The sequence below is a fragment of the Corapipo altera genome, unplaced genomic scaffold, assembly GCF_003945725.1.
Source record: "Corapipo altera isolate COAL_440 unplaced genomic scaffold, ASM394572v1 47, whole genome shotgun sequence".
NCBI classification, from domain to species: Eukaryota; Metazoa; Chordata; class Aves; order Passeriformes; family Pipridae; genus Corapipo; species Corapipo altera.
In genome coordinates this window covers 9,600,624-9,672,712 of record NW_020884897.1, presented here as the reverse complement: position 1 = coordinate 9,672,712, position 72,089 = coordinate 9,600,624, and the positions used below count along the sequence as shown (strand labels likewise).

The window sequence follows — 72,089 nt, the reverse complement described above, 5'->3', positions numbered from 1 at the left end:
CAGCAGCTGCCCATGATATTTTTTTTACATCTGCATTCCTATTCACCCAAGTAGTTCAGAAATAGCCAAATTACCATTTTCTAGAATTAAATAAATAAGCCCAAGATAACCTAAGAGTTGTAGACAAAGCCTAAGTCAAGTGATAAAATCGGGATTACATCATACAAATACGTGACTTCTAGTTAATTTGTACTAAACTTGGCTGGAGTACAAAAAATGTTAGCATATGTTAATTGTCATATACTAACAAATGCATTGTAGAAACCTAGTTTTAAACTTGAAATGTTTGTTTCTTCTTTTCATCAGTTTTGCTTATTTGTCATCTCGTAGACCTGCCTTACTTTAGGAAACAGCACAGCCTGGATGGTGGGTATGACCTATACACCCTTGAGTGATGGTGACTTTCCCAGCAGTTTGGTGGGATGCTTTTTGCTGCACATGGTGGGGAGTAAGCCTCACTTCTCATCCCAAGCAGCATTTCCAGACAGCTGGAGAGCTCCAGTTATCAGGTGCTCTGGAGCAGTGGACAGGTACTGTGGAGGTCCAGTCTGCCTGGAATCCATCTAACTGCTTTCTTTGGAGGCAGCTCACAGTCTGGGAGGAAAAAAACATTCCATTCCAGTTCATGTTTTCTCACCTGCTCCCCACCGTGAAATCCCCTCGCTTCTGTTCTACAACAGCTGCTCCCCACACAAACTGACCCACAGTTTGTACGAACATGGGCTTGCACAGCCCAGGCTCCCCATCCCCTGCCTGCTCCCACCTGATTAGTTCAGTGGGTGCTAAAGGCAGCATATCCCATGCATCCCATGCAGTGATGGATGTGCCACCTCACACCTTTACACCTCAGTCTCACCAAAGCCCAAGGCCTTTTCATCCTATTAAGCTTCTTTGACTGGGCTAATGCGACTGAGAAACACACCTTTTTTATCCATTAAGACGAGGCCAAAAATGTTAAGTGCTCAAGATGCAAGCCCCCAGGGCTTCTCTGTATATCGAGTTATTACACGTGGAGGCTTTTATCTGCCTAAGAAAATGTTCTTTTTGTGCACGCCAAAGTGTGAATTTAAAACTAGTGGTTATAGTATAACCCTCATGCAGACTCACTTATTCTGGCATCTTCTGGCTTTTTTCTGCTCAGATAAAGTCTAACTTCTTTAATTGATGTAAGTGAAATTAAAAGGTACTTAGACTGAGTTTGTCCACATGAGGAATTACGCTTGCCTGCCTCTGGTGTTATTAATAATACCTTCCTATGTGGAGCAGCTTTGTCTATTAGGAATGTTAATTTTGCACATGTTTGCGCTTAGTAGGACCATCACTTATTTACATCTGAATCATCCTATTTTGACAAGTGGTAGCTGATGCACTCTACTGAAATCCACTGAGTTATTCCAAACCCAGGCCTTGATTCTGGGGTTGCTAAATTAGGCAGAGAAGTAACTAGATGCATAAATAAGTTCACTGAAGACAACTACCTCCTGAATAAAGTTCGTTCTGTGTTTAAAAATTTGCAGAGATGCTTAAATTCTTCCTAAACTAGCAATTTATTTATTTTGTTCTTAGAAGGAACAGTGAACTGTGCTGTGTTATGTTGTATCATTTTAGCATCCCCGTGAAGTCGCATAAAGTATCCACAAGTTACCTTGGGAACTTCAGTTCCGTTCTTTTTGAATTCCTGTCTGGTTTACACATTTATGAAACTGTAATTTTATAAACTTTAATATTCTGAGTTTTAATTTTGACACCTATGTGGTGATGGGCAGCAGAGAAATAATCTTTCATTCAAATATTATTTGTTGCATGGGGTTTTTTAATCCGAAAAGGTAGAATTCTAATAGTTTGAGTAAAAATCAATTTAGTACCTGAAACCAGTACATGCTAAATACTGGCTGCACTGCAGATAGATGGAAAAAACCCAGAGCCAGTAGCAAGCACCCAGGGCAGTAGCTGGCCCCTTTGTGTGCCCCTTGGGAAAGACAATAGATTGCTGTGAAGTTGAGACTTTATCACGCAGAAAGTCAAATAAATGTCTGAACAGTGTTTGCTGTTTGCAGGAGTGGTGCATTACCCTCAGATTACTTAGTAGAAATAATACAATCTGGCCATGAAGCAGGGGAAAAGATTTGTTTGTGTGCAATCCTACATTTTGTTTTAGTAGGACTATGTTTTTATTCTGTGGTTTGCACAGCACCTTGAGCACAGGGGTCCTGGTTCCTTACCTGAGATCTTTGGTGCTGTGATAATAGAAACTTAAATACCATTAGTAGAAATAAGCTTGTCATATGTTGCCAGTTTTGCAAGGAAATAATCTGTCTCAGACAGGATGGCCTCACTTTTCGTGGAGCTGTTACAATGTGGGAGGGGCAGGTGCCTCGGGTAGGAAGGTAAACACCTGGACACAGGTGCCCAATCCTGTTTACAGCTGTTTACTTCAATAACATTACGTGTCTGAGTAAGAAGGGCAGCATTTGGCCTTTGGTTTTTGAAGTGGATTGCAGACAGTTAATGGGAACGTGTCACATACGTTAAGTTCCAGACAGAATTCAGTCCTTCACTTCTTTAATAACCAATTTTTTAAACCAATTAGCTACATACCCATATGGAAACAATAGTAGAGCCTTCACAGCCAAGGCTATACAGAGATTCTAAATTACATATATAATAAAGGCTGTGCACGTGTTTTCTGGCTGAGAACCATGTTATATTTCAGCCTCAAGCAAAAATTTTCTCCAAGCTTTAGCCCCTCAACAAAAACACACTTTTTAATGAAAGCCCTGACACCACCTTAATTACAGTGCAGCAAATATTACCATCGTAATCCCATTTCATCCTTAGGCAAGGAGAGCATCCCTGGGGGCCTGGCTGCCAGTGACCAGTTTTGCAGAAACAACCTTTTCCCCGGTGCATTTTTTAATTTAACCTGTGCTGTGCTGCTCGAGGGGGAAGATACATGGGGAGCTGCTCATGCTCATCTCCCCAAGCTCCTTGCAGCCCTCCTGGCACTCCCTGCAGCCCTGGGCCTGGAGGATCAAGTGGCACCCAGGGATGCCCAGCCTGCAGCCAGCTCTTTGTCTTCCCCACAGCCTCTCTACCTGCCTCCCATGGGAGAGCAGGAACCCAAAGTTCAGGTTCAGAACCTTTGTACCACACAAGAGTCCAGTTCTAGTTCCAAGCTGCTGGAAGAGCCACTCAGACTTTTTTTTTTTTTTGCTGGCCGCCACACTGGAGAAAAATCCTTGTTTTGGATCCAGGAATGCAGGGGGAAGGCTCTCCCAATGCCAGTCCTAATCCAGGTGGGTGAGAACAGAGCTGTTGGAAAAGCAGGGCTGTGCTGTGCCCAGCAGAGTTGTGTTCATTTGAAGGAGCCTTGCAGTGTCTCCAGGCTTTCACAGTGTTTGGGTGGGTAAGTAAAATGTGATTAGTTTCTTATTACCAAATTGATTCAGTGCATAGATTTTGGGGGGGGACTGCAATATTGATGGGACAAATTTGCAAGGCTGTGTGAATCTGGGGTCTTTCCTTACCAGAAATATGGGGAGATATATGTACACGTATATACACAAGGGTATACTTGTGGTGCTTACACTTTTTTCTCCTGCCTTCTTAAATCAAAGTAATAAATCTGTATAATCAAAGGAACTAGATTAATCAATCTCTCCAAATTGATCTGAAAATCCTAATTAAGGGCTAGAGAGAAATTAAACATGAGGTTTCTTTTTCTCTCTGCAACATTATCAATTACAGTACAGTTTTCTATTATGGAACTCCTACGATTCTTATGTACAGAGTAAAATCATGCAGCTGAGATACTTTCTCTAAAAACAAGCAAAAGCCCTATATCTGCTGGGAGGACATTTCTGTTATCCTGTTCCCTTCTATTTAGGTTCTCATATGGTGTTAATCACCATGGTATCTTACAGCTTTGTGAAAATATAGTGCACCATATGTGATAAATCACTAATATTAAGAATGAAGATGCTGGATAAAAATATTCTTCCCAAATCTAAAGCAGAAGAGTTGCAGTAATGGACAAACCCAGACAAGCAGCCTGAGTAAAAGGAACTGTGTGTATGAATACAAGAGATGGGGGCAGAATCATTCCTTAGGTGATAATATTGCATCCAGTCATTCTTTGTGAGTGTGAATGGCACACTCACTCCTTTCTTCCCATGCTTCAGCTCACTAAAGCACAGGGACCATGTTCAAGCCATCTCCTGTTCCCTCCTTTTCACTGCAGAGGAGTGCTCGCCTTGCAGTATTCAAGGGCATCAGTCAAAAGAAGATAATTTGCCAATAAATGCAAAGTAAGCTTGTGTATTTGTTGTTAATTAGGTGCACACATAACTAAAATCCAAACGTAGAGCAAAATGTGGGACTGTACTTCCATTGGAAAGAGTACACTGGAGTGGTCATAAGTTATCCCCCCCAATTGGTAATCTCAGTTACATATTTTCTCATGGTTTTTCACTTCCCACTTAGTTTCAGCCAGATCTGTTTTCTATTTATACTGTAAGTGTCAACACATAAATAATTCTCTCTGTTGTATCCCTCACTACTGCATTCTTTTTCTTGATGGAATAGCAGAAGTAATTATATTTATAAATGGAATGCCTGTTTTGCCTAAGTATCGCATATAATTCCCTTCTGTAAGAGGGATTTTTATAATTCCTCTAAAAATGTCTTGGCAAGGATCAACCCACCAGTTGGTAGTGTGGATCCAGCCTTTAGGGACAGAACTCAGAATTCTGATCCCTTTGGCCAACAGGCAGGAGGGCACCACATTAAAAATGCTCTAGTTTATTTGAGAGAATGATGCTGATGTTAAATATGTGCAATTATTAAGTGTGCCAGAAAGCAAATTCTCTGAGAGTTGCTTCCCACCTGTGGATTTCGCTATTCAGCACAGAATTATGTTGGCAACTGAAGAATTCTTCATTGTGGATGGCTGTGGGAAGATATTAATCCTGTTCTTCAAGTAAGATACACTCACTGATTTACTAGACCTGCTCCACCTCTACTGTGTCATATGGTGAGAGGAAATCAAAGGAATTCCAAGTGAAAGGACAAGTAATCTCAAGTCCTTCTTATCCCCTTTCTACCTGCTTTTTCAGCTGCTTTTTGCAGACAAGTTCAGCTGTCCCTTGTTCAATGGGAGTAGAGCAGAGGGAGATCTGTTGTGAGCTCTGCATTAAGAGAAGTCCAGTCTTACATCTCTGACTGCTCCGTGAGAAAACCTCAATCAAAACCATTATATGGGGATGGTGGATCCCAGCCACAGGCAGTTCACAGCTCACTCACTGGATGAAACAGCAACAGGCCTCCTGGAGCTGATCTACAGTACAGGAGGAGAAAATCATTATTTTCTTACTGGGTTCTGCTGTCTGTTTGTGCATGGGTGTTCTTTTATTACAGTTTCTCTAATATTTGCTTTGATTAAAGGTGCCTACACCTACAAAGCAGTGAGACATTCTATTCCTACAGATGTGGCAAGCTTGAGGAAGGTTGTATTGGAGCATTCAAAATTCATGTCCTGTGTGGTTTAGGAGCTGAAAATATATCTGTGTGTGAGAGATGTGGGTGATATAAGGCGGGTCCTTGGCCTTGGTGTAAAAAGTTCCTAAATCTCTGGAGTCTGACAGGGTTTGAAGCATGACCCTGCAGATTGGTCAGCATTTCCATGGTACCCACTCCTCAGCTGCTGGAGCTTCCATTGCCCAGTTTTCACTGTAGTATGATCAGCAGAACCAAACACTCACCGCTCCTGAAACTCATCAGCTCTCAGTGTTGTATCTTTAACATAAATCAGCTTAAACTAACAGGGGACTTTAACTGCTGCATCAGTGACTTGGCAACCAGCACGCATTTGTGCCTGCCATCCCTGCGCTAGAGAGGCAGGGATGTCACATCCTCAGCCACTGCAGTGACATCCAGGAGGGCAGTGAGCACGGGTCCCATGAGAGCCTGTGCTGCCATGGCCTAGTTTATGCAGATGCTTTGAACGAGCTGGATCCTGCTCCTCCAGCAGTGTCATTCCATCAGTGTCAGCTACAGAATACATCAAACCAGGAATGCTCCTGGGTGGTTAGCCCAGCCCGCTGTGGCTCTATTCCTGTCCTCTTGCAAAGTCTGACTTAGCTTCTTTACAGCTCTGCCTCCATAAGCTGCAGCCTCTGAAGCACAGAGAGACCCAAGTCCATTTCCCACATCCCTGTACATTTAATCAGAGGCCTCTAAGAAGTTTCAGACTGCAGTCTTTCCTTTTCCCTGTGTACCCCCACTAAGGGTTCCTGTTTATTTAAAGTTTAACTTTATGACCAGTTTTCCTTTCTCTCAGTATACACAGTACAAATTTGGCCTGTTCCCTCAGCTTTTGCATTCAGCTGGTTTGGCTGATTTAACATTGCTGATTTACTGGTATAACTTAGCTTGTCTGAAAGTAAGGAAGATTGATGTTGGCTGAAATAAAATTCTGAGATGCTTACGGAGTTTTATTGCCCTAGATTTCTGGATTGCTATTTATTCAAAAAAGTAGGCAGAACTCTGACTTTAGATTTGCAGGAATGCCTCCATTATGTCAGTGTTGCTAATCCTTTGAGTCAAGTCATTGTGGTTAGCCAATCTTGTTTTTTGTCTCTGTGGTAAGATTTTACATCCAGAAGGCTAACCTCAATGCTCCCCCACGAAAGCAGGCAGGGATGACAAAGCATTTCCTTCTTTGACCTCTGAAGTTGAGTTCTGCAGAAAGATGGAATCTGTCAAATCAGACCAAACATCACATCACCCTACATGAGAACCAAAGGGTCAAACCCTGTCACCGTAGCAATATGTGGAATAAAAATGGGCTGAAATATATTTCATAAAACTAATTTCTCTTCTGAAATAGTTTTTCTTCTAAATTCAGACTGTGAACTGTGAAATTCTCTCATGCTTTTGAGTTACACATGGTTATGTATCATGTCAGAGCAAACTTGAGGTTATCTGGATTTACAAATTGTGCATTTCAGTCCTGAAAGATTGTCTTGAATTTCCTGGGTTCGTAATGTTTGGGGGGGGATAATTGTAGTATTCTAATTTCTTTACATAACTCCAACTTAACATCATTTCTTTGGGGAAAATATGTTGTTCAATATACACTTCTGATAAGAGGAGGGGAGGAGGAAGCTTTAAGGGAGATCTTCCCCTGTTTTGACTTCTGCCTTTCTCTCCTTTCCTAGTGCTGATATTAGTCCAGAGTGCAGAGTTACAGCTTTGTGTGAGCAGTGCTGATATTGGGGCTCAAAGTGTGGACAAAAGGTGCCTGGCAGAGGGCCTGGACAGCCCTGCTGCCCTCTCACCAAGGATGGATCCCAGGCTTAGGGATGCAGAGTGAGAAGCACGTCTGTTCCTGCTGGTACAGTGCTGGGATGAATCCCTTCTGCTGTGACAAGGGCCACGTTGCAGACCCTCAGCACCTCCTCTGGGTTCACACAGGGGCTGTGTTTCTCACTTAGCAACATAATCATCCGTGAACTAAAGAACTCTGTCCCACCCAGATGGGACTGGAGCCAGTTCTATGAGTGGAAGATGTTTAATATCAGCATTACATCATATAAAAACTTTGGCTTGTCACCATGAGATTCACTTGTGCACTCTCTGCTTGGACCACTGGTGCTGTGCAAAGCAGCTGAGGTGAACTGGCCATTTGGGCCAGGCTTAACTGCTACTTTAAATGCTAGGATTATCACAAGAGAGCAGGAGTATTCACTGTGCTGGAGCTGCCTCCTAACTGGGCACTCTGCTGCCCTGGCATTTTTCAGACCAGTGACAGGTCAGACCAGTGACAGCAGGTGGGTGACCAAGAAACCTGCCACTGACAACCCTTTGCATGTGGTTGAAAGGACTGGTGACTAAACAATTCCCTCTAAATGGAGCTTTTCAAACCATAAAAACTCAGTTTGGAAACTACCTCTAATAGTGGAGGGACAGCTGACCATTTTGTCACCGCTGTCACTTTGGCATCACTTAAGACTGACCTGAATTCTTGATCTGGCCAGTCTGTTGATCTATAATCATAGCAATCCGTTAATTACTTGGTTTAATTACAACCAATTTATTATAATGAAAGGTTTAGCTATACCTAGCTTTGTGAGTTTCCATGTTATTTTTCATTGAGGTAATTTTCAGGCATAAAAGATCCAGCAAGCAATGCCTTAACCCATTCCACAAAGAATGTGGAGCTTTGCTGGTAAATTCTCGATACAATATTGTCTGCTCAGGCAGTAAATATCACAGCTGTGAGAAACATGCTGTATTCTTCACACACACACACAACAGGGGACTGGAATTCCTCTCAATGCTGTTTGAGCCATGCACTCATGACCTGTACTTCCATAATACCTCTTTGCTGTGATATTAGCACCAGGTGTACCATCAGTACACCCACCTTTTCATGTAATCTCTGATAGAAAGATGCAGTTAGCAAATGGCATCAGGTATTAATGCAGAAATGACCTTTTAATGTCATGCACAGATACACGAAGAAAGAACTGCCACTGAAAACTTCTGATTAAAGATAAAAGTAGACAGCCTGTAAAAACACTAAGATAAAAAGTAAATCCATTTGCCCTGAGTTTCCCCTGCTATCCCACCTCCTACTATAAATTGATGTTGTCAGCACTCATGATTTTATCACAAGTCTTGTGATGTTTGATGTTTCACTTACACTCCAGCTACTACAGTTGTGTAATGAGGTTAGAAACTCAGCTTTCCCTTTCCTTTAATTTAAAGTAAGCTTCTAGTCCTAATGGTTAGAGTATAAAGCTTGCAAGTGTGACCCAGGTGCACCCTAACAGCTCAAAAAAACAGAAAGCACAGTAAAAGAGCTTCACATTTATCATCCTACAGACAGGCTTATGATTTTGAGGGTCAAACTGGAGTTCTTGAACATTTGGAGCTGGAAATAGCGACTTGGGGAAAAAAGTGCTTGAACAAAGTGCTGCACCACGTTGCATTTTCCAGGGAAGCATGTCAGTCATTATACCTCAGTGATAATTCCCTTTTCAGACATGCACATTTTCCTGTTTGCTTTGTTGTGCAGCATCTCAGGGTTCCCCCCCAGCCTGACAGGGCTGGAGGGTGTGCAGTGCTCCTTAGTCCCCACAGACTGGCACGTCTGTGCTTAAAAACCTGTAAAACCAGGAATGTCCTGACTTCCAGTTTTGGGAGTTGATCTGCATTTTGTGAAGCTCCATCAAGAAACAAGGAATCCCCCAGCCCTGCCAATGCAGCAACAAAGGGGCAAACAACAACAACAAAAATGCAAATATGGAAATACAGTAACATAAATGGCTGGTTTGACTTAAGGAGCCCAAAATGTGCCAAGTTTTGATGTACAAACCAAAAAATACTCAGCTGTTGGTTTTGGAAAAAACAAGCTCCCAATAGCAATAACTCAGATTTGAAGGAGGCACAATATTTAAATGGAGTTCCAAATTATCAAAGACAGTATAACAGTATATATAATTCATACTGAAAGTATGAATTATGCCTAGAACTTAAGGAGTATCCAAAGCAGTGAATGGAGTCTGAGTGTTGTGTGGGCACATCGGTCAAAACTTCTCTGCAGTCACAGACTGGTGGTCCCAAAGGTCCCTCTGTGTTGCCCTAAATAATTGTGTAATAATTCTGGAGGTGACAAAATTACAAATAACTGTGACAAAAACTAACTCCAAATTAAAAAAAAGGTAGAAGACTCTGAGACTCAATTTCTACATGACTATTGAGGAAGGTTTTATGTTTCACAAACTTAAAAGTGTGACAAAAATTGGATGATATTTGCAAAGAACTAAAGAAGCTCAATTGATCCTGCACTGCCTCGACACTGCCCCTGTTTTTAATTTTGCCCTTGAATTCAGCAGTAATTTCCATGTGCTAATTTCCATGAGACTGACACTTTGCTTCTAAACTGCTTCCCCTGTAGAAAGCTGAAGAAACCATTATTGACTCTTGATCCCTTGGCTGAGCAGATTTCTGTGCATCACAAGCCACACTATTTAAAGCTGTGGACTTATATTTTTTATCACTAAGTTAAAGGTGCTGTGAAAAATCTGTGTCTTGCAAGAGATACGTTCTTCAGCCTAAGGAACTTCTAAATAACTTGAAAAGAGATATGCAAAAACATTGGAAGGGTCTGCTTTTTTTGTGCTAGTTTCTGTAAAGAGGAACTTTGTTTTTAATCTTCTCCAGCTTCTTTCTAGCTCTATTATCTATAATTACTTTCAAATATACCCAAATCATCATCCCTATATTGAAATGAGCTGTCTCTTACTCTCACCTGCACAGGTCTCTGGTGCTGTGATAACAATGTCAGGTGTATTTTTAAAATCTAAAATGAGTAAGGCTTAAATGATTTTCCCACCTGTATTGTCTCTGCTTCCATGGCAGTCTGTGACAGGACTCCTGTTGGTCTGGCAGGACAATTTAATGCTGGTTGTTGTTTTTTAAATAATGGAAAGTGTATAAATTCCTTGTGGCACAGCTCTGTGTAGATAAAGCTGCATTCAAGCCATCAATTTGAATTTGAAACATATGAATTAAAATGCTAGAACTGCTGTCCTGTGAGTCTGTCTCCTTTGCTGCCTCACTAAGCATTAGTTATTGTGGTCTCAACGCTCTGTTCTGCCCTTTTCTTCCCTTTTCTCCTTCCCACTCCCCACTGTCGCTCCCAATGGCTGGGGAGTGTCCCCAGTAAAGCAATCCAGTTCATCTCCCAGTAAAGGGCCATCAGCCAACACATTCAGGGCCTAAATTCATCTCTCAAATATTGGTACAGGCTTAAATAGATGCAGTCCCTCAGTTAATATACCAGATTTCAATGGAGTTACATGGGGAATTAATTTTCCTCTGTCTGTAGTCTGAGAAACAATAAAATAGGGAAATGCTGAGAATCTGCTGCTTGGCATTCCAAACTGGGTGAAGGACTGGTTCTTGCTTGTTGCCCATTAATGTAGACAGTAGCAAGATACTCCTGATGCATGTCTTTTCTGTACAAACATAACATTTTAGGCCTTGCTGGCTCAAGGCCAGAGGGATGTGTAGGTGGCAGTTCCCCTGACAGTCAGCCTGTAACCTGTCTGTGTAATGCCATGTGTTTTAGTGTGTGTCTGTAACTTCTGCCACGTGTGACAACACGTATTTTTGTGTGTTTCTCTCTTTGAATAATAACAAGAGTTTTCCTTTGTGTAGCACTTTAGGCAGAAGTAGCAGCAGCAGTTACAGGAGCCAATCTGACAAGGTCCAGCAGGGTGTGAGCGGCTGGTCTGGCGTGTGCTGGCGAGTGTAACACTTGTTAACTCCCCGTGCCTTGTGACTGGTACCTAAGTGAAAAGCTGAATATCAGGACATTCTAGTACAACTGGATGGGACAACACACAAGTAAAGAACGTGTGAAGAACTTTTCAGCTAAAACTTCATATCCTTTTTTTTTATGTTATTCCATTCCTTCATCCCCAATCTTTTCTGTCTGCATATTATGCACTGTTCTCTCTCTTTACCATCTTTTCCCCCATTGCCCTGTGCCATTTCCTTCCCAGATGAAACATCCCTCTTTTTCCCATTGATTGCCCTTTGTAGGTTCTCTCCATGTAGCTCATAATTTCTGTCCCTCACCTCCCCCACTCATCCCAACATCTTGGGCAGGAGTGATTGAAGCGATGGATTCTGAAAGAGCAAACCAGTCTCCAGAGACAGAAACACTGCAGATCATTATCTTTCTCACTCTCTTAATGGAGAAACAGAAAATATGTGAAGTCAGCTGATAACACAGTAAATGTGTAGATGAAAGTCCTTTTGCTGCAAGAAGAATCATAATATAAGGTACCTACAGGTATTTGATCCGAGCAAAGTCTTCCTTGACTCTCAGTATTCCCATTCTAGGTCCATGTATAGCTGATGTCTGTAGGAAGACACTGGAAGTCCTAATCTGTACATTATTTAAATGACTGGGGTTTTAATATGGAAGATGCAGGAAAACATTTCTTATCTCTTCCAGAGTGGGCAGCACACAAATTGTAATGATTTTCACGGTTATCGTGACCACAATAAAACTGAGTCTGCCCAAAAGCCTTTTGCTGACTCTTCATAGATCAGTTAGGTCTGTTCTCACAGTGAAAAGTGCTTGAACTGTAGCATTACCATTTCAAATCATTTTCTAACTGTTCTCTGAAAATAGAAGAAAAATAAGAATACAATAGTTGGGACCCCTTATAAAATCTTCCTAGAGGAGTCCAAGGATACTCACCATTGGTCTCAATGGAGCTTTCACATATCCTTGAAAGGAATTCATTAAGCTGGAAAAGCTGGCTAGAAACCAGTCTTCCTATAATGTCTTCCATAATTTGCTCCAAGGGACACATTTATAGTCACTCAGCCTTTTTTATAGATCTTGTGCAAGATGAAGGGCTGGGTCACAATTGCAAGACTTTAATGAATAGATGTTTGTTACATGCCACAACCAAATAATTTTTCAAGCATCTCAGCACTGTGCAGCCTTTTCAGTATGGACTTCCCCAAGGATATGCAACAGGGATAGTTGCAGCCTCTGGGATCACAATGATATAGTGACCATTTTTGTTCCAGGTGCTCCTTTTTCCATGCTGACCCGTTCAGATGCAGAAGGAAAACATCCAGCAATTGCAATTTCTAGTCTTGATTTTCTTTTCAAGGATTTGAAGATTTCAGTTATTTCTTTTTACTCTTATTAACTTCTCTACAGGCTTGTGTGGAGACAGACTACGATAGAAAGGCTCCTCCAATTAACAAAACATCACTGAAATTTAGAATATCTATCAGTCATGGCCAGATCTCAAGATAACACTCTGCTTTTCAAAGAATCCTGAGAAGGTCTTCATGAAGTCTGTTTAGTTGTATGAGAATTGTCTGTTGTTCCCCTTCCACCAAATGGATTATAATTGTTAGAGAGAAAGGGGATAAAAAAAAAAAAAGAAGACTTTTGTCTGTGAAGCTCATTGGAGTTTTAGAATAGGGTGATCTTGGATTACCAAATACAAATTCTGTCAGAAACTTTTTATCTGAAGGTAGCCCAAATTGAGAACTAACTCCCTTCCTAATTCTCCTTATCTTTCTGAGAATACTGGCACATGGACACTGAACTTTTTTGCTGGACATTTTCCACCTGGCCATAAACACTGGAAGTCATGTCTTAGCATGGTAAGCCAAGTAGCTGTTGCACAAAAAACACTGAGTATGTTTGTATATTGCACCAGAGACAGCCTTGAGTCACCATATTGATATACAAAGGACGAGATAGTAAACTTTTTATTAGCAGCCAGGAATTTCTTTTGAAAATTATTCTTTTTTTGACATCTCCACATATGGGCTGAAGGATGCTGGTACAGTTCTCTTTCTATCAAAATAGGATATAATGTGTGACTGTGTTCTAGAAAAGTGTTACCTTTTCTAACAGATTTATAATTTTTTAATGTCAGACCACTACAGAGCTTTCAAGCAATAGCTGCTGGCCAAAATTACATTAGGAAAGTGCACGTTATGCTCCATTTCCCTCCAGGAAAGGGAGGTAAACATAGGCAATCTGGACTGGGAGGGCCAGAGCAGAGGTAAGGAGGCAGCCAGCTCCCAGCATCTTTGCTTTCAGTGTGCTTTTCCTGGGGCTTCTGCTGGATTGACCCGTGGTAGTTTCAAACAAAGATAACAGGACCTCTCCTGAAATTATCAGAGCCCTTTGCTTTCATGCCTGTATCCACATTTAAGAAAAATTTGTCTTATTCAAGAGAGGTAGCTGGGCCTCAGCTTTCCAGGGCAGGCTGTTGGGCTCTGTGCAGACAGACACAGGCTCCTTCTGCCCGAGCCTCTGAGCAGGCGTGTGAGCTTGGGCATGGAGCCACACTCATACAGCTCCGTGGCTCCCAGACAGGGGCTGGCACAAATCCGGTTGGCTTGGAGCACGGGCAGGGTGAGCTCACATCTGTCTGCACCTGTCTGTGCTGACAGAGTTAAAATTTGGGGTGGAAAAAGAAACAGGAGGAAGCCTAGGAGAGCGCCTCTGAATCCACCTGGCGTTCGCAGCCGCAGTGCTCGGAAGTCGGGGGGATGCTGGGGTGCAGCCACACACACTGCAGGAGCTGGATCCTGCCTCTGGAAGAGAGAGAGGGAGGCTCTGGAGCCTGCTTGTTCTGCACTGCCAGCAGGAACTCAGCAGGAACAACAGCTCTTGCAGAGTTTCTGCAGGCAGCCCATACACCCGTTTCTTTCCCAAAATGGCAATACAAAAGTAACAATACAAAACACCAAAGAAGGGATATTGTATTCTGCTGAATTCCAGATACTCCGAGAAATGGGAAGCACAGTGTGGTTGTTGCCTGCTGAAGGAGAGAGAGAAGGCATCTACAGAGAGGGAAACAATATTTGTGGTGAATTAGCACTGCTGGCAGATGTAGCTGGTACTCGGGGCTGGTGGAGGCTGTTCCTTCCGTCTCCAGGGAAAAGCAGTGTACAGTAAAGCTCAGTGGCATTTTGAAATACTTGTAAAATCAGAGCAGCACAACCTGAAACTATTATTAACCAGTTAGTCACAGTGCTGCTAATTGCCAGTCACCTTATACCAGGGAACCTGGGCTAAGGAACTGAGCTCAGGACAAACGACCACCTAATTTAGGCCCCCATTACTCATCGCAGCAGCTGAAATTAGGTACCTTGACTCCAGCAGGACAAGCCAGGTCACCTTGGTTAGATATTTGAGCTTCACATGCAGAGAGTGAGTCAAAAAGCCAGTCTGCTTTTCTAGGGGAAAGAGGTACTGGGGGGATGTAGCCAGTGCTAAATGCTGTGTTTGCCGTTGCTCCCCTCCTTTTCTCTCACTGAAGCTCCAGCTTTTACCTCAAGACTGCCCATGGAAACTGCTGTCCTTTAGGATCTTGGCCCTGGAGGAACCTCTTTTATTGGGTGCCAAACTGACCTGGGCCCACTCAGTTTGAGAAAGAGTGGCACTAAGCTGAGCAGAGCCTGCAGTGCCCTTTTCCTGCTCCCTGAGCGGGTGTCCAAACTGCTGTGAAAAAGATGGGCAAAGATTTCACCTCATCACTGTGTTTCTCTTTGTCAGTGTCTTCTAAGTGTGCCCTTGCAGTGATCTTTCAAGTTATTTGTAGGATTTGGCCTAAATCTAGGTTGGAGAAGAGCTTAGGTGGGAGACTGAGTAGGGCCCCTCGGAGATTAGGCAATGATGGTGGTTTAGGCAGTGCTGTCTTTGGCACTTCTGGAACTAAGGTGTCTAAATTCTGTCTAAATCCAGAGGTTAAGGAGCAGGGATAAACTCTGACTACCCTTCTAAAAAAGCACTCAATACATAAATTGCTCCTCCTGCCCACAGACAGCTGCATTGTTTGGTTCAGTGGCTGAAGGAAGCAGGGTCAGGTGTTTCTTTTGTGCTCAGTGAAATGATATCTGTGTGCCCGAGAAGCTGGAAGGGATATCTGAGGTCACTGAGTTCAGCCCTTCACTACTGCAGACAAACATGATGTAATCCCTTTCATTACATGGGCAAACTTCCATTCTAAAAGTAGTTAGTTTTGCTTGTTTTCCTTTTTTTTCCTCCACTTGATTCACTTTCCTGTTCTCCTGCAGTGAAGTTATGCCCAACCTTACTTTTAGTTTTTGAGCCTGTGTTTATTTCCTGCTAGTTTTCCTCTTATACTCTTATGTATAGCTCTTATCTCCACATTTTTTCTTTTTCTAGTGAGTGGAAATGGAAGATGAAATCCACAAGAAGAGAGTTCAGTATCTCTACTTGTGCATATTAACCACTCAGCCCACAGCCCACTACTGCTTGATTAGACAATTTTGAGATACAAGGCAGATGATAATTACATTGGTCACAATACATTTAACAGAACATCTGAAGTATCCATTAAAGAGAAAACCCTTCTAGAACAAGAAGAACTTTTATTTTATTAAACAATTTAGAATTTGGTCATATGGCTCTTGAAGATACTTATAGCAGAATTATAAAGTAGGTTATTTCACTTAGTGTCACTTTACATTTTACCAGTTGGAAGATCTGCAAAGTGTTTCACAAGGCAGAGATAAGTCCCCTGGAACCTTCCAATTCCATCTGAAAAACCTGGGCCTCTTTTCTCTCCCTTAGTCTTAGCTCAGTCTTACCAGTGATGTCCCAGCGAGCCAGAGCCCTCACCAGCAATCTGGCATCTCTTTGCTCTTCATCTCTGTCACATTGGACTTGAGAGATGGTTTGAAGCCAGTTTTGTAATGGAGGTAGAACAGAAAAGCAAAGGCTTGGGAGCAAAATGATGAGGGTAGAGAAAATGTTTTCTAACTGTGTGCAGGTGACTGTGGTTAAAAGGAAGTGTGAACATTTGCTGGCTTGCCCAGCACAACAGAACACTGTGAGCCGCCTTCCCTTGTGATACATTCAAGGCAATTTTAATTTGAATTTCTTTCCAAGTAAAATTTTAAGCTTGTTTTTTTGATCAATTTAACACATTGGTCCCTGGGACATTCTGCTCAATGGCTGTAGGGCTGCTTCTTTTTCCCATCCATGCTCAAAGCTTGGCTCTCCCCATCAGCTACAAGATGTAAGAACTTGGATGAGTGTAACCAGCACTACGTATGTTGAGTCAGAATAATACAGGACTGGTTAGAATTTGTCTCCATGAACTATCAGCACTGGATGCATAGATTCACAATCACACGGAACCAATCTGAATTTATATATATGCATAATCAGCACTACATGTATTGATCCACAACAATACAAAACCAATTTGCAAATATCCCACATTTCCTACGGCCATTTGGATGTCTCAACTCCATCTGGATGCCTTGACTCATAGTTTGTTTGGAGTGGTCTTCTCTGTAGGCCAATTCCATGAGTAGTTACATGGGTACATGCAGACCCTGGGTGCACTGACTGCCTCTGTAAAACCTTTTCCCATCTCTAAGGGTTTGGCTGTCAGTGCTCCAGGCCAGCTCAGATGTGGCGTGGCTGCAACCTGGGATCAGGCTACTGGAAAAAGAGCACGTGGGATGAGCTGGGAGAAGTCCCGTTGGTGATTGACCCCTTCACTTGGGAGCTGCCAGGGCTCCAGGCCTCAGCCCTGGTCCTTGCCCAAGTGATGCCGCAGCTGCCTCTGAGCCTGGCCATGTCCCTCACTGACCCTCACCTTCTTGGCTTGATCTTGGAGCAGCCTCATCACACACCCAGGCTGGTGCTCCCTGACCTTGTGCACAGGGTGGTTCATGTCCACAAAGCCCAGAGATGTTGTCCCTTTGCCCGCTCCAGGTGTTTTGGGGCAGGGAAGGCACAGGCACATCTCTCTCTCACTCAGGATTAGCAGTACTGGGCCCTGTTCCTGAGCAGGCACCTGAGTGCTGTGGTCATGTATCTTTCTATAAATAATTACTTCATCACTCACAGCCTCTTTTCATCACCTCTTTTCCCTTAGACTGATGACTGTTTTGGGATGGAAGGCTTTTTTCCTCTCTAGCTGGACCAAGGCCATTCAATGGAGTGAGCAGCAGGAGGTACTGAAAGAGAGATACTGTTAGCACTGTTTCCACATGCCCAAAGACTGATCTTTATGCAGCTGAGACTACAAGGGATATCCCTTAAAATAAAGGCCAGCTTATTACCCATCTTCTCCGACTCCTGTGGAACTAAATATCCTGAAGTTGAGAGAAGCTGCTGCACAAAGCGTCTTTATAGCTCTCAGTGTGCCTTCTTTGCTGGCTCCAGCTGCCCCTACACTCTGTTTTTCCTCAGTCTTTTCTTCAATATTTTTTCCAGTTGACTTAGTTATTACAGTACATGGACCAGACTGAGGAAAATACACTGAAGGTTGGAGCTGGCAGAGCAGGGAGAGCTGCGAGGGAAGTGCTTTTGCCATCCAATGACATCATCTGAGCGTTAATTGGTCACATTCCCGTGGATGGGAGGCACTGGCCGGTGTCCTTGGGCTTACTTCCGTGATACAGAACAGAGACAGTGCCTGTCTCCTGCCAGCCTCTTTCATTGCCAGCCTTCTGGCAAAGCTTAGGACATTTATAAAAACAGTACAGTACTTTATTTAGCCTCTAGTGAGAAAAAGTCACTTCACAGCTCCAGTTTAGGCACAAGGCACTAACAAGCAGATTAAAAAAAAAAAATATCCCTTACATAAAAACATTTCAAATGAATACATGAAAGTTGATTTGTATTCCAGATGACCTCGCAAACCAGGAGATTGAGCTGCGCCTTTTATCTCCAGAGAAATGGGTTCAAATCCTGATTAGCCCATAGAGGAAATTCCATTTAATGGTCTAATTTTGGTGGGCTGAAAAGCTGTTCCCTGCCTAGAACCACCATCTATTATGGCATGATTGGCAGTCTGTGTTCAAGACAGAACAAGAACTTCACCTCATCTCTACTCCTATTACTTCACCCTGCCATCAGCTCACACTACCTAACCCTCTGCTTCCAAAGAGCCTGAGAAAACAGAGAGGGTTTGCGGCATGAACAGTCCCCACAGCTGTGCCTGCGGCTAATGGGGGCTGTGGTGCTGCCAGGAGAATGGAGAGGTGCCACTGGGGAGCCTGAGAAAACAAGGGAGCTGCTGGAGGGAAGTTTCAGTGGAAGAAGATGGAAAGTAGACAAGTAGGGGAGGAAAAAGGGAATGGGGATGGACAGGGAAAGGATGCATGGATAAGCAAAGGGTGGGATGAAGGTGTATCCAGAGCTGAAGGCAATAAAGCAAAACAGGTATAACTCTGTCTAAACAGCAGAAGGAAATATCAGCTGTGGGAGGGAGTCCCTCAGGGTCATGATGTCCCTAAATGTTCTCACTGTGTCTGGTGGTCCTGGGTGGTACAGAAATGCCCTTAGTCCTCAGCAGTACTGTTGTTTTCCCAAGTCTTCATTCCTCAGAGCACAAAAAACACTTCTGCAGGGGAGCAGAAAATCTGCAAGACAGATCAGCAGCCAGCTCAGGCCTCCATCCCACCTTTGCAGAAGCCACTGATCAGGAAAAGAAAGGCTCATCTCCAGTCTAGTCAGTGCAGCACTTCCAAGTTGTTCGGCTGTTCTACTGCCAGTGGGAAAAGCCCAAGTGGGGTCCTGCCAGGTGTTCTCTACAGGCACAGCAAGTGGAGGAAAGCAGCAGGAATTTGCACTGTGACACTGGTGACCCTTATGAACCCATTCTGTGCAGGGCTGTGAGCTGACACAAAACTTTGTCACTCTCAGGTGGGTGCAGAAATGGATGAGAACCTGTAGGTGAAGGCTATGAAGGTATTGGTGCCACACCAGGGCAGCTTTTCAGCCAAACCTCGATGTTCTCTTTGTCCTTTTTATAACCACCTTGGGTACAAGAACAGGGAATGTGGTTACAAAATACCTATTTGGGATGCTCTTACTTGGAACAACAAAATCTGAATTTAAAAGGGCATTGATCATGGATAAAAATGCTGTAAAATCAGCCTGATGATTAAGTGTAAACCACAAAACTTAGAGAGGAGAAATACAAAAAGAGGATTTCCCAGCTGGGCAGCAGCATCAAGAGGGACTGGGAGTGTGAAGGGGACAAAAGTCTAAGGACAATATCAGGTGTCCTTTTCTGGCTGCAGTTCCTCCAGCAAGAAAAGCTGCTCTCCATAACCCCGTTGCTCATCATCTCCTCCCACCTCAGGTTTCAGCTTCTTCATATCTGCTTTTACCTCAGCCTTACCTGGCTCTGTTAAAATGGTGATCAGAAAAGCCCTGTTATTTGAATTATTGCCTCTAACCTGGATCGTTTACCCAGATTGTGTTTGGGAGGGATCCTCTGGCAGTTATGCAGTTGACCTGGGAGGGGGAGAGCCTGCAGCTGAGGGGTGGTGATAAGCAGCTGGAGTGGGTGAAAAGAAATAAACTTTTCACCCAGCTCAGCTGCAGGCAGAACAGGATGTGTGACTGCAACCTAAGACATAGGAGATAATTATTCTACTCCACTTGGCACCGGTAAGGCCTCAGCTGGAATAGAGTGTCCAGTTTTGGGTACTGCGCTGCAAGAAAAATGTACACAAACTGGAGAGAGTCCAGGAGAGAGACAGGAGAAATATCAGAGGCGTAGAAGGAACAACCTAGGAGAAAATGTTGAAAGGATTGTTTGTTTAGTCTGGGAACAGCAGAGTCTAAAGAAGAGCTGTGATAAAAATCTTGCAATATGCTAAAGTTTATTGTAAGGAGGATGGTGATAAATCTTTCCCCGTGCTCACTGGGGGATAGGGAAAGAAGGAACCAGCTTCATTTACAGCTAATAAAATTTAGGTTTGACATTAGGAAAAACTTTCTAGATAAGAGGGTGATGTAGTAAAGCCAGCCAGGGAGTGCATGGGTCTTGTTAAAATTCACAAGGGTGTTTTATTTTAATAATGAGCATCAAAAGGATAAAGATGTTTCTTGTTTAAATAACTCTTCTGGGCTAACGCCTGGGACTGGGTTTCCACACGTCGACAGTACAACCATGTGGATGCACTTGCAAGAAATAACTCTTGGCCTGCAAGCTCCAGGGCAGACACTCTTTTTCATGATCAGCATGTACAAAACCCAGCAGCTTGTGACTGATCTCTTGTTGAGGGATTTCTACATATTGCTGCAATGCAAACAAGCCATCACGGAACACAAGGATTTGTATAAAATTTTACAAATACAGGAATAACCTTTCTCTTATGATTTCATTTCTGGCTCCACTGTATTTTTTCCTTGCAGGTTCATATCCTATATCTCTAATCCCTTCTTTGTAGATTTGCTGTGTGTGCACAGCCAGAGATATATCCCCGATTGCTGTTAATCCTTTGAGTGTTTCTACATTGTACAGCATATGTCCAGGGAAAGTTCTGTCGTGTGGTTTAACGGTACTCACTGATCCTCCAGCGACACTCCTGGAAACAGAAAATCACACCCTTGTGTTTCCATCCCAGGGAGTTGAATTGGGTTGTGAATTGTTTTTTTTTTTTTTCCACAGCAGAGAAGCGAAGAACCTCCAAATATTTTCAGAGGTTCAATCTAATGTGTTTGCAAACTTAGGTATAAAATGGAACGTTGGCTTAGAGGCTGGATGTGGAGGTATGAAGATGGTACACAAAGGTCCCACACTGTGTCTTTGGACTTGCTTATGACATTGCAGAGGTCAAAATCTATGGCTGGAGCTGGTCAAAATTTTTTCTTGAGGCTTATGGTAGAATGTGGGGTTTTCTCTTGAAATAAGCTCTACTGGGGAATAAATATATTTGCTACTGTGAGGGTGGTGAGACACCACAACAGGTTGCTCAGAGAAGTCATGGATGCCCCATCCCTGAAAATGTTCAAGGCTAGGTTGGATGGGGCTTGGAGCAACCTAGTCTAGTGGAAGATGTCTCTGCCCATGGCAGGGGGTTAGACTAGAGGATCTTTAAAGTTTCTCTCAATCCAAACCATTCTGTGATTCTATGAGAATAACCTTAAGTGGTTTGGATTTGAAGTGTAACTTCAGGTATGAGGACTTCGGGTTTTCTGCTGCAGGGTTTTAGTTTAGTTGCAAAATCTGTTAGAGGTGTTTTACTTTAAATTCCCAATATATGTGCTTCACCTTCATTCCACCTTGAGGTAATTTATCTGTAAATGAACACTAATCAAGAAACCTGAAGTCATGTGGGATGCTTCTAATATTTTGAAGATATGTAATATTAAGCCTAAATCACATTCAAAGAGTATATTAATTGGAGTAGTAGAGAAGGACAAATCAGTAAAACATAACATACAGTTAAACAGGGTTATAGTTGCTTTGCTTTCCACAAAAGCACAAAGCACCCATGGGGTATTAATTACCATATTAATTAATATTTTTTTACAGTTCTTTCCAGAACATTGGTGTCTACAGCATCTGTTGTGAAGAAGCAAGAAGTGGTCAGTCTTGTCTATGAAAATAAACTGGGAAAGGAAACCATATGTCAGGAACCTCCTGCCAGGAACCCCCCCTTCTGGGGGGTCATTGGGTCACGGGAGAACTCCTGAAGATGGTTCGAGCCCACAGTTCCAGAGTGAGCCTTCCAACCCCTAACTCTTGGCAGTTCTGCAGGGAATTAGGATAACTGTGTGCTCCTAGGTCTTCCTGTTAGAGCAGCAGCAACATGAAAGGTTTACTGGGACAGAAAGAGAAGACAGGGACAGGTTGGAGGGAGGAGAGAGAGGGCGAACTCATCAGCCCTGATGTAGATATTAAACAACTGGACTTCAAAGACTGCATTAGTCACCCCAGGCTCCACGTACAGTCAGTGGAGAGGAAAAGGAACTCAAGAGAGAGAGATTTGTCTCCTTTCAGGACAGGAAATGCCTGTTTCCCTGCTGCCTGTAGGAGACATGTAGGTGCTTGGATACTTAATACATAAAGTTAGCTGAGGTGACCTTGCATGGCCTGTTGGTTATGGCACTCTGCTGGGAGGAGAGATCCTGAGCTCTGGCCTCTGCTTCAGGGACTTCTGATGGAGTTTGTGCAGATTGCAGGTCATAGTGACACAAGGAATAGTGAAGGCAGAGTGTCCCTTCTTCCTCCTGCTGAGGAGAGTGCGTTATCCCAGGCAGTGAGTGTGTTATCCCAGGGGCTGAGGCACCACTGGGGAAAGTAGGAGATGTGTATTTGAATGTTCTCTACAGGAGAAGGAACTTGCTCCGTGTGCTGCTTCTTAGAGAGTGATTTGACCATTAAGCAACTGCCTCAAATTGGGAACCACCTCCTCTGCAGTCCCTGCTCTGTCTCTGAGGCAGCAGCGACTGCTGTTACATTTCAGAAGGAGGAAGACCCTTCCACTGAGGTCTTGCCACGACCCAGCAGCCCTGACAGACTGGTTGGTTCAGGGGGTTTAGGCTGAACAACAATTTCAGAGGCCCATGGGTCTTGGAAGTGAGCTGGGTGCTGAAATTTCCAGGCTGGTCAGGCCTGGGGCTCTACCTGGGGAGGAGCACAAAACGTCACAGTTACTAAGATTGGCTCTTCACTGTCCATACCTGACATCTGGGCAGAGCAAACCCGACACCTCTCCTACAAGGGTAACAAACCAAGCTCTTGCTGGCTTCCCCTGGGTTTCTGGCAGCTCTTTGGACAATCCATGGCAGATCACAGGGATGAGGCACCAGCTGAAGGGCTCTGGGTGACAGCTGCTCCAGGGCTCTGCTGTTTTTCCAGAGCCTTGTAGCACAGCAGGGCAAAAGCCTTGCAGGCAGAAGGCTGTGCTGTGGGCCAGTGGGAGGGAGAGCAGGAGGAGGAACGACACAACACATTACAGCCAGGGAAGAGAAAAGGATTCTGCATCAAGGATTACGTAACTTTTGACATGTCCTATATATCACAACCCAGTGCTAGGGAGCTGATGCTGTGCCCTGCCACGTTAGCAGGGCTTACTCTTGACAATCACTGTAAAATGACATTCCTGTCTTGTCAAAGCTTCTCCAGTTTCATGTCTACTTCGTCCCTGTGGGGCAGCTCCTTAGATCCCGTGTGCTGCGTGGCACCAGGCTGGAGCTGCACGTGGCACGTGTGTGTGCCTGGGCAGCACCAGGGGAAGCTGCTCTTATCTCCCACTTCAGCTCCTTGCAGAAGGAGGGAGGACTACAGATGAGCCCTTCACCCCACTGCAGACACAGCACCCATTAGGACCTGGTTTGCATTTAATTGCACCTCAAGAATAGGAATACTCATTTGGGAAGCAAAATCCTTTGGCACTGTAACCAGACCAAACCCATCCTTGCTGGCTTTATGGCTCCTGATAGCTTTTCCACATTTCACATGGGACTGAGCTCTCAAATGCATTTTACAAACTTGACCAACTCCCTCCAGTGTCCGCTGGGGTTTGTTTTCCCACTGATATTTTTCCTCATTCTAAATGAACTCCACACCTCGATTTTTTTTTCGTTATTATTATTTTTTTTCAGCAGAGAAATGGGCAAGTGAAAATGCGTCATGTGTAAGGTCTGGGAACAGCACTGAGGCAGCCAGGCAGCCATTGCAGGGGTTTGGCACCTTGCACGGGAATGAGCACATGCAGGTAGAATGTTATTCCACTGCTCCTGCTGAGAGCTCAGCAATTTGCTCTCTGCTGAATCCTAAAGTCGAGAAAAAGCAGCTGGTTAAGGTGGAATTTGAAAATCAGTCATAAGATAAACAGGTTGCAACATTAAGCACTCTCCAAGGGAAAAGCAGTGTGCAGCATATGTTCTTACTTTTGAAGATACTTAAAAAAAAAAAAAAAAAACACCAAAACTTTAATGGACTCTTTACTGGCTTATGGTAGTGGAGCTGTTAATTAATTAAATAACTATATGTGAATGGCATCCATTGGGAAAGAGCCTCACAGCTTCCAGATGCCAGTTATTGGCCCCATTATGGGCCTAAAACTATTACAGTAAATCATTACATGCTCCAAGATGAGCTGGCACACGACTGCTGTGAGGAAGGATGGAGCTATTCTCACTTGTGCCATTTTGTGCCAGTTTTTATCTAGTGAGATTAATTAGTACTTTTAGAAGTGCAAGTCAGAGCTATAAAATATTAAAGGATATTCCATCAATGGAGTGGAGACCTGTTTAAGCAGGGCTTTTAAAACTTTTGGATGTTCATGGATAGATAGAAGTTGGAAGAGATAATGAGCAACATCTGATTTTGATTTTTTTTTATTATTTTTTAAAAAGGTCAGATTTATAGGTAGTGGGACTCCATGAAGTTTCCTTTGTGTGTTGTGGGAATACTCAGAGGAGGACATTAAACTTTATCACTGAAGTTCAGGTGCCAGGTAAGCAAACAGTTTCTCAAGCCAAACTCAATCATTTAAGGCACTTATTCCAAATAGAAAATCAACCAGAAAGTATTAAACAACCTTTTAGCCTGGATCCCCTGCTGGGAGGGGAACATTTCCTGACATTGGATGGCAGCCTAGAATCTATGATCTGGCCTAGAAACGGCTCTTTTTTTTTTTTTTCCTTTTTTAATTAATAAGCTATAAATTTTCACCCCAAATGACCACTATGTACCTCTCTGTCTTTTTAGGCTGTGAGAGGGAAAACCACTGAGTCACCTACATCATCGCTTGGCCAGACAGAGCGTCCTTTGAAAATCCTCTTGCCTGCTCGGTCTGTTCTGAGCCCAAAAGCCGAGTACTGAAGAGGCACTCCAGGGACTGTTTATACAGTTTACCCAATAATTAGTTCTTAGAGGCATTAATTCATGGGCAGACACTTCCTCTGAGAAATTATTCCACAGCTGAAATTCCTCCCACAGCTGGACGAGGCAGGCTGAGCACATGGGCCTGGAGATTTTACAGTCCATCCTCAGGAGCCTGGGAGGAGCAGTGCCCAGGGATCCCTGCCTCTGTCCTCTTGCTCCAAGCCCTGGTCTGGACCACTTGTGAACTCTCTTGCCTGAGCCTGAATTCAGGTGGGGTTCAAGCAGGGCCAAAGGGGCCACGGGGCTACAGGGAGCCCAAGCAATGCCTTTGATGCTGCTGATAACCAGCAATAGCCCTCCCACGTGGCCCCGCTGGGGCAGACCGAGAGATGCCATCACTGATAGACCTCTGCCACTCACCACAACAACCTGTTTGTCCAGAAGGACAGACAAGATCTCCCACGGCTCAGTGGGAAAGTGCCCTGGACTGCTCCAGCACAAAGAGCCTCTGTAAATGCCCCCGGGACACGTACCAGGGTGGCAGAGGGGCTGCGAGGGAAATGCAGCTCTGCTGCTCGGCCACTCACATCCAGGTCAGCCCAGCCCACCTGCTCAGAGGACAACATTCCTTCCCTACACCATGGTCCCACATTGTAACCAATGACTCTTTGTCATGGGTAGAAAAACCAAGTCTTTTTTGGCTGGGAGGAGTCACAAGAGAATGGGTATCTCGGGAAAACCAACCTCATCTCGCTGCTTCTCCTAAAGCGAAGGTAAGGCCACAGTCGGAAGCTCCATTCACATGAATTCTACCAGGAAGTGGGACTTGCTGCATGAGAAGAGCATGAGTAAGGGTTTGCTCACTAACCCCCAGTTAAAGGGAATAAATTGATTTATAATACGAGCAGGACAAATTGAGGCACCGGTCTTGCAAGTTGGGCTGTGTGAGCAGATCCCGGTGTCCACGTGGCTCTGGTAGGGGCCATTAAGGCTGAGACGTGGGAGTTGTAGTTGCCAAACCGGGAATATAGCTGGCTTGACAGCAAAAGGTTGGAAAGTTTGTGTTTATACGTTTCTGATTTGGGTGGGAGCCATGGGACCTACAGCACCTCAGCTGAAGCCCAAGGACAGACAGCTGCTTTGTCAGCAGGGCAGCCTTCCCCAGCGTGTGCTGGTAAGAAAGCACGGCCTTTACTGGTTTTAAACGAAAACAAATAGCTTTTAGGACCTTGGATCTGATGAGGGGAGTGTCATCATGTGTCCAACACAAACAAAAACTGGGCTGAGCCAAGACTAGCCCAGTGCTTGTCTCCCATTCCCTGGCTGTAAACACAAGAGACTCCTCTTGGCTTGTGTGAGAGTGGGAGGGAACGCAATCACCAAGCAAAATACGTTGTTTCTACTTGATAGTTTAATGTTACATAGGCAGCAGTTGTGCTTTTCTACTGAGCATACTCTTCTGCTCTGAGGAGTCTTTGACTGGCCCGTCCTTGCAGAAAAGAAAAATAAGATAGGAAAAATGTAGCTACTTTTTTTTCCTGTAACACAGATTATTACATTTTGTTGGATTTTTTCCTGCACGGAACATTTATACCAAATATACCAGCGAGGCCTTAAGCCATCAACACCATGGCTGATGTGCTGGGTGGGAAGTGACCAGCACATGAAGAGTACAGAGGGCTGGGGAGAGACAATGTTTAGATCATGGATTTTGATCCAGAACAAGGTGGAAGTGAGTATCAGTCACCACAGGCTGGCAACAGGACACTCCTCTCTGTGCAGTGAGCCTGTGGGAACCACCACAGGCCTCTGAATCACAACGTGAGGCAAAACCACTGCCAGCACGGCCTGATATCCTTCTCCAGCCATCACCACCTGGCTCTGCCTGTGCATGTGCTTTCCTAATCACTACAATAATTTTTTCAAGCCCCATGTTCTGAGTTATTTGGGAAAGACATAGGAAAAAAGAAGATGGCCACATATAATGATCGTACAGTTCATGGTGGATTTCAAGTTTCCAGGTGTAGGAATAATGGAGCAGTGTTGGAAGTCTGGTTCAGCTATGTGTGTTCTGGCAGACACAGCTGGGGAAAACCTTTAGGTGTAGATGCAAAGTCCATTTTCGCTTTGTAAAGATGTATGCACACCCTTAACTTTAAAGGTATAAATTTTCCCCTCGACTTCCCTGGAACTATTCATGCATTAAACATATGCATGAGCCTTTCTAGAAATAGGGAATATAAATGAGGCTACCAAAATAGTTAACCAGAAATACTTTCTGTACAATGGAATAGAAAAACTTACAAGAGGTGTGCACATAGGGGCTCTTAGGAACAGATAAATGCAGGCCACTCAGACAAAGGACAAGGCATCGTTGCTTGTGTACGAGCGGGTGTTTCCAGCTACCTATAGAGCAGACTAGAGTGCAGTTTGCATTCGTTACGTTAATTAAGCAATTTACTGGAATTTAGCATGTGGCAGGTTGGCAGGAGGCAAGTTTAACTTGGGTTGTGTGGCTGAGATCCTTTCATTGCGTTGACAGCCCCGAGTCCTGCCAACAGAGCAGCGCTCTCGGCAGTGCGTTCCTGTTGGTGGCTTCTGTGCTAAGTCCAACTTAAACAATTCCACTGGGGCCTGACAAAGGGAATGGATAAAAATGAACAAGGTCTGCATTACTTAAGCAATCTTTTGTGGGCAAGATATCCAGAGCCTGGTCATAAGTAACGAGTTTTCATTCGAGGAGTAGCTTCTCTGGGTTAGTAAGAATTCTGTTAGTTATTAACCTCTCATTATCTTTTTTAATATTCACATGGGAAGTGTTTCTATTTTTATTGCCTGTATCTGTTTCTTCACATTGTTTCAGGCCAGGTTTTTTTGACAGGTTTATTGTTTGGGTTATGCTGTAGTCATTATATTTAAATCTATAGGTTGTTCTGGAGTTGCTATGGCCCATTTGGGAATGTCAGTTACACAAACTTCCAGCAAATAAGCAACATTATGACTTGAGCTGGGGGGTTGGAGAACATGAACCCAGCCTACAGCACTATCAAATTCATTTTTGGGGTGAAGGCCACTTGTTCTGGCAAAGATGCCCTTTACTCAAGCCTTTTAGACCAGTGTTTGCTAAACCATCTTAAAACAGACCTTTAAGCTTTGTTGTTTCGTGGCAGAAGTTTGGGCAAACTTCTCACCTATATTCTGTGTTTCCCTCGATGCATTAAAAATGAGTACTTAAACAAGACTATCAACTGAAAATCTACAAAAAAGCAATTCCTTATTCAGGAGTACTTGAGGCCTTTGTAGAGTTGCACAGGATTGGGGGAGTTTGTTTCTTTGTATCAAGACTACACTCTGACCTCTCTTTTCTTCTGCATTCAAAACCTAATGTCACCCTGTCCAGGATTATCCGGATCTGCTTTTGAGTATCAAGACCAATGAACTGGTGAGAAGGAAAGCTGTGGGGAAACAAGGCAAATCCAAAATGAGATGAGGTTCCATTCTCTACTCCAGTCTCCACTTGTATTTATTCTGGTTTACAGAGGGCTTCTTTTGGCAAGGACAGATTCACTGCTTGAGCTTTGGCACAGCATTTCAGACAGGGAGGAGATCTGGGACAGGAGACCACAGAGTAAGAAAATGTACCTTGCATTCAGTTTTCATTGAACCAAAGGATATCTCCATTCCCTTTGAATGTTCTCTTTCGTATTGTGATGGCTTTGCAAGATGAAATGCCTTCTGTCCTATCTGTGTGTTGCTGTTGTTCACAAGAGTCCTAGAGGCAGCTAAATGTATGGTTTAGTGTGTGGATGAATTAATATTTTAGTTTTAGTACATCCTACCCCATAATTATACTGAATTGGTTTTGGAGAGACTGAAAGCCTACCTGCTTCCCCAAAATAATGGGGTTTTACTTCAAATAAACGACAGGACAACAGTGACACTGAAATCCTTCAGAGCAGAGAGTAGCCAGGACCAATTCTAAGTACTGGGAATTCAACAGGTTTTGAACTACTGCATTGATATTTGATGATTTCTTATCCTAACAGAAAGCATTTTCTTTTGTGTCCCCTTTATTTTCCTAGAAGCTAGACTTTGCTCTCAGAGAAAAGAGGTCGTAGGATCAAAAGATCTAGAAAATCAGCCTTGTTGTTCTGTGTCTGCATTTTTTCCATCTTCAGGCTCTAACTCAGCCCTGCTGTTTATGTAAAAGTGCAAATTCAGAAGGAATAGTTCAAAGTTTGACTTTTGGCTTTCAGAGGCTGCAGAATTCTGTTCTCTTTATATCCAGTGTGCTTATTTAAATATCTGTCTGCAGCCTCACCTGCACTGTGTTCAAGTACTCCCTCCTGCTTCTCCCATTGTCCGTGATATCCTTGATCAATCCATGAGGGAAACAGCACTGTTGTGTTATGTGCAGCTCAAACTGGTGTACAGCTTCTGTCCAGAAAACAAACCCAGAGATTGTCCCTTCCTTGCCTTTGGCCTCTCAGATCTCCTGTGGGTAGGATGCCACACACATTCTATGACTTACCAGAAGAGGAAGTATTGGGAAATTTTGTTTCCTAGAAGAGATAATAGAAGTGGCAATAAAACCCAAACCAACAGAGAAAGAAAAGCCTGTTTTGAAATCTTGACACTCTGTTATGCTGCTCGTACTCGTTAATATTTGGTTCATGGCCAGCACTGCCATGAGGGTTGGGTGAAGTGTCACCGAGACTGGTGGATGCAACCTCTGTCCTTCACTCTCAGCAGCAAAACCACTTGAGCTTCTTTACAAAACAGAAGTTGTTTTAACACAAAACACAGGCATGAGATCCCAGCAGAGCAGAGCCACGAGCAGAGCTACGAGATTGGATCAGTATGAGAGAAAGGGGTTTCCTTGGTGGTTTCTGTGCTCTGTGACAGGTCAGGAGTCACTGCCACCACATTTGAGCACTGTGCTCTGGAGTGAGGCAGAGCCTGCTCTGCCCATGCCAGAAGGAATGCCAGCAGCGGTGCCTTGATCCAGGAGCTGAGCTGGGCCTCCCAGCAGGTGCCTCCAGGTGAAATCTCCTTTGGGCTGTGCTCTGGTGGTCAGTCACTGGGGGTGATTTACTGACACCAGTGTGAGCTGCTGTGCAACCAGCAAAAACCTGAGCATGTCAGAAATTCCTGTTTCCACCACAGAGAAAGCTGATTTGCTACTGTGGCACAATGAAAATCAGGCACATTATGATTTCTCCTCTGAGTTCAGGGGCGTCTCACTGACTCCTCTGCCATGGTGGGAGATGGAACCTTTCCTCAGCATTTAGCAGCCAGTAGAGCCTCTGGGAGGCTGGACAATGGATTATGGGTACCCTCTGGCAGGCACCAGGCAGCTGAGCCCTGCCTGCCTCCAGCTAGCACTTACTGCTCCTTGATCTAACCACACCTGAGGGAGCGAAGGAGGGAGTTCAGCCAGCTGTTAGGATGCATATGGAATCCCACAGGACATTTCCACAAAATTGACAACTGTATGAGCAAGTACTTTTTTGTGTCTGCTCGAGGGACTGGGATGTTTAAGTTATTATCTGCAACAAGGACTTCAGGCTTAATATGCTCAGAGTGCTTGTGGAGGCCATACAATCAATGGGAAGGGTCACGTAGTGTCAGCCAGCAAGATTTGTTGTGAACAGGATTGCAGAATAATCATATTTGGAATGCCTCCATGGATTTTAAAGATGGTGAGCCCTTTCCTTTAACTGCACGGGCTATTCAAATTCCTGGCTCCACTGGCTTCTGTAACTTCATTGACTATGCAACTGGTCTATAGCATTTGCTTAGGGGATTCATAAATTTTATTAAAAGCATCATTTTTTTCTGATGGGTGAAAATACAAGCACCTGTATAATTTCACAAAATGTGATTTTATTGTCAGAAAAGTGCCATTGATGCATATGGTAATCAAAGTGCAAGCAGTGGCAGGAGTATCACTGCAGAGCCACTAAATTAAGGCATTAAAATAATGGATGAGGGAAAGTTCAGCCATGACCTTGTAAGTGAATGCTTCTCATCATGGGCAAGGCTGCTCAACAGCCTGGGGGATGGAATTGCCTCCCACCACCTTCCCACTTCCCAGAAGGGAATGAACAGTGCCCCATCTCAGCTGGAAGGAGCTGTGACAGGAGCTCTGAGTGGCAATATGTGCTGTTCCACCAGGACAGACTCAGAAGAGTTCAGAGGAGCAGAACAGCAGCTCTAGTGCTGTCTCCTCTCTGGCCTGGTTTTCTTCTTCACCATGGCCATGGGCTGCTCCTGCAACCTCCAGACCCTTTTCTAGTCTGCTGTTTCCAGCTAAGCCATTCCTCGCCACTAAGGGCATTTTTCTACAGGCTCTGGAGAGAAATGGAGCCCTTTGCCTGCCAACTTTTGATGACCATATGGCTTTCCTGTTTCCCATGTTTTAGCAAAGCCTTGAGGAGTTTCCTAAACAGCCTCCCCTCTTCTCTACCCCTTCACCTCTCACTTCCCTCCTCACTCTGGGCAGTAGTTAACACCCAGCTGCTGGATGGTTTTGCTGCGTGAGTTGACAGCTCTGCTGGATGATAAATTAACAAGCCCTTATCCATTATTCAGCTTTGCAACAGTTAGTTTTTATAAAATACTCCTCAGTTTTATACCCCAGAGCCTCTTCCCATTTGTGCTCTACCTTGGAGACTCTTTCCCATTTTGAATGTGGAGTAGAAGAAACCTCCATCACTCCAGGGGTGGTCTCAGGTGCCTGAGACCAGCAGGGCTGTTTCTCCACGGTCCTGCACTTCACATCCAGCAGGGCTGTACATGGTCAGCCTTCAGACTGGAACCCACTGAAGTCCAGTTAGGAAATGGCATCATATGTGCACTGCTACAGCCTGAATGTTCATCCCTGCCCATGAACCAAAGGTATCCTGCTTTTTGAGGAAGGCCAAGGCAAGCCCAGCAAGCGACACACCGCTAGAGTTCACCAGACTAACACCTCCCCCACTGCTGTGCAGCTGGAGTGGCACAGCTGCCACTGTGAAAAGCAACAAGAAGGTTCTCCTGACCTTAGTATGTTAGGGACAGGCCAGAGTAATTTCTGTACCTAAAAATCCCATTTTATATCCCCTGGGAAGATGGTCGAGCATTTTTGGTGTTTGGTTTTTTTTGTTTTGGTTTTTTTTTTTTTTTTGGTTCTGCTAATGCTGTTTTGCTGTTTACAGCAAATTGTGGGTCTGTGGGACTAACCTTACCCGTGCCTCGTGAACTATGGTGTGCCATGTGGTGTCCTGTTTACTTACTTCTGCAATTGATCAGAAGAACACCCTGCTAATGTTTTGCAAGAGTTGATAAAACTACCTAAGATTTTACTGGGAGCCCATGGAGAAGTCGGGATGGAGACAGAACTGTCACTGATGGAGTTTGAGCAGAGCCTTTGAGATGCACTTCAGAGACAGCACTGCCACTGTAGCATGGTCTTCTGTCTGAGCAGTACGAGACTGTGCAGATAATTTCAGTCAAAATCCTATTTACCCCTTCAAGGGAGATGAGTCTGTTCCTTGACCTTTGCCAAGCCACCTTCAAGACCTTGACATCTCTCTGCCACTGCAGGAACCTCATGACCTTGCCAGGCCTCTTTTTGTAGGAATGGCCTAAAATCTTGTCCTTCCTATACTCAAACCCCAAGATTTCTCCTCTTTCCTATCTCCCCCCCAGAGCCAGGAGGTCTTTAGCACAGGCCCAGTGAGATGTACGAGAAAGAAGCCTGGCAAATGGTTTAAACTAACAGCTATAGTGGTTGTGCCAACTCCTGCAGTAGGAAAGTGCCAAGATCCAGAACGTGGCTGCTCACCAGCATTTGGCAAGGCAGTGACATCTTGTCACCGCTATCCCTGAGCACTGAGGCCCACACAGGTAACACCGACCAGTTGGCTGGGGCAGGATGCAAGGCAGGGTGGGAAAGCAGAGGGAAGACTGCCAAACTTCTCCCAGGGAAAGTCACAGCCATGATTCTTCAAAATCATCTGCTCCAATGTGACATTACTCCTGACTGCAAACAGAATCGAGTCTCCGAAGCTGTTTACCAGTTACACTGATGTGGGTTCAGTCTTCCCTATCTGGGTAGCCAAGTCTGCACTGGTAAATAAAGAGTGAGTACATAAACTCTTAGCAAAGGAGAAAACCATCCACTTTCAGTAAAGCTTGATCCTGCCACAGAAGGCTGTGAGAGAGCTTTGGAGCTAAGTAGTGACTGTTGGGAGGGTGCCTAGAGCTGGAGGGAAAAAAAAACCCAACATATAAAAAGGAAGTCTGTTTTTACATTTAATTCCTCCTGGGTCCAGAGAAGCAGGGGTTTATATTTTCATTATAAATAAGCTAGAAAGCATCTACATAGTGGAATCCATATTCCCAGTTGGGAAGAACCTGCAGGTCAACTATGGTCAACTTTCCCTTTGAAAGCATTACCATTACAAGTTAGTGAACAATTCACGGGTCCTTTTGTTGTAGCCACGTTATTCACAGCTCAGTGCCACTCTGCTGCCTTCTTTCACCCACAGGGATGCCCAGACCTTTGATTTCAGAGACTGCTGCAGGGCATCAGAGTTCTCCATCCAGAAGATCATGAAGATGCTTCGTACTGATGCTCCTTTCCCTGTCTGAAAATTTTTTCTACTGCCTGAGTCTTCCAAGCCCTTTGAATGTTTCCCCTTTTCTAGGAAACACACAAGTCCTGTGCTACTGTGTAGTTGCTGGAAACATCACAACTGTCTGCAACTTTTACACAGGTGAGAATTCACTGCAATCTCCTACACGAGTTGAAGTTTGGTGCTGTGGCCCAGCTTTCCCCTGAGGTGGGTGTTAAGTTTGGCAAAAGGCTGGCTGATTGCAAAGTGATGTTGCCCATTGACCCAGTATGGTAATTGCACATCAAAAATACATTTGAATAAAGAGGTTCAAGAGACATTTTATTAGAGCAGCCACAGAAAAGTTAAAAGTCATGTTCCTCTGCAGGACACAGTCCAAGCCTTCTATACAGCAGCCATCAAAGTGGTATTTTTTCTGCCTTTGCCCATAACTCTCCAGCAAAAATAAAACTGCAGGTATGCTTCCACAGGAGAACCTTTATCTTCTGCCATTTCCAAACTAAGTGGCTGGAATCAGTTATGTAAGAAAAAGGAAATTTGAATTTTATTTTGCAAGTACAAACTTAAACCAAGCGAACTGTTATTTGTATTTTATTTGCTCTATAAAGGCCTAGGCGTACAAAGAACTTTTTACTGGATATAAAACCCCACATTTTCTTTTCAGGTGTCCATAGGAACACTAGTTTAGCTGAAAATAAATATAAAACCTGCAAAATACCTTAATTTAGTTTTGCTAAGAATTATAAGGATGGAGGTAAAGGGTAGACTAGTTCCTCTTTATTTCAAGCTTGTTGCTTTAATTCCATGTTGCATATGAAGCAACAAACAAAAACTCTATGGAATGTAAAAAGTTCCTATGCCTACAAAAGCCTTAACAACACCACACTGAGCTGAAGAACAACGGCACTGACATGAAAGGATTTTCATTTCTAAGAAATACCTGGCTACATCGGAGTTTAAGAAAACACGCATTCCATCCCCTTCTGCAGGGCTGATTTCCAGCAGCACAGACCTACTAACCCCAAATGAGCTTCCTCCCTGGGAGTCTGAGCTGCAGCAGCACAGGGCACTCCAGGTGAGACAGTGGGATGGAGACGGGGTGGTAACTTGGGTCTGGGTGAAAGAGGAGAATCTGCATTTAATAGCACAGAGTAAGTACTATGCTATGTTTAAAATACTGTTCCCAGCTCACAGTGACAAACTGCATTCTCCACTAACCACAATTTAGAAAATGGTAAACTCCCTTTTTCATACTCACAGTGCATTAAGGTACAAACAAAATTGCTGCTTCCCAGGTTCTTCATCTCTGAATCTTTCTTAGACTTGTATCCTAAAGGTTCATTTTTCCAAATGGCATAACTTTGGCAGAGGTTGAGGTCGGTGCACTCCCAGATTGCATACTGCCTATCCCTCCTGTAGTATTACAGGGATATGTAGATGTTCAGCACCTTGAAACCCAGGCTTGCTATTCAGCTAAAACAAATGCGCAGAGCATGAATATTACAATTACCAGAAAATTAAAAAAATCTGACTGGATTCAAAGCAAAAATAAAACTGGGAAATTTTGAAATTTCCTGAGGTGCTCTTTTTGATCAACTAGAACTTTGGCTTCCATTCAATTTAGGCATTTCTTCTGTAGTACAATGAAAAATACAAACTACATTGTGATTAATATAAAAGCATTTTTTCCAGACGGGAATGCCGGAACATATCTATTGGGTTTTTTTCTCAAGCATATATTTTAGCAAGTATGATTTTCCAAAGCAGTTAATAATCAGTGGAGCTGTATTCTCCAACAGAAAGAGGGCTGCTTTTTTCCTAGTAGAAATTACATATTTCTATAATTTTCATAATTTAGAGTTCTGTGGTTCTACTTGAACCTTCCTGTTCTTTTTTAGAAAAAATTCAAGAAAGCCCTTTATAATAATTCCTCATGGAAGTGCCTACTCATGGTAAACCATCTAACTCAGGTCCAGTCTAGGCTAAATTGTTGCTGTATATTTTTTCATGTATTTGTGTACTTATGCAAGCCTGAATTAAAATACATGTTTTGATGGAAGAGAAAGCACACATGAAACCACAATCTAAAAACTCGTCAGCTCTGTGGAGATGTTGAAAAGGCAAAGTTCACTCGTGTCACAGTAAAGGAACAGACGGTGTGAAGAAGTGATCAGACGGAAGGTTTGAAATGAAGGGGGGAAAAAAGGAAGTTTTCCTACAGAAAGAATAATTAAACTGAACTCATTGTGAACAGACACAGTGGAACCCAAGAGGGTAAATGAACTATACACAGCTGGGAATCCAGACATACATTCGGCTTGAAAAAGCTGCCTCAGAAGTCAGGAAATTCAAAGGTAGGTGTCTCACAACAGAGTTTTTTAGGCACCTTCTCCAAAAAGATGGATACTCAAAAGAGCTAGATACCTCTTAATATGCATTTTTGTTAATAATCTGCTCAATCTAAACTATAAAACATGCTGTGCAACATGACTGAACGAATATTGCTGTGAGAAATATTTCCCCCATGTTTGAGTAATTTGAATTTGTAAGCTAATGTAAGTTTTTGTATTAAATAATGTTCTGTGTGCAATTTTCTTTCTTGTAAAGCACTTTGAAGCTTTCAAAGGGCACTCTAGGTTCATAAATAATATGGTATTCTTTGCCAGAACTGTAGGGCATTTCCCATAAATTCCAAATCTTCTTTGCCAGAATTGCAACATGTTGCATGCCAAATCCTGCACACAAATGTTCTACATGTGGCAAATACATATTGGTAAAGACCAGAGGCATGGCATTCCTGGATTTCTTAGAAAGAGTGGGGGCAGGGAAAGAAGTGGGAAGGAATAACAAGGGAGGGAAGAGAGAAAAAATGTCCGCAAATCATTTAAAAAAACCCCAAAAAACCAACAAAAACCCCCCACCCCCCACCCCAAACAACCCATAACCAGCACTTAATTATTATCAAAAGCTAAACTGTTTGCTGCATGTAGCACAAACTCACAGGTACCCAGAGCTGAGTCTTTAGTTTACCTTCAGTTATGGAAATCAGGCCTCTTTTTCTGAGATGGGTGTAGATTTTTCAAACCCAGATATTTGTATGGGTCAGAACACCTGCAATCCCCTCTCCTCCCAGAACACGCCAATGGAAACAGAGTGGCTGCGAACCTGGAGCAGCAGTCAGGACTGCCACCACTCCACAGGCTGTGACCATGAATCCCCTTCTTCAGGCAAAGAGGTGAATGTATTTCTTATGCCCACAGCTACAGGGAATAAACCAAGGCCAGTGTTTATAAAGTGAACTCTCGCCTCTCTGCAGCCTCCCCCGTGGACAACCAAGGCTCCTGCTGCTGGAGTTTGGAAGAGAAGGCCAAGTGCCGGGTCCTGCACTTTGGCCACAACAACCCCATGCAGCGCTACAGGCTGGGGACAGAGTGGCTGGAGAGCAGCCAGACAGAGAGGGACCTGGGAGTTTGGACTGACAGGAAGCTGAACAGGAGCCAGAGTGTGCCCAGGTGGCCAAGAAGGCCAATGGTATCCTGGCCTGGATCAGGAACAGTGCGGCCAACAGGTCCAAGGAAGTGATTCTTGCCCTGTACTCAGCACTGGTGAGGCCACCCCTCGAGTGCTGTGTCCAGTTCTGGGCCCCTCAGTTCAGGAAGGATAATGAGGTCCTGGAGCGGGTCCAGAGGAGGGCAACAAGGCTGGTGAAGGGACTTGAGCACAAGTCCTATGAGGAGAGGCTGAGGGAGCTGGGGCTGTTCGGCCTGGGGAAGAGGAGGCTCAGGGGAGACCTCCTCACTCTCTACAACTCCCTGAAAGGAGGTTGTAGCCAGGGGGAGGTTGGTCTCTTTTCCCAGGCAACTATCAGCAAGACAAGAGGGCATGGTCTTAAGCTGTGCCAGGGGAGGTTTAGGTTAGATATTAGAAAGAATTTCTTTACAGACAGGGTGGTCAGACATTGGAATGGGCTGCCCAGGGAAGTAGTGGATTCTCCATCCCTGGAGATTTTTAAAAAGAGACTGGATGTGGCACTTAGTGCCATGGTCTAGTAACTGCAGCAGTAGTGGATCAAGGGTTGGACTTGATGATCTCAGAGGTCCCTTCCAACCCAGCTGATTCTATGATTCTAAAGCAGCAAGACCCAGAAATTCAATCAGTGCATTTGGCCACATATCACACAGGTTAGATTACTGAAGGGTACTTGCAGTTTAATGTGTCTTTGGTTAAGCATGAACAAAAATGTCACTAAATTTTAAGAAAATGGTGACAAAAATTCTTAATCACTCAGCAACAACCAGCTAGTTTTAAAGGTACCAGAAACTACTTAGACCTAATCAGGTGTTAAGCACCAAGAGTTGCTAAACATTTACAAACTGAAGTTAAAACTGAACTCCACATTCTGCAACACTAAATGAACGTTTTACTACCTGGTTTCTTTTGAGGTGGCAAGAAATGACTGTAAAACCATTGCTGTTGCCAGAACTACATTGCTTAGAGAAAAATATCCTGTGGGTTACCATTTGTTGCCACGATTTACAAAGATACGGTCTATAGTCTGTATCAGTTTCATGTGGAAGTTTTAAAGGGAAAAAGCCTTCTGCAGAGTTTGCAGATTTCTGCATAAGTGTCTGTGTTGTTGCAAAGAGGACCAAGTGGTGCTGTCTCACAAGCTTTTCAAGAAAGCTGGCACATTTCTTCAGATTCATCTCCTGCAAGGTAAGACTCTCCCCTCCGTTGCTTCTGTCTATCCAATAAAAAGCTGATATACTGTCTAAAAGCAGAACACAGAGCGAGGGGTGAGCGCAAAACAGGTTTTCTAAAGAGTAGAGAGTGAGCAGTAACTGAGTGCTGCTATTGCAGTTCACAAGGAAAAGCCTTCCCAGGCACTGCTTTATCATTTCCTCCGTCCTTTGTGCCAGCCTGTTCTCCAGAATGGTAACCAGGCGGAGCATGTCGAAGTGATAGTCTGTGTCAATGAACATGACTTCCACTTCCAGCCCTCCTCCCGACTTTGGAATGATGCAGCGGGCTATGAGGTGATAGAGCATTTCCGTTTTCCCTGTTCCTTCTGCACCGTGGAATTCAATGATGTCTCCTGTTCAAAAACAAGGCAGCACGTTGTCAGGTAAGAGCACTTACAGCCCAGGGTCACTTTCCAGTGTTTACTGAACCAATACTCACTATTCCACAGATTGGAACATGCATTTTGGAAAGTCTGACACGCATTAAAAATGTTTAAATCCTGGTTAGCATCTACAAAAAGACATTTCAATTTTCAAGAAAGGCCTCAAAAGTCGAAAAAATGAACTGGGAACAAAGGTTGAAAACCTCTGCCAATACCACCTAGGACACCAGTATCAGTGAAAGGTTGGCAACTGGATTTCATTGGTATTATCACAGGTCGATGAAAGCAGAGGAGGAAGATGTTATACAGAAGTGGCTAAGAAACCATCTACATTATGCACACACAATCAAGGAATAAATTAAAAAGGACAAGCATAACATAACAAAAATTGATATATCAGAGGTCCAAATCATGTTGGCACATCTATTTTTACAGCACAGCCTGTCCTTCAGCATTTCATGTCTTCTATAAGCTTGTTCAGTACCTGCACGTGTCACGAGATACCTACAGGAATCTGTGACTGGTGAAGAGAACACCAGTAGTTTTATTTAGCACTTACATTCTTCTGTGCTGATCATAATATGAAACTGCTTTTTTGGACAAAGGGGACTCAGATTCCTTCAACTCCAGGCAACACCTCTGTCTGAAGCAAAGGATCTCCGTTCATAAAAGGATTCAGCCTAATTGCCTCATCCATGTGGGTCAGTAAAATACATATCACATAAATTTAAAATGTTAATTAAAAACAGCATTCCACTTCATTAGGAAACCAGTTCTTTTGTTGGATGTGAATGCAAGATATTTTTAAGTCTTATCCAAAGTCTCCTGATGTCTTGAGCCAGAATCTAAAAAACGTTAATTTATTAGTCGCGTTTTATAAATTCTTAATTTTGGGAACTGGATTATTTATTTATGACATTTTGGATTTTAGGCAGAAGGGTAAATATGTGCAGTAAGGAGAATCACACAACTGTAATTGCAGGAAGGTGAGAGATTTCCGTGGCCTTGGCAAGTGCAAATGGCATAACAGCTTTTCATAGGGAGATGTGAGAGTAGAGAATTAATTGCAACTTTCCTTAAACGTGTTTGTGCCTGCCTGAGTTAACAGGGTTTTTCAAGTCACTGCTCAACTTCCAGAGGATGTCCTTGTTCACAAGTGTGTATAATGTCAAGATACAACTCAGGATGAGGGGCAGAGGGTGGTGGGGAAGAAACCAAGCTCTTACTTCACCCTTTGCAAGCATTAAAAGCAATTTACACCTGATGTGACAGTCTGCCCATTTCCATGGCACTCACACTGCCTGCCTCTCCATAATGGGATTCCTGCTGCTCCACGACTGCAATTCCATTTCTATGAATTTCTGATACTTCAAAATTTATTAAAAAGCTTGACTGCCTCCCAAACCTTTAGTTAGCTGTTCCAGATGGCTCACCCACTTTTGAGATGAAAGACCTTACTGGGACACAAATCTTCATTTTCTCTTCCTGTCCAGGGGTCAAATGTCCAACTCTGGCACTTGCAGCCAGTGGCTGCTCTGCTGTCCCACAGCCTGTGCCAGTGACATAACCACGCCCTGGTAGGGTGAGACACCAGCTTGGAAGAACTCCTCCTAAATGCCCTGGTAGGTCATTCCCTCATATTTCATCTATTGAAATATTTTAGAGCAATTGCGCAAGGCGCCTCTCGTTAAGGTACAAAGTGTATCTTCTGTCTGCCACTGGCTTTGTGCCACCCTGACTGGCATTTCTGAATCCACACCAGTAAGTGAATGGGGCCAACGTGCAATACAGGTGCCTCACCTGCCTTTACAGCAAAATATGACCTATTTGATTCAAAAAGTTATTCTGGGAAATAAATGCTCCACTTTTTCCATTTGAAGATGCTCTAACAGGATGTCTGTGTGCTACAGAATAACACTGGATGAGATTTTGTTATTGGCAGAACTACTAAACTTATTTAAGTAAAAATTCTAAACATTGAATGATAAAAATCAGTTTCAGAAGTTTTTGTGGTGGTATTTTTTAAATTTTGACAGCAAGTCAGCCAAGCACCCTTCAAAGTTTGTTCAACATTGCTGAAAGAGATACACAGCTGCACTGTAGTTTGACCAAGACACTGGAGTTACTTTGAAAAGAGTAACAGCTTGGACTGCAAGAAAACCTCAAGAGGGTCGGGGATTTCTGTGCCTTCCTGATTATCCCAGAGGCTGCCCACAAGAAGAATGGGTGCAAAACAGAAGCCATTTATAGCAACATCTATAAATGTAGGGTTTCACTGAATTAGCAACCAGGCTGTCAGAGTAAGATAAGAGGGGAAATTCATTCCTCTGGATGAGAGAGGACAAACCATGACACAGCAGAGGAGGAAGTGAGGCCAGCAATGTTTTCAAGAAGCCTTTGACACCCTCACAATAGGTCACAGAAGAAACTGAGTGATCAATGCTAGCATGAGCCATTAATGTCAAAATAACTTTGAAAGGAGGATTAGTAAAAAGACACTGTCACAGGACGAGAACAGGCTGAGAGGGAGAGTAAGAACAGACACTTTAAACATGGAAGAAGGTTAATGGGAATTTTTTCTATTAGAACAGGTGTTGGCAGACGTTAAACATATCAGTAGAGGAACGTTCCATTAGCTTGGCAAAACATGTAGAAGACAAACTAATTGGGTTAATAAAGACTTAAGTTTGCGAAGACTTAACAGATGGAGATGGATAAGCAGAGCGATTTCATAGGAAATTCAGCAGTGATGAATTCAAGAAGTAGATTTTAAGGAGTCACCCAACACATTGCTTGGCTCATGGTAGCTTGAACTGGCCCACGACAGGCAGACTAAAGAGAACAATAGTCCACTGCCATGAACCAGCGTGCAGGATAAGCTAAATGATGCTGCATAAATGTCAATATTTATGTAACACTAATAATATATTTTTTAACTGAAACTTTGCGCTCAGTCCTGGTCATAATTCGGTGTTATCTTTTGAATGAGAGGAGCCTTGTTTCTGTCTGTACTCATTCCACTGGCAAATGCTGGCTAAACTATTTTCTGACACCGCAGTTCCAAACAGGCTGTTGGAACACTCAGCAATAACTCTGTGGATTTCACATCATCCCATACCTTGAAGTTACTGGGCCTGTGATTTACAACAGTGTGCAGAAGCTGTCGCTAATATTTATACCATTTATAAGCAAAGTAGAAGGGCCCAATATTTATTCCAAGTTAATGTTGGGTGTCATGCTATTGCTGAACATCAGAGCTTTACACTGACACCCACACCTTCATGCCACAGGCACAGGGGAAATATGACTGGCAATAGGGGAAGATTATTTAAAGCTTGTGTCACTTTTGCTCCATTCCAGAAGAGCTTAAATGGTGTGTAATTAATGTGCTTATGTGTTCTTAAATATGCAAGTCCATCATAATTAGAAGCAGTACCTATATTACCTGTCCCTATTTTATAGTACTCTGACATGCACGTAAGGAACACTTAGCTACAATGTAACATTTGGTAGTTTATTGAAATTTCATGTATGTGTTTGTTTTAAATACCATCAAGAAAAATAAAATTTAGGTCCTTGCATTACTTTAATCACAGCATTTTAGATTAAGAGCTGTTCAGTACAGACTTCATGGGCAATCTATCACAGCATTCCACAGTGACCCACTAAAAGTCAACTTCATGACAAATGGAGAGGAAGGTCTTCAGCAGGGATTTAGGACTGAATAATGAGAACACAAATCAAAACAACACATGGGCTCAAATGAATACCGTGGTATTAAAAGACAAAGCAAAAATGTAATAGAAGGTGAAGTCTATGTATGTATATACAGCTAAAGATCTGTGCTAATATGTTAGGCAGCTTCATTGATGTCAGCCAAAAAGCATGGCAAATTATGGGTAATAATTGATGCCATTTGTTCAATGCAGAAGAAAAATACAAGTGCTTCAAAAGCTCAGTAACTCTGTTGGCACAGAGAAACCAGTGATGAATTTTATAAGGTTTCCAGCCATCTTAGAACTGAGGTTCTGGAACAGTCTTTGGTCAGACATGAACAACCTACTTAACTTCAAGAGCAAAGCAAATAATTTGACATGAAATTATGTAATGCTGTGGACTTCAGGCAATTACTAACCCTCAGGAAGGCTTCTTAAAGTCTGTTCAACCAGAACATGGCCAGTTTAGTCTCAAACATCTGTTTCTTGTGTGTAAAGTTGACTAGAAAAAATCTCAGACTAAAATATCAGCATTTTCTATTAGTGCACTTTTTTAAAACATAAAGATCTCATCTTTCAAAATAATTAAGAATTTGAGAGCCTTGTGAAGCATATACCAATTTCCTTACTGGTTCTTAATTCTTCCTGCGGATAACAAAAAGCTTCAGAATTGAGAGTATTTAAATATTCTTCTGTGCTCCACTTGCACTGGCTTACCAGTATTTCTCTGCCCTTTATCCTTGTTACGTCACATTTGAAACTTTTGGGGCAGAAATCATATACTGCTAAACTCCCTATGTATTCTCAAGTGCTGCAAAACAACACAGGAATAGTCTCACAGTGACTGTGTTCAGACTAAGCATCATCTCTCCTCCAATTATGCTGATTCTTTTTATTGCTTTTTCTGCTATTTCTTCTGAACCTTCTACATTTGAAGGAATTCAAATTGCAGACAAGTGTGCTGATAACCACTGCAGCCACACACTTGCCATATGAAATCCACTCATTCATACACTCATTCCACAACAGTAGGACCTCACCCCCAAGATCCTTGCATTTTGCCATTCATGTGCCTTTTTTCCTATATATTTCTAATTTTGTGTAATCAGAGTCATCTCTTCCATTGTGAAATTCAAGAAATTTCACACAAAAACCAATCTGACTTCCTGAATAGTGTGTTAATTTCTATTTAGCTCATAAAAACATCCAATTTTGACCTTAAAACTTCTTCCTAGAAGAATCCCCCTTAAACTTGTAGTACTGGTGTCACTGGGAGGTTGCCTGATTTCTCCAGTTTGAAATTCTCCATGAGCCACGTTGATCCAAACATTGCCCATGAACTCATTCTGCTGATTAGTGCCTATGTCCACAATGGAATTGTTTCAAAAGTTCCATCTAAGTATAATTAGGATTTTTCAGGCCACAACTGAATGGCTTGATGACCTGGCTTTATTGAAAAGTACTGTTTGCTCATGCCCCTTATCCTAAATTTTCCAGACCACTCTATATCACTGAACTCTTTGCTATTTACTGAACCTCACGTTCTTTGCAAATTTCTGCAGTTATGACTTTGTGGTGGTTGTTTAGACCACTGACTAAAAAAAACTAAGAGGTTTAATGACAGACTCTACAACAAAATGGTGTAAAACTACTAAAAACTGACCAATGTGCTTGGTACTTACTCACCTACACCTCTGTTTTCATATGCATGAAGCAGATTTTAAAGTCCACTTAATAATGTTTGGAATGGTGACTTTGCATCATTCCATTTTATCTAGTTTGCATAGAAATAAATCAACAATTACAATTCTGATCCAGGGCAAAATCATCTACTTGTAAGATTATGTCTGTCACATTGCTCTGAGCATGTTTTACACGGACATCTTTCCATAAATGGGATAAAGACACATTTTTACCATGAACAGGAGATCCCTCCTCAGCAAACAGATAAGGTTCAAGATTCTTCAGAGAGCTTCTGCCCTCGAGTCGCGCAAGCAGCTTTTAAAGACAAGACAGAGAGACACACTGTTAACTCAAAATAATGGACCTAAGGAATAAACCCTAAATCTGACAGTTTTCCATGACAGCCCTATCATAAGATTAGCCTGATTTTGAAAATGTTTTTAAAAATACACACGGAAACATATAGTCTGGACTACAGGCAGTTCCATCCTCACAGACAATGAGCACACGGATTCAACGGCAATGAGGAGTGGATATATTAGGGGAAATAAAAGCTTAAAAAGAAAAGCTGCACAGGTAGATTAGCAAGAGGGACTGCCTCTGGTACACAGCAGTGCTGCCACTGGGAAGAACAAAGGGAAAGAAGATCATTTGTAACAACCACCATCTTCACAAAAAACTACTGGTTGAGAGGTGAAACCTTACCCATCATCAATCTCCTGAGTCAGTCCCTTTGAGTATTTTTAAGTAAAACCATGTGCATTTCACCTGAAAAGTTACACAGGACTCCTCTGGGCTACAATCCTATTATATCATAGTTACTTGTTCAAACAGAGTATGGATTAAGAATGATCAAAAGTAATTAGTCACCAGTGGCCCTGCAAGAACCTTTCCAAAGCAAGCTTGAATTTGTAAAGCATGTTCTCCAAAGCCCCTTGTAAAGCAAGACCATTGTAAAACAAATTAGCTCAAAGTTCATGGACAGTTTCTTAAATTGAGAGGTATTTGCATAGCAAACAGACAGGTATTCACATAACCTGTGTTATTAGTAATTCTGGCACACTGCATAAACCAAGAATTAACATTTCCCCCAGTACCAGAGCTGTTATTCCCTACATGTATTCCCCACACATGAGAAAGGACACTATTGGGACACTCAGTGTCACCAGAGCACGTACCCTGGTGCCAAATACTTCATTCTCCAACACGCCCAGCTGTCATTTAACGATCTGAACAAAACAAATCCTGTTCAGCTTTATCCCATCCTCCTCAAGACCAAACCAGCAGTAAGCACACACCTTTAAACACCTGCTGCCTTCTCTTGCTTTCCTCTATGCCACATCCACAAGCAACATTTGCTCTGAATTGTCTTAACAGTTCTTTAAAGAGTTGTGTTTGCCTTTCACAGTAGAATAAAAGTCCATTAAATGGCCCTGAATTTACTTCAAGTTGTCACGATGGGAATCTAAGTGTGATGTTTTCATTGACATTTTAAGTCCCTTCCATTAACAAAATGTCAGCGTGTTTGCCTTGGCCCGTTCACACCTATCCAGGAGAGTTTTCTGACTCGTCCACTGAAGGGTCAGAAAAACACTTGAATTGACCTTGCTCTGGATCTGTGGATCCTCCCATTACATTTCACATATTTGTGCAGCACAGAAAACACTCACGTGGTGAGCTCCGGAGTATTTTGGGAACCAGTAGGGTTCTGTGACCCAGACAAATGAAAAATCCAAATAGACATATGGACACGAGAATACAGGAATGTTTCCTGGGACACATAAACAAGGAGATCTCAACTACCAAGAAAGACCCTACATGTGCAGCTCTTCTGTGCAAGCAGCTGCCAGTGCCTGGCCCTGGCCCCTGGAGAGAAGGGCTGGGAATTCACCCCCTCATCCAGCAGTGCGAGTTGAGAGAAAGAGGAAAACCACCACAGGCTGCTGCTTGCTGATGTTCTTTGCTTCTTAGCAGAGGAAGCACCTCTCCAGCACTCTGGGATAACAGGGGGCTGGATCAAGGGCACTGCTGGGTCCAGGAGTCACAACTATCGCTGGGCTGAACACATTTGTGCAGCCTCCTGCTCCTAAATTTATTTCTACGTTAACAATACATCCTCTGCAGTTTATTTCTTCTGAAACAATGAGCCCATGTCTCCTCTTAGACTGTCACCTCTTTAAGCTTACTGCCAGAGCTTTGGAAACACATGGTAGATTGATGGGCATCATTTAAATATGAATCTGCAGTTATTTAAATGACAAGTTTATATATTAATTTTAAATAACTACAGGTGCTTACTCTGAGCACTGCTCATGTAGGTAATTTATGGTAATTTGCTGATGATAGTGCACCTGTGTTTTTATCAAACTTGTATTTACTTCCGAGATCTGAAGCAGAATCTCCAAAGGCACTTGCCTCATTAATGCCGTGCTGGGAGCAACGGGGTTCCTGGCAGAAACAGGAACAATTTTCCTTCAACTCTCACAAAGGTTTGTCCACACCAGAGCAGAAGTGACGGAGGCAAAGCTGAGATGAGGCACCAGACAGGCAATCCCTCACCTTTGCCCCCATTCCAGGCAGGGGCAGCATGGGGCTTTCCAAATCGGCAAAAGCCACCCTGGCTCTGTTCCAGGGCAGCATTTCCATTTTGCCTCCCCACATATTCACGTGTAAAATGAGGAGGAGGAGAAACCTACAGGATTTAAAGGTTAATTTGGAGGGTGAGCATAAGGTGTCCCAGGCTTTGCCACAGACACTGTACAGCACACAGCACTGCAGAAGAGAGTTTTGAGTTGGAAGAGCTTGGGAAAAAACCCCCAAGACAATATCAATTACATATTAGAGATTTCAGATTCCATAATCTAACTGTAGATGCTCATTTATTCTTTCATAAGCCTCTTTTCATCTTCTTTTACACAGAACACCACCTTTTAGCAACCTGCTAGTGGTAGGTCTTCACTCCTAGGTGTTCTTCAAATGTAATTATGCCAGCAAGAAACTGCACATCTGTGCAGTCACGTGTAGAAAACAAGTTATACAGAAGAGTCAGACAGCAGCTAGGTTAAATTTCATTAATGACAAGGCTGATGGGACTCAAATATTTCAACTATGCCTTTTATAATTCATCAAATTTTTAATAAACAAATATGCATATGGACAGTCCCACTGACTAATACATGATGTGCTTATCCTTTATTGGTTTCAACAGAGCTATGCATAAATGGAAGCACACATGTAGGTCTTGTCAGGAATGAGAGATTACTTCATTAAAATGTTAAAGAAATTCAAATTAAATACTCCAGCTCTGTTAGAGGCTGTGAGCTAACCTACAGGCTGTTTACACATACAAACCTATCTTGAGTACGAGACAAAACTTAATTTTCAACCACTACAACCACTCTGACTGAGCTTTTGTAAACTTTGGGCATGAAGACATATGCAAGCAATTTATCATTAATTTTACTGTGATACACCAAAGGTGTTTTGTGAGAAGTTCTAATTTGTCATATTAATTATATTGAATAATAAAGAGTACAAGACTGTTGTCCCAGGATAACCTGATCTTATATGCAGGAGGCTATTTGAGGAAGTATTGTTTTAAATTAAGTGTTTTCTGTTTCAAGGGCTTTTACCATTTTTTCTGGACTGTGTATTCATACATTAACCATTCTTAACCCATCGGTTATCAACTCCTCCCTTGGTCCAGGCTGGCTATCCATCCATAGCAGCCAGCTGATGCCATGTGCATTCCCTGCTGGCACCACTCCATGGACAAATAAATGCATTCAGCCCCTTGGACATAGCACAACTCATGTCCTTTATTCATGTCCTTTTGCTGATAGTGGGCATCTGGTACTTTTTTTTTTTTTTTTAAGTGTCAAAAAGGCTTAAGAGCCACTGAAAAAACATGGAGCTTTATCAAGAAATAAATATCACCACACATTTCTACGTTTCTATATTAACTATTTGATGTATTCCGATAGTTACACACAACTCTCCAAGCAATTAAGTTGATGATGGCAAGTGGAAGTTTCTAACAAATACGCCATCCAGCAGAGAAGAAAAACCCAAACCAAACCAAAACCAAAGGCAACAAACTCCCAAACTCAAACCCTTTTTCTCCTAAGAGCAGGAAAGCAATTCCACCTTCCGTACCCTTTACTTATAGAATCGTAGAATCGTTAAAGCTAGAAGAGACCTTCAAGATCACCAAGTCCAAACGTTTAAACCCAAACCTTCCTCAAAGCCCTTCTTCCTTAGGCACCTACTTCAACTCTTGGGATGGGAGAGCGAAGGGAACATTTGTAAAGAATTCCCGAGACACCCGACCCGCCTGCCCCGGCGCAAGCAGCGCCCGTGGAGAGCCGCCCACCCGCATCCCCACACACAGGCAGGACAGGGACACCCGGGACCCTGATCCCGCCTGGAGCCGCTGCCACCCACGGAAACCCTCCAGGGAGCCCTCCAGGCGGCTGAACCCTCCCCTCGCTCCTTCCCGCCCACCCCGGCCCCTCGGGAGGCTCCAAGGGCGCTCCCCCAAAGGCGCTGTGGGGAGCGCCCGGCGCTTCCCCCTCCCCCGGCTGCGGCCTCGCCTGGCCCTCCCCGCCCGAGCCCCGCGGCTGAGGGGGGCCGGGGCGGGGGCGAGGGCAGCGCCTCACCTGCGTGCCCGACTCCGCCCTGCGGGGCGCGTCACCCATGGCGGGCTCAGGGGCCGCCGATCCCGATCCCGCCGCCCAGCAGCGCCCCCGCCCGGCCGCCCCGTCTGCGCCTGCGCGGCTCGGCCCCCCGGGAGCGCGGGGTGGAGCCCGCGGGCTGAGGAGCCGCGGGTTCGAGTCCCGCCCCGGGCTCCACTGGCGGCCACCGGCCCGCCCATCCTACGTGGCTTGGGATTCCTTGGCTACCGCAAGGAGAATCACAGAATCAATTATGTTGAGACCTCTGAGACCATCGAGGCCAACCTATGACTGAACAACACCATGTCAACTAGACCATGTGGCACTCAGTGCCAAGTCCAGTCTGCCCTTAAACACCTCCAGGGATGGTGACCCCACCACCTCCCTGGGTAGCCCCTTCCTATGTCTAATCACCTTTCTGTGAACAAATTCCTCCTAATGTCCAACCTAAACCTCCCCTGGTGCAACTTAAGACCACGTCCTCTCGTCCTGTCACTGGCTGCCTGAGAGAAGAGGCTGACCTGCACATCATTGCAGCTGTTTATTTATTTTAAGGACCCATCTTTTTATAGGTTTTTGTGGGTTTTTTTTCCTGCTCCTGATGAAATGAGGCAGGTGGCTGGTTTGGTGTGACTCAGGGCATGCTCCTCTGTGACACTGGGGTAGCCGTGACTCAAGGGAAGCTCATTCGCGTGGCCGCAATTAAACTCTTGACGCCTTGGAATCTTTGCCAAAGCCAGCTATCAATTATGGCTTAAATTAAAAGGGATGTTTTAAATATGTCCCTGCAATGAACTGGGCTTGTGTGGTGCGTGACGCCCTGAGGCAGGAGCCGATGTCCAGCGAGTCCCTCATGTCAGCTCTGTGCTCGTGGCCGGCAGCAGGACCTGCTGCCCCTGAGGACTACGACCTGTCTGCTGATGTTGTGCCACCTGGGGAGGCAAGAGGGATGGGCACAGGGAAAGCATGGGAGAACCAGTTTGTGTTTTCCATAGGCTAAGTGCAAAACCAGCAGGATAAGAATAGCAGCTCCCATATCTGCATATCAAAGAGCTGTGAAGATATGATCTCTTTGGGTCTACAGAGGTTATCAGTGATACTGCACGTCCTTACAGTTACAAGGAGAAATTGGTGGTGGAGTTCTCTGTTCCTTCAAAGAAATCACATTTTCCTATATGAAAGAGTTTCTACTGGCTTGGTCCCGAATGCATCACAATCAGAAAATCTAACCTCAGATGCAAGGTGTCATCTTTGTTTACTCTTTCAACCCTTTTTCAGCCCAAAATACACAGCTCCAATTGATAACACCCTTTTGTTGCCATCTGACTAACTCAGGTTTCAGATGAATGCTTCCAGCCAGATTTAATCCAAGTCAAAGCTCTACTTTAGAAGTCCAGTCCTAATTCTGCTCATTACAGTACACAAGGGAGATGGTCTCTCTGCACAGCTGTAGTAGTAGCCTTTCTTCTTTTCTGTGTATGGACACACATGCCAAATTATCAAGAGCATGGAAGGTGGTTCTCTAGTGATATAGACTTGGATGGCTGCGTGGAGGGGACACATGGCACAAAAATGGAACTGCAATATTTTTGGTTTAATTGTACTGAAGGAAGTTTCTTTTCTGCCAGCATAAAGGACAGACAACTTTAAGAGCTGCACGTCTGCCTATTCTTACAGCACCTCAGTGGTCTGGGCCACTGGAAGAGTTCAAAAGACTTGTTAATTAGTAGTGATTGCCCTTGAAGCTGACTGATGAGTGACCTAGCCCAAGGACAGAGTGGACTCGCTGTGACTTACGACAAAGGCACTACTCACTGCATCAACTACATGGTTTGGGGTTTTTTTGATAAGTATACGTTCTTGGTTGCTCTTCTCCTCTAATTAAAGACATTGCACTAATTTCTTAAAAAGTGATTGCTACTTGAATTTAGGGCTGTAAAATATACAGATAAATGCCAGTTGACTGAAGCCCACTCCTACCTCATCACTTACTACTGTGAGTATCCCAGTAGGGTTCTATGGAAGCTCTTCTACTGCATGAGTGAACACGGTTTTGGTATTACAGTTTAATGCAAGATGAAGTGTCACAGTTCAATGGAGATCAACCAACATTCAACAGAGGGAGGGTAAAAGCATTGAATTCACCTGAGCAGTAAAAAAAAAAAGTATATTTAATTGCTTGAAATAGTAATGTGTTAATCAAATATACTGGTCACCTTGATAGGCAGATTGCACATCAGCAGTCAGCACTGCTGGCATCTTACCACATTTTTTAATATTTTATCAAAGCTGTCTATGTATTTCTCATTTTCACCTTTGTTGCTGTTGTTTATTTTCCTCGCTGCACAGTAAACCTCTGCATTGATCTTGCTCCTTTGGAGAAAAAGAGTAACATAGGTAAGGAGGAAAACCTTTTACTACTGGTTTCAGCAGAGCCAGGATTTTAATTGTAACCCTCTATTTTTGTGGGTTTGTGGTGGGCTTATCTATCTATCTATCATCTATTTATTTCTGATTAATTCTTTCATATTTTTCTGTAGCATTTCTCATCCAGGAGTACAGAATCCCACTTACTCCTTAATCTTCCTTCTTAAATAGCAGAAGCCTCCTTAAGTAGCTCATAGTACCCAGGGTCTCTATGCCCCAGCACACCTGTTTCTACAGGCAGAAAATTAGTCTTCCTTTGTTTGGCATGTGGGGAGCCTGAGGGTGCCCCCTGAGCCACAGGCACTGCTCATGTAGCAATTCAGCAGCAAGAGCAAGGACTTTTCTAACAGCAGAAAGATCAGACTCTAGGGGTGAGCATTTCTGTCTTTATGAAATGTGTATTCTGGAGAAAATTCCTCTTTCCTGACCTTGATTTTGAAGATTTCCCACACTGTATTTTCCACTGCATGTGTTTAAGACCTTCATCATAGGGAGAGAAAATGACAGTGCAAGAGAAGAAGGTATTTAAAGTGGAATTGCAGCCCTGGGCAAAATTATTTTTGATATTTTTTTCATTATTATTATTTGCTCATTCATACATTCACTATTGCTGATTTCAGCCAACAGAAGGAAACTGGGCTGGGTTCTGGGGAAGGAAGGACTAGCCCAGGTGCCCCGGGGCTGCAGAGAGCTGAGTCTACTGTTTATATAAACACTTAATTTCTTTTTAAGATGCAAAGTCCTAAATTTAAATTGCCAGTTGGTCTACAATAGTCTAAAGCATTACACTATTAGACTTTAGACTGCCAGTCTAAAGAACTAACACCCTGTCTTGGAACTGAGGCCTGAGGTAAGACCTTAAACGAAAGGGAAAAAGCATGAAAATACCCAATGTGGTGACAAGAAAGATTGTGTGAAGATGTTTACAAAAAAACACACCCAACTCATCGAACTTTTATATTTAATTAACAGCTAATTTAGACACTGGGAGGCCAATGTTTCCTCCTTTAAGTATTTTTCTCCAGCCGCAGAGAACTTGCTCCAACATAAGCTTCATCATTTTGAGCGTATTGTCACTTAATGTTCCCTCACAAGATTTGTGTGGGTGACATTCCTGCACAAACGAGCTCCAAACAGATCTTTCAGCTTGAAAACAGTTTGTCTCTGTTTGTATAGTTGAATTAAACTCTTTCAGTAAAGTCAGTTGTCATTTTCCTAATTAACCTCTAGACTCTTAAATACCTGCGCTTCAAAGGTGAGGAACCAACTCTCCCAAAAGTCATTAAACAGAAGAATCACTCCAAGAAATAAAACAGAGAGGCCTCATTTTCTAGTTGAGTCTTATCTACTCCTTTGTGTAGTAATGCTCAAACCTCAAAAGGTTTACCAGCTAAAGACCATCTCAAAGTTATGACCAGACCTCACAAAGAATTAATAATAATAATAATAATACTAGCAGTAGTGGTAGTAAGACTTAAGGTAGATGTTGAATCTCCATGTAGTGAACAGTCCATCAGATTATTTGCAAACTCTCTGTTGTGTGACTCCTCCAGTTTCACGTAGCAGATTTTGGTCCCGCTGTTCCAAGTTTCTTTCAGTGAATGAAGTGATCTGTCACTGGGTTTTATTAGATTTTTTTTTTAGAGCAGATGGCTGATTCTTTTTACCTGGAGAGCTGCCACTTTCTTTAGATACATCTCAGCTTTTACGGTAGTCTAATTTACCTGTTTATTTGAGAAATAAGTAACTTAAATTACAACAGGGTTATAATTTCACTGACCTCAGAAAAAGGTGATGGGTTTGCTACATAAATTTCCTGCATTTTGCTGGAAAAACAACAGAAACAGAAAAGAATTTCATCCTTTGGTAGCTGGACTGGTAGCCATGAAAAAGCAAGTCCAGGTCTTCATTCAGTTCTGGCATCTATGATCATAGAATCATAGCATGGTTTGGATTGCAAGGGACCTTAAAGTTCACCTAGTTCCAATTCCTTTGCCATGGCCAGGGACACCTTCCACTGGACCACGTTGCTCAAAGCCCCATCCAGACTGGCCTTGAACAGAGTTTCATAGCCAGTTGCTGAATATTCCATTTTACATTTCAGCTTGCAGATTTACATCAGAAGTAAACTTGCTCTGTGGAGCCATTCACCTGAATTTATGTCTAGATTTCTTATTTCTGCAGGTTGACTTCCATCAGCTTGTACTCTGAGCTGGAATTACCCCTTGTTTGTTTGTACCAGGTTCTTTTCCTGCTGCTTTTTCTGTCCTATCTGAATAATTCTGCACTGGCTTACCGAGAAGTAGCCAGGTATCCCTTACTCTGACATTAATCACACAGATAAGGACTGGTTTTGTATTAGTGACCTGGCCAGGGGTATTTTCTTGCTCGTGTTTGGGCACAGTGTAAGGTTAGCAATAAATAAACAAAGGCTTAACAGAGAAGAACACATGATTTGTAAAGCCACCTTCATAGCCAGCTGTGACTACAGATGAAGTTTTGTTTTGAGCACTTGAGCTCTGACCTGCAGCTCGTGGAGGGAGAGACCTTGTGTTTTGCCTCATGAACTTCCATCGCTGCTTGTACCACACTGACAGGAATGATGCAAATTTTGCCTCACTCAACATGCTTGTGAAAATGTTCTCCACCTTCTACGGTGCTGTTCAATGAAGTATAAATGATCTTTCTAAAGTTTCCCTTTGTTTGAGTGTTGACGCCCTTACAAGCCCCAGGTTTTGCAAAGAATCCATGCAGGCAGTATGACCTTGCTGAAACATTCACACAAATCCTAGGGCTGTCAATAGGAGCAAATTAGTATTTTAATTAATTAGCTATGTGTGCCACCCTGGGCACGTTGCTAAAAGGTGCATCCAGGCAGTTGGCACTGAGTTCAAGCTGACCGGTTTTTCTTGGCGAAAGCAAACTGGAATTTGCCCCCTGTGGTACACAGAACTAATAGTACAGCTCAAGTGTGCATTTCTAACACTAAATGTTACTTCTAACAGAAGAATAACTGTATAATCCAGGCCATTTCTTTTTTTTTTCCTTTTTTTTTTTTTTTAACTGACTAGGGAATCCCCATTTTCTCCTTTTTACACAAATTTAGCATTAAAGTTTCTGTTTTCTGTAATCCCCACAGACCTCCTGTCAGCGTGGAATATACATCTATTTCTTTTCTTTTTGATCTTAACACTTGTAAGTAATAAATAATTGATTGCCCAAGGAATTCTGGGAATATATTCAGCCTTAAATTGAGCACTAAACTATTTGCAAATGTGCTTAGGCACCAGCTCAAAAGATACATCAAAAGAATGTCAATGGATATTGGGAAGTGAAGTGCCATCATATGTTAGAATTAGGAAGCATAAAATATAAGTAGAGAGATAACAGCTGTCAGATCTGCTACCAGTAGTAATAGAAAAGGGTATGTTTTTATAGAAGACTGTAAACTGATGTTCAAGCTAGACCACACTTTCACCTCAGTAATGACACTCCAGACCTTATTCAGGGAATGCCTTGGTTTTGACTGTTGTCTTAAAACTGGTCCTTGACAGTGCACCCACCCTGGAGAGACCTACAACTGAGCTTGAATGGTCTGTGAGATCTCTCTGTTAGAAAGAACTGGGGTAAATTGACTGCAGTAACTGTCCATCTTTGGTACTGAAGACAGGTTTTCTGTGGCAGTCTGATTTCACCATGGCTCCAAGCCATGACATAAGGTTGGTCAGTAAAGCTGTAGTCTGTGCTGCTGTGAGTAAACTGTTTGTAGGGTCTGAGGTAACCTGACTACACCTGCACTGCTGTGCATGCAACAGTCATACCCCAATATCTGGATATCTGTGTATAAATGTCAGTATTGTATGATGTTGGCCTTGCCCCTGCCACTAAAACTCGAGTCTGCTCTTCATGGAGCACATCCTCTGGGAATCCAGTTACAAACACACAAAAAACAAGATGGTAATGGCAAGGAAGAGTGAGGATGAATTTATTTGCCGATGGTAAATTGTACTTGACCAGCCTGGTTGCTTTTTATGGTGAAATGGCTGGCTAAACAGATGAGAGTGATGGATGTAATACATCTTCTCCTCAGTAAGGATTTTGACACCATAGCATTGTTATCTGGAAGATGAGGAAGTACAGCTTGGATGAATAGACTGTTAGATCAGCTGAAAACTGCCTGGACCACAGGGTTTGAAGAACAGTTACCAGCAGTCTGAAACTCAGTAGTTGTGTACCCTAGGATCGGTACTGGGGCTGCTGGTGTTCAGCATTTTCATCGTGATCAGTGAGAATGCAAACTCCAAAAATCTGTGCGTGGTGCTAAATTAGGGGAAATGATTAGCACCCTGAACAACAAAGCTTCAGTCCAGACAGATCCTAAAACTCTTGTGGATTGGAGCTTAAGACATTCTGTATCGTGTTTGAACGTTCGTACCTGGAGCAGAATAACCTCATGCAGCAACACAGACTGGGAACTTACTGTGACAACCAAAAACTCAGGGCAAATGTGAGGGCAAGGGCCAAAGTTTGCATCTTGGGAGATTCACACTGGACATTAGCAAAATTTCTCCAGTAGGACAGTACAACATGGGAATACATTATATAGCTATTATAGAAGAGTTGTACAAATCTTGGTACTTGAAGGTTTTCAAGACTCATCCAAATAAAGTCATGGCTGATTTGATTTATAGTTGGTGACAGTCTGTCTGAGTGGGAGGTTGGTTCAGATGGCCTTCAGGAGCTTATTCCTGTTTCTCTGATTCTGCAATCCTTGTTTCCACACTGCAGCTAGAAGAGTGACAAGTGAGTTTGCCTGTGACCTCCCCGCGTCTGTTAGGTTTTCATTGCTTAGAAGTTTCTTGGAAGTTCCAATCTGTGCAAACTGGACATCTGTGACCACAGGTGTAGATCAAAGATGGCTTTGCAATGACTTTGTCAGAGGCCTTTCTGTCTTCTGGTACTATGGAAAGCTGCATACTCCATGAGGGATGTTACATCAGCCTCGGAGATTCTCTTGTGTAATGCAACTTGCAGTAACTGCTATGAAGTTGCACACGTGGAGTGTTGCAAAGAGAACCTGCTGCACCCATGTTGTCTGGCATGTTCGTGGTTCTCCTGTCATGATGATGGAAGATGGTCACAGGAGCAACACAGAATTGAGTCAGTCAACAGTTTCACGATCTGTAGTTCTCCTGTCAGAGAATACAGACTGGCAGAAAACAAAAAGTTCTTGAGGACTCTCCTGGTTGAATAAAAATGGGTTGGATGGAATTCTCAGCTTCAAAAACTTCAGGGGGAAGTTCTTTGGAAGTTGTCAAGATGTCATAAGTAAGCAATTTCTGTGTGAAAATTGCCCCGTGAAACTATTTTTTCTGATAGGTCCTAAAGTTAATTACACTATGATATTTGAATGAAAAAAGGCCATAGTTGAATGGAAGAATGTTCTTGTGGGCTCACTGGTGAATTAGAGTACAAGACTTTGCTCTTTGTGTTTTGAAATACTGAAAGTCCCATAGGACAGGAAACCTCTTCCTACTGTTTGTTAAAGAAAATAGCCATCTAGCATTCTGTTAGGTTAGATGGCTTGTTGTGGCCTGGGAACACCATCCTGTATTTTAATTTCCTATATTCAGTGTGTCCTGACACTTTTGCAAAAAGTCACTTTGAGATAAGTAGCATTTCTCTAATTTTTAAATGCATTCACTTTGCTTGCATTCATACCTATTTCAATGCTCGATTTTCTGCACGTGCCCTCACAATAAGCTGCTGATAGGAATGTTCTCTGAAGCAGCAGTTATAAGACAACATTCAAGTATATCTGCAGAAAATGAATTCTAAATAAATACCTATATAAATATATAAACCACAATTTAGCTTTTTCATCAACTGTATGATCTGTGCACTCACAAAAGCAGTGATGGCCTGAATCTTCTGATGATGAATGTTTACAACAAACTTGCTGAGGGATAAATTACAAAAAGAGTTATTAGATAGAAACTATTGAAAAAATCGTTAGAAATGAGATTTGGTAATGGTAGTCCCTGATGGAAAAGTATATGATAACATCCTTTCTCTGCAAATGCGGTTTCCTGACATACTTTCTCAGTTTATGTAGAATGGTCACCCTATGAAAATATGGTCACCTCTTTCACTGCCATAATCTTTCATAAGCAGTGCAGCAGTGCAAAGTGTTCTACTGAAACATTAAGCACTTCACTAAACCAAATCTGAGTAATGTAAGATTTTCAATGTTCAGGCTAAGGCTGCAATTGCCTGTTTGCTTTAAAATAACATAAATTCAAGCTGCTCCTGGGAGACGTGAACCCTCTCTGGGCTGCCTGTTCTTGCTGCCTCCTTTGGGCTGTGCTGGTGTTTGTGCACTGAACCAGCTCAGCCCTGTGACCCTGCTGGGACCTGATGGAGGTGAGAGGAAGGAATCTACCCCTGTTTTCGGTGCTCACTTCCCTGATGTGGCGATGGCAACACAAAGCCAGAAGTGAGAGAGGGAAGGACATGCTGGCAGCCTATATTTATGCTGGCCAAAAGAGACTGCAGTTGTAAAGCACTTATTAATCTCAAAGATTAATTTATCCCTTGTGAGATGAACGGCCTGAAAAACAAAGCCTGACATTCTGAAGCATGAAATGAAGTGTCCAGAAGAAAACAGCCTGTTGCCAGGCCATCCAGAGATTCTTTTTGTACTGACCCAACACAGGGCAGTTTCTACCCTTTCATTTGTAAGGGAATTGCGATAGATCTGTAGACTAAAACAATTTCTGGATAAATCCTCTGACAGCAGCAGAGTTTTACAGGAGTGGCAACTGCAGCAAAAAGTATGTTACAGTACTTCCCCCAAGACCTACATGCAAGCACTACCTTGGATTGATTAAATGCATGGTCAATAACAAAGGAGAGGACCTAGGAGAACTTGGAAAGTTGGGAAACAGTAGAAGACTTGTGGGAGCTGCACAGCCCATGACCGCAGATTTCTGAGAACCTCTCCATGTCCACCAGAAGTTAACTGAAATACTAAAAATTACTACAAGGATCCTATGCAACAAGAGCAGGGGTTCTGACACCTTACAGCTATCAACAAAGGCTCTTGGATTTCCAAGATACCATTGTAGTTTCCATCTAATCTTCCTCTTGCAGCTGGCATCCCACAATCTGATCTATGTTAACTGCTTCTTAGGAAAGGGATGCAGTTGTAGGAGGAGAACAAAACATCTGAAAAATACATGCATCACTTAAGTGGAACCACTGGTCTGACTGGTACTAAGGATGCTGAGAGCAAAGGACTAGGAAAAAATAGGTCTGGTTTGCAGGAGAGGGGAAACGGGGCTGATATGGTTAGGACTCTGAGCTTAGCACCACAGCTTCTAACTGAGTACAACAGCCCCTAATATTGCTGACTTTTTTTTCTGAAATTAAGGATAACATGGATTATTTAGATAGAGGGTGACAGAGCTATGGGGACCTGGAAAAGCTCTTCTCAGCCTGTAATCTGGAGGCTGCTGCTGACTGTTGTGTTTGCTTGCTCTTCTAAAGTGAACCTTGTAGTTCCTTCAAAAGTAGCTTAAAATGAAACAGGTAGAACCTTTCTCTCCTTTCCCTTTTCCCTCTTGCCATTGGCAAACAAAGCCCTGACAGACCAAAGCCTTCACTAAAATAATCCCCAACCCCACAAATTATTTTAAAAAGCTGCATGAAGATAAAAAAATAAAGGTATAATCTGGGTGATTTTACCCATTGTTACAGCTGTATGAGCAAGTGCTCACCCTCTCAAGAAACAAGGTGTCTCTGAGAAGTTATATAAAGCTTCCTGAGGAGCAGTGAAAGGGAACACAAAGGCCTGGAGAATGAACAGGAGACAGTCCTGATAAGTTTGAGTGATGGTGGAAGTATCTTTCGGAGGTAGAATTCAAACTTTATCTGCATCTTCAATATTGTCTTCTTTCTCTTGGGATCCTGTTTTGGAAAAAATATCGCATTTCACAGTCCAAGGGAATTAACCAACAGCTGTGATTTAAACCATTAATTGCAAGCATGTCTGCTTACATATGACTACGCATTGACCTCTGTATGGCCAGATGAACTGTGCCATTGCTTTTTTAATCATTTTATCACCTTTTATTTTGCCTCTTCTGTCCCTATGGGTTGTTGTCTTGCTGTGCTTTGCTTGTGGGATATTTCTATCCCCAGGCAGCAGCCACGTGCTCCCCTCTTCACAGGCAGTTCTTTGACTTATGTCCTTTCCCACATGCTCATTCCACAGTGGCAGCAGTGACTTGGTACAGAAAATGATGGTTTGCAGGTTAGCAGAACACTGTCTTCACAGGGGCAGCCAGGTGTTGACCACGGCAGGAGAAGTAAACGTCGATTTTCTTTTTTCTCAGGGTCTTCCACTCCCTTCCAGTTAAACAGGAGGTGAACCAGGCCCAGCCAGTGCTGCAACGTCTGCTGACGTTCTCCAGGTGTGCACTGCTCATATGCTTCTGTCCTTTATTTCCCCCGCACCTCCGCTTTGCAGGATGAAAGTAATGACAATGTGGGATTCTAAATATATCCGAGCCGCTTGCAGGTTCTGTGATTGCACTGTGGGCTGTGTGAAATCTGCAGGCAACAGTACGCCTGCTTACAATGTTGCTTTAGGTGAGAATCTGCTTAGTGCCCTGAGACAAAGGTGAAGACATACAAAAGCCCAAAGGCTAACACACTGAGGGAGATGTTGGCAGTGGTTGCCTGAATCCCTCTGTCTGTTACAGGTAATGTCCCCACTGGAAATGATGAGTGCATTCAGTGGCAGATCCCCATTGCAGTGAAACAGATACTTGCTAGATTCATCAGGCAAAGCATTTCAGGGAGTGAGCACATCCATCCTCACAAGGGCACCCCAGGAGTACTTGCTTCCAGTGAGGGAGTTGTTTTTTTAGGCTGCAGGCCTCAGACCCGCTGAAGAAGTCCCTTCTGCTCCCTCACCTCCTCCTACTTCCAGCAATTTCTTCCCACTCACTTACTCCTCCTTCTGCTACACTGGCACAAGCACTTGGGCATGTGGTGAAGTGCAAAGGGAGAGCTAATCTGGCTTAAAAAAAACCTGGCTGAAAAAGAAGAGGTGGGGGGTTATCTAGCTCAGCTCCCTGCTCTGATTTATTTGCAGCAACCTAGGAGGTACAAGGAGGAACGGTGTAGGAGCAGGGACTCCTGAAGCAGACAAAGCTGCTGAAAACAATGCTTATCAGGATATGACAGGATTTCCTTTTTGTGATAATTTCTTTCTGCCACCTGCAAGGAGACAAAACAGCCCTACTGCAGTTTGCTTGGTGAGGATGGGGAGGAAATAACCTGCTCACAATTGTTGGGCACCAACTGGGCATCCAAGAGGAATTCAGAAGAGACTATCAAGTGATAGTCAAGATCTATATTCTAGTTTAGCATATAGTTCAGTTTAAAACAACAGTTTTTAACTACTGAAGCTCTTCATGGTTTGAACCTCGCTACCCCTAAACAGAAGAACTGCCATTTATTTCAAAGCATTGATAAGGGAAGCCACTGGACCATTAGAAAATCATTTAATGAAAAGGATATATCCTTGGTTTATATCCAGGAGTATCTCATAGGTACTCCAAAACTTAATGGTTTCTGTAATTTATTAAATATCTTTCCATGCATTTTTATTGTTATATTTAATATTATCATTATGTACACATATATATTTATACGTATCTCCTTACCTGCTTTGTTTTTCAATCTTAGTTACCTCTTGGCCTCTGGAGGTAACTGGAGGCTGTAGAGAATGCTTTCAATGAGTCAGTTTGAGAGTGACTCTGGGGAACTTGAGGTTGCACAAGTGCTTTAGAAAACACGACCAAGGACTTGAATATACTCAGTAGCTTCAGGCACTAAGTTAAAGTGAAATAATGCTTCAAAACTAAGTCCCGGCCATCAGGCAGTGATTCCAGGCGAAGACAGGTAGCTCAGAGGGCATGTCAGTGTGCTGGAGGCAATACCTCTCCTTCTGTGTGTAATGAACCTATGAGATGACAAAGCCTGTGGGCGGAGGGAGAAGCTCATGGGGTAGCTGATGAGTCTGAGACAAGGCGCCTGACTTGGGATTGCCTAGGGGGTGTCTCTATCCCTTACAGATCAAAATACTGAGCTCTAGGAAGGTAGGTAAGATAGGTAGACTCTTAAATGGAAAAATACAAGCAGTCACCAAGTGGGAACCAGATTCTGCCTCCTGGAGGTGTTCATCAGTAAGGAGTCAGATTGGTGCTTCGTTTCTCACTGGCCCACTGAATGTTGCCCTCTTTGCAGCTCAGTGCACCAGCTGTCATAGGAGATGATTGGGAGTGGGACTGAGCATTTTATATTCTGATGGCTGGAACATCTTGCTAGAGAAGTGGGAGCAGTGGGAAAGAGGAGTCTGGGTCTTTAACATCTTAGGAGTGTGCTGCAGAAACTGAATTATGATCAAAAGGCTACCACCAGCATCTCCACCCATGACCTTCAGTGAACTCCCATGTAAGGCTCACTTGGATATACTAAGATAATTTTTTATTTTACTTTTTCCATGGAGCTTTGCGGGAAGTAAAATTCTGAGACAGCCTTTAGTTCTTTTTCAGACCTCAGGTAAGTTTGTATTCCAAAATGATGACAAAAGTTGATATATATATATACACACATACACACATATATATTCCTTAAGTTCCTTTGGAAGTCATTTGGTACTTCAGTAAGTGGTCAGAATGACTATTTGAGTTCCCCAAACTGGCTGATTTGCTGGTGAGGTAAGTGAGGAAGATCTGGCCTTTAATAAATCAGGCAGGCTTTTTTAAAAAAAACTGAATTGTGTTAGAGAAGTACAATATAGAACAAGCCCCTGGTATTTCACTTTTTTTCTCATTCCAGCATGAATGCTGGGGGCAGGGGTGTGGTGAACACAGATGACCCATGACATCGTCATTAGAAAGTAAGTAAGAGTGCACAACCTGATGATGCAGTGACTGTGTTCCTGCAGTGTGCTGGGCAGACTGTGACTGCTGGATAATCGTTATTCCCTCATTCTATGGAACTCTGGGCTCCTGAATTACATTAGAATCTCATGTTTCATCTATAAAGCTGTGAAGCAAATACATTTTTCAAACAGTACGAAGCATTTTTCTTTCCTATTTTTTTTCAGGCCAATTCCATACTTTTCCTGAGGGAGCCAGAGTGCCTGGCAAAGTGGAAAAGTAATAGTGGGTCTGCAATAAATAGATTTGTATTGTAAAGGGTGCAGCTGCTTGATGACATCTGCTTATTTTGTCAGTGTGTGATTCCCACTTTCCTCTTGTCAGGCTTTGAGATTATTAGTACTGAATCTTCACCTCACTGCTTGCATCTACTGATAGTCTTTCTTACTTTGAACCTCTTGGTGTGATAGTCTGAGCTGCTGTAATGAGAGCTGCCTTTATGCAAAGAAAAGCCCCACAAAAACCAAAACAAAACTAGCTGAGGAAAGGCATGGCACCCACACAAGTCTCAGAGATGTACTTCTTCCTTAGCTGCTCCAAAAAAGTTGCTACAAACCTTAAGGTTTCTTGGAGTGGGAGTATATAGGCAAGAGGAAATCTGATATGCAAGGACTCACAGGATAGTGGCCATGTATGTCTGCCTCAGTTGGGGGTCTGCTTGTAGTGTGGGTAAGTACATTTAATTTGACTTTGATCTATTTTGCTTGGGCAACAATCAGGGTGAAGAGATCAATGGAAGCACCACCCACTTGGTTATTCACCCACAGCCCACTCCGTGCTGCTGCCTCGTCACTGCTACCCAGAGCTGAGATATACAGATTAGGACCAGTTTGCATATGTTTACAGGTGCTGCAATTGTATTTTTATTTCCAGTTGCAGAACAGACCTGTTGCATTATGGTGTACGTGGAGGTATTGTGTGAAACCAGGTGTCCACAGACTTGAAAGTCTTTGTTTTCGCAAACGCTGATGCTGTGATATCAGAGACTTGAAACACAGGGGTTTGCCTTTATACAGCAGTAGTAGTATCAAAACATGTTGTAATTCATTAGCAAAATTCTGTACTTCATGAAAAAGACCTAGTTTGTCTGGTAGTTAATACATGTTTCAGTGTCCCAAAACAAGTGGAGGTGGATGCAGAGAGGTATGAGCGGAGACATAGGAGGAGCTGAGGTGGAAGAAGCAACAGAAAAGTGTTTGAGAAAATTATCTTTGTCCCTATAGCAGAAGATGAAAATATGGCTTTGGGAAGATGAGTTTCTCTTGATATCTTATGTTGAAAAATATTAAGCTTTGATGGTGACTGCGTTTATACAACTTAAAACCACTGAGGCTGCCATAAACCTTTATGGTGCTTGAGGCAGAGAAGCAAAAAAAGGTGCAAATCAATATAGTAGGGCAGTAGGACAAATACCATAGGTTTGAGCACTGTGCAGTAGGTGACAGCTGTTGGATGCTGGACGTGTGAACTTAGAGTTAAAAACACTCCACACTCAGCATTTTTACTGCTAAATGGATGAATACCTGCAGTGAGTTTTGGGGATTTTGAATATGCAAATGCCCAGTAATGGTGTATTTGCTTGAGTTAGAAGGTCCAGCTCCAGATTCTGTGAATCTTTTTGTGGAAAGGCCTTGGAGAACAAAAGAGCCTGTTCCATAGCTGGCAAAAAGAATATGCCAGGATTTTAGCCCTTGGCCTCTGTGGAGTGGTGGGTTTCCACCTCCAAGTAGTGTGTGCCAATACCAGCCTCAGAGCCCTTCTGGTGTGTGACTTGTTGCAACCTGAAAAATTCACAAGTTTTTCCTCAAAAGCCTTTTTTAAAAATAGTTCTACTGCTTAGGAAAGTTAAACACAGATTCAGGAAATATATTTGGTCTAAATAGCAGGAGTTTTGGAGATGAGGAAAGGCATGTTGCTTTTAATGGTGCTTCAGACCAGCCAGTGCCCTACTACAGTGGCAAGGCTTGGTCAGATCCCGTTTTGTGCCTCTGGGGTTGATCCTGTCACGTGCAGTTTGGATGTCTATGATTTTTAGACAGCTGTATTCAGCTACAATAAATGTTTTCTTAAAGCCTGATTAGATCAGAATTATGTCTGTGTTGTGTGTGACAGTTCTGTGGTGACTTGGAGAACCAAAGACTGCATTACAAAGAGGCTTCTTGGTATCTCTGGTTTGGCTGATTAACAAATGCATTTAGTAACTGGAAAAATATTTTGCTGCTTTGTTGATGTGTTGACTCATTTGATGTATTTTAAAAGAAAACAAACAACAAACTGCTTGTCCAAACTAGCCTACTGACATATCTGCAGAGGTAGGCTGGGCTGGAGGATGTCATCAAGATCGTCTCATCAGATTATTGTGATCCCTTGTTTGCTTCACGGTCTGTATGAAGAAATCAGTTCTGTGTTACCACCAGCTCTTCTCAGCCTCAGATGAGGTTTCATATGGCATCACTGTGACAAACAGATCTATGCTTTACGAACAGCATGTCGTGGGAAAATTACCAAATCATGAAACTTGAGCACATCTGATATTGATAAAAACTACATTGCATAAAAGTTATCTGAATGGTACTTTAATGACTCAGCCAGTAAGAGGAGAAAATATTCCATTCAATGCAAAAGAGACAAGATGAGCAGCTTTCAAGCTAGAGTGAAAGAGGAGATTTTATTTAAGGATGGAACCATGGGGTAGGAGGTTCAGCACACACATATGTGTGACGCACTTCTCATAGCAGGGGTGGTTCTACATAGCATGGAGCTGGGTTCTTGCTTGCCTCCTGGAGTACCCCTGCAGGAACTTAAATCTCTCTCTTTTTTGGTGATTTTTATTTGGGTGGCCACACATGCTCCAACAATGACAAAGTCGTTGCCGTGTTGCTGCCTTCTGTGCTGTTCTGATGGGTTTCTGTAACTATTTCAGGCAAATTAAGCAAATAGCCTTTAGATTGTGGCACCTGGGAAGTTGCCTCTGCTGTGTTAATTTGTTATTGTCTAATAATAGAGCTGTGCTGATGCTGCAATCTCTCTGTGAGGGTGATATTGGCCTTTCCCTGTAAGCCTCTCAGTGACATTCTTTACACAACTCTTGGAAATGTTTACATCTTTCAGGCCTCTACCCTTGACTTGAGCTGGGTTTAAGTTGCCCAGTGAGTTCAGGTTGGAGAGACAGAAGAAACTATCAGATAATACAAACTTTTTTCCTAAGAACGCCAAACTGAAAACCCAAAGAAGGGATTTGAAAGTGAATACTACAATTAATATAAAAACTTGACAAATACAGCTGACTGTGCTATTCCCATGTTCAGTGTGGGCAGAGTTCTTTTTCCTTCCTTAAATTTACAATTCATAAGTGTATTGCTGGGAGTGTTAAGCAAGAGAGGATGAATGGAGTAGTTCAGACCTTCCCTATGTAATGGCTAGACCTTCTGTTGTTTTCCAGAATTCTTCAGAAGTGCAGGTGTAAAATCCCCTGGTATAAAAACATAGTTTCTAGTGTATTATTTTTAAAATTAGAGGTGTAATTTTTTGAAAATTCCATGGTGCAGCATCACAAAGTACAGAGAATTGAGTATATGGAACAAAATTCTGTGTTCTGTTTTAAAACCAGGTGACACAGTTATGATATTACATATACATATACACATCTATATGCAGATTTTGACTGTACAGTTAATAATCACCAGATTTCAAGGTAGATGGGCATGTTAACATAGGTGAGAGTGAGCATAAGATTTTCTGCAAGTCTATTAGGGTTTTTCTTAGACTTTTCTGCAAGTCTATTAGTTTTGCTTGATTTTGAGGAACCGCTGCTCTCATTACTTATGAATGTTCTATATTGTAATATTTATCTTTGAATCAGAGAACTATAAGTGTATTACTTATATCGGTGTCAGAGTTGCTGCAGTTGATATTCTCAGTTAAAAATGGGTCCCATGTCATGCTGGACTGGCTACAAATTTGAGACTGTTCCTTGCAAAGTGCAAAAGGGCAATTTCTCAGCTGGAGTAAGCTGAAGTTGTGAGAATTCAGTTTTAAAGGCAAAGAATCAGAGTGGTTTAAAATAAGCTTTGCATAGCCTCTACCTCAAAGGCACTTTCTAAGGCATTCAGCTACCATGGTGATGAATGTGGTATAAATAGAAAATAGATTAGATAGAATCCAAAATGTTCCTGAGTAGATCTAAATTAATGGTGCCCATTCCAGAAAGAGAAGTAGGAAGTCACTGTGCAAAATTTAAGAAAATACACACCAATAGTAAATCTAGAGTGGCTTTTAGAAAGAGGAAGGTAGGAAGCAGTTGGTTATATCATGGCTGGTAATACAATATCAACAGGAGTATTGGATTCTGATTCTGTTCAACCCTAGCACAGAAAAAGCAGACACAGGAGATGTTTTAGAAACTTGAGAAGCACACGAAGATTTTTTACCTGGGAGACTAAAACCTCTTTGAACAGACAGGTGCTAGAAATGGCAACATTCCCCCAAAAAGGATCCCACAACAGTGGGATGCACAAGTAGGAAAGACACTCAGAAATAAGACACTTATTCTGCAAAATACATCTCTGGTCCCCATCAACCAAACATGCTTTAACTTGTTTTGTAACACAAGACCCTGATATAATTTAAAGACAGCCATACTCTTTCAGTCTGTTTGCATAAGCAGCTTGTAGTTTTTGCCACAATATATTAAGGTCTGCTTGACAGGAATTAAAGGCCTCAATTAGCAAACTTATTTAAAGGACATAAAACTTCAGGGAGATGGATGGTTCTGTTGTTTTCAGTGGGACTACTCATGTGCTTTAAAAGGCAGCTAGGCTGAAGAACCCTGATGAGGAATGGCCTTAGAAATAGTTGTGCACAGGTCTGTGTAGACCTGTATAAATATGCAGTAGGTTAATGTGTGCTCTACAGATATATCTTTGTATGAATAGTTTGCACTGTGTTGCTGCTTTTTTTTCTTTGGCTTTGCAGCCAAGGGAAAGCTTAGTTTCTCCAGCAATTTACTTTCTAGTGATTGAGTAATACTCTGTGATTGCTGGTGTGTGAACATCATTACTTGGTGACCTTTCCTAAGTGATTGTACGATGACAACTGGGTAACAGCTGCCCTTAAACCAGCCTCAAGTTTGCGATCATCAAGGGATTAAAGCCCTGTCTTTCATGCTGCTAGTTTCTGAGCTTCTGAATTGAGTCTTTTTTATGTTGTCATCATTTCTGGTAGTTAGAAAACAAGCTGCGACTTCAGTCATGTATTTGTGACCAAACTATGAGCACTGTTTTTGGCTGGGCAGATGAACAAAGTCAGAGGGTGTAGTTTATCTAACTCAGAAGTAATTCACTGAATATCTGATAACAGTTCTCCACACCAAAAATCAAAGTTTAAAGAAAGAGTGCTGACCAGCCACTTTATCTAGAGATGGAAATTTTAGATTCGAAAGTAATTATTTTGGATGAAGCATGATAACTGGACAGCACAGAAACTTCAGGGCGTGTGTGATAGTGCTCCCTCACCCTCAAGTTACACAATTCAGGATACTGGTGACCTCTCTGTGAGGAGGCAGAGGTGCAAGAGAATGTTCTTGGGGCTTCTATGAAGGTGCCTACTAAATAAAGAATGATTTACACCCTTACAATTATTCCTTCTATTAGAATTCACCATGAACACGTGGCTTGCAGGTAAGTTGTTTGGGCAATGTGAAGAACCTAAGTTTCTCACAGTCCTTCAACAGATCTTAGGTGTTATCAGTACCACTGAGATACCTGTGCTTTTACAGATCAGATCAGCAATGAGGAAAAGCTGACTGAAGCCTGATCTCAAGCAGGGGAGAGGTTACGTAAACAAAGAAAACCCTTTTTGCAGTCTCAGTTCTTTGAGGGTATGCAAGCACAATTGGTTAACCTGCTAATTAATTTGGTGATGGCCCTGGACTCTGAGCTGTCACTAAGCTTGTGCATGCATTTTGTTTAAGAGCCCCTGTCTCCTGGTAGATTACATATGTAACCAGAACTGGGTTTCCACTACCCCTTCTCTGATACAGCAACGTGATATAGCTGGGTATGACACTATCACCTTTGAAGATGCCTGATCTAGAACACAATATGCAGTTCTTAATAAAACAAAGCCAGCATAAATGCATCACAAGCACTCTCTTCTTGCATACTGGCTTCTCACAGCCAAGTGCAAGCCCACTTTTTCAAAGTTATCTGAGTTTCTTGGGAGCTGTTCTGTTAGTGCGGAATAAATTCTCATGGGAGTAAAGGGTTATCAAAGCTACACTTTCTACTCCCTTAGATTACCCTCTTTGTTGCAAACACAACATCAACACTTTAAGATAAACCCCCTAAAATTAAAAGTAAAACCCCAATCGTCTCCTGCCTACACAGTTCTGCCTTTGAGCCTGAAATGAAAGAGTGGCAGATATTTAGCCACATCACTTAACATATTCCTGGAAGGTATTTGGATGCTGTGGTGAAAAGGGGTGTAGATAAACCAAGGTAAAACAACAAAGCTTCAGCTGTGTAACTCGTGGCAGGCTCCACAGACAGTCAAGCTGAGACCATGTACATTCCTTGAGTCCATTTCCCTTTCCAAACAGCTTAAACTCGTCAATAGGTTGGTGGCCTATATGGTGCTGGGAGCAGAAGGATGTAATGATGCCTGGGAGCTTAGAGAATGAAATGACAATTACAAGGGCTGTATTCTGAGAGAGAAGCCAGGTTATCCTCCAAATGCTGCATGATGATGGTTTCAGAAGAATCTATCATTCACTGTATAGATCAGGTGTCTTACTTTTCTACCAGAGGAACTACTTATTGTTACTTATCATTACTACTTATCGTTATTGTCATTTAAATAATCATTAGATATTTGATTTCTAAGATATCACTGGGATGAATGAATTTTTTCACATTTGTCTTTGCTGTAAGAGCATCAGCTGATGTCTGTCATCATAGTTTCTGTTCCAGGTGCTCCATGGACTCGCCTGTTATTTAGACTACAGAGAGATATCCTCTCCTAGAACAGCTCAAGATGTTAGTCTTACCCCTCCCCTCACTTCTGCTAATAAAGCAAGTTGTTTAACTGCTTCCTAACCCACTTCAGGTACAATCAACAGAGTTAGTGTATGGCTCCTATTTAAATTGTTTGAACTACCTCAGCTGATTCTGCTTGAAGTGGGTTAGGGAAAACTCACACAAACAGGTGGGAGAACTGCCAGGGTAGTAATCAATGCTCAAGGGACCCTATAAACAGCTTGAAAAGAAAAGGGCAGGGCAAAAATGTTTTAAACCTCTGCAGCTGTTTGCAAATTGAACCTCTACATAGAACATGTAAGCTGCGCGTGAGCTATGGCAATACCCCTCTTTCCAGATGAGATGTTCTTCTCAGCTGTAACCACTAGCGACCTCTTAAAAAAAATATAAAATGAAAGTTGAGAATGATAAGAAATTTTACAGTGATGTGCCCATACAGCATATGAACAGATATTATCTGAGCCCAGCGCAGCATATTGTGCAACAGCATGGGAGAGGGGAAATTTTGGCCAGGAAAGTCAAAGCATATTCTTTCTTTTATCTGTTGGATGCTAAAGCAGTGCCTTCCGTGTGCCATTTGATTTGACTGGCCAGACGAGGGGGGCAGACAGTTTCCATCCAGCTTCAATCCACAGTTCTAGAGCTTACTTATTAGAGTCTGAGTGTTTGCTGTTTCAACCCACTGATAAGGGAGCCCATCCAACAAGCAAACTGGGCTGCCTTCCATCATGCAAAATCTTTCATCTTCCAAAATCTCCAAGGGGAACAGAGCGAACAAATATGTTGGGTGAGTGCGCTCAGTTTGTGGTAAATGGTTGAACGACCCCCCTGGGACATATGCACAGTCCACAGCCACCGCACCAATGCTGGGTATGAGAACCAGAGGATACATCTTATTAATTTTCTTATACAGGTCCTTGATCAGCACAAGCTCCTGGTGTAGTGATGCAAAGCTGGGAGGAGGCAATAGGAAACTGCCCCCTCATGGGAAACACACTTGTTCTCGTGGTTCATGCTCCATCCCAGGCATCTGGAGGGGCTATTTCTGGCTTCGCCACGCACTCACAGTATGACCAGGGCTTAGTCACACATCATTATCCTGCATGCAAATTAGGTGTCAACAAGTTTGCAGGTGATGGTTTGTTGCAGCCTATTTTTCGTTTGAAGTGCTCAAATGCACTAATATGTTGTACCCTGGGCATGTTTACAGCCAGCCTGGAAGATCTGTGGGCTGTAGCATGGCCACCTGCGCCCAAAGAAACACCACTTTGTATTTTTTACAACTGACTGGTTCCACGTTGGTGTTTTTTCCTGCGGCAAACCCCACCTTCACTGAGACGTGAACCAGGGCAGGTCTTGCTCTGAAGGGCAGCAGCATCTGCAGTGTTTGCTGGGGGGCGGTGAACCCTTTCTTCCTCCCCAACATGTGCGGCAACCTTTGTGGTCAAACACAGCTTGAAAGAATCGCAGAATATAGTGAGTTAGAAGGGACCTACAATGATCATTGAGTCCAACTCCTGGCCGTGCACAGAACATGCCAAGTCACACCATGTGCCCAAGAGTATCATCCAAATGCTTCTTGAGCTCTGTCAGGCTTGGTGCCACAACCACTGCCCTGGGGAGCCTGTTCCAGAGCCCAACCACCCTCAGTGCAAAGAATCTTTGCCCAATAACTAACCTAAATTTTCCAATATCTAACCCAAGCAGCTTTTAAGCTGATGAAATCCATCATGCCAGGCCGTCTTGCAGGGGCCAGCCTTGGACCATGGGGGTGAAGGAGCACCCTTAGAAAGCATGAGTATGAGAGTGTGGGACCTGGACATGGTGTAGAATAAGGGGTATAATGTGCTGGTTTGGGCTAGAATAATTTTCTTCACAGCTGCTAGTAGCTATATTTTCGATTTGTGTTGGACGCAGGGTTAATAATATAGAGATATCCGTTTCAGGGAATGGGAATCCATTTTGGGATGGTTTACCCCAGGGAGGTGATGGGGTCACCATCCCTGGAGGTGTTGAAGGAAGGACTGGAGGTGGCACTGAGCACCATGGTGTGGTTGACACGGTGTTGTTGGGACACAGGTTGGTCTCGATGGTCTTTTCCAACCTAATGGATCCGGTGATTCTGAGTACACCGCCAAGCCCTGAGCTACGGCTCTGCTGGCCGACACACACACGGCCCGGAGCGGCCTCCCCTCCGCCTGGCGATCCCGCGGGCGCTGCCCTGACCCGACATGGCGGCCCGAGCGCCGGCGCAGGCGCGGGGGGCGGTGCTGCCGGGCGGCCGCTCGGGGCCCGCCCGCATGGAGCCCGAGCCGGGGGAACCGGGGGAGCCGGCGGCCGCCTGGATGCAGGCGTAGGGCCCGCACTGCCGGCTCCCCAGCATGGCGAGCTGCCTGCCGCCCTGCGTGATAGACGGCGGCACCGGGTGAGTGCAGGGAGGGCACCGGCTGCCGCCGTGCTGGGAGGGTGGGTGTCTCCGCGCCGCGCCCCTCCGCCGCCTCCCGCTGCCGCCAAGGGCTCGTCGCTCGGGGCCGGGCTCCTGCCGCGTGTCCCGGTGCCCTCTCGACTTGTCACTTCTGTGACTGAGGGTTTCCTTTCCCTTCCTTCCCCTTTC

The 72,089-nt window shown here is 43.3% G+C and overlaps 2 protein-coding genes across 2 annotated transcripts in view; one reads left to right on the top strand and one right to left on the bottom strand.

Moving 5' to 3' along the window:
• Nucleotides 1-37,989: 37,989 nt before the first annotated feature.
• Nucleotides 37,990-49,074, bottom strand: XRCC2 (X-ray repair cross complementing 2). The gene is made up of 3 exons (XM_027648468.1): nt 48,985-49,074; nt 44,560-44,641; nt 37,990-38,897 (listed from the first exon to the last, which is right to left on the bottom strand). The coding sequence occupies exons 1-3, from the start codon at nt 49,021-49,023 to the stop codon at nt 38,182-38,184; spliced, it is 837 nt and encodes a 278-aa protein (XP_027504269.1). The 5' UTR covers nt 49,024-49,074; the 3' UTR covers nt 37,990-38,181.
• A 22,694-nt stretch (nt 49,075-71,768) lies between these two features.
• Nucleotides 71,769-72,089, top strand: part of ACTR3B (ARP3 actin related protein 3 homolog B) — a 27,011-nt gene continuing 26,690 nt past the window's right edge. Inside the window, exon 1 of the mRNA XM_027648521.1 lies at nt 71,769-71,900. Within this exon, the coding sequence (XP_027504322.1) occupies nt 71,857-71,900 (44 nt within the window). The 5' untranslated portion in view covers nt 71,769-71,856. The remainder of the gene's footprint in view (nt 71,901-72,089) is intronic.

Excerpts from the sequence above, each read along its gene's own strand:
- XRCC2 (XM_027648468.1), bottom strand. The coding sequence starts at position 49,023 with ATGGGTGACGCGCCCCGCAGGGCGGAGTCGGGCACGCAG. Across the intron at positions 44,642-48,984 it reads GGGCGGAGTCGGGCACGCAG|CTGCTTGCGCGACTCGAGGG; the intron begins GTGAGGCGCTGC and ends TGTCTTTAAAAG. Across the intron at positions 38,898-44,559 it reads GGAGGGATCTCCTGTTCATG|GAGACATCATTGAATTCCAC; the intron begins GTAAAAATGTGT and ends GTTTTTGAACAG.